Genomic DNA, 68,916 nt, shown 5'->3' on the forward strand with positions numbered 1-68,916 from the left:
TGTGTCTGTGGTGAGTTGGGGTTGTCAGTGTGTTCTTAGGGACGCTCCTGTTTTCTCCACCTCTCCTCAGTCTCATGATATTCCTGATTATCTGGCTGATTTCTCTGATGTATTTAGTGAGAATGAGTCTGCGTCTTTGCCTCCTCATAGGAGTTATGACTGTGCAATTGAGTTGATGTCTGGGTGTAAATTTCCCAAGGGTCGGCTTTTCAACTTATTAGTACCCGAACATGATGCTATGCGATCCTATATTAAGGAGTCATTGAAGAAGGGTCATATTAGACCATCCTCGTCACCTTTACGTGCTGGTTTTTTTTTGTGGCCAAGAAAGATGGTTCATTAAGATGGTGTATTGATTATCGTTCCCTTAACAAGATGACGGTTAAATATCAGTACCCGTTACCTCTGATGTCTGATTTATTCTCCAGAGTTAAGAGTGCCTGCTGGTTTTCAAGCTTGACCTCAGGGGGGCGTATAATCTTATTCGCATCAAGCACGGGGATGAATGGAAGACGGCGTTTAATACTCCGGAGGTATACCAAAAGGTTGATGCGCACTCAGGTCTTACTAATTGAAGTAGGTGCAGGTGAACTAAACCACTAAGGGTTTGTCTAAGCAAAGAAAAAATAATTCACCGCACTCGATACGTTGATTGTAATCAAAAGTATATATATTTATTGGATATGTCCAATCCAAACAGAGAAAGGATGTGCCCAAGCAGGTTTTAACAAAAGCAAAAATACCCGACGTTTTGATCCTCCCGGATCTTACTCATGGGGTACACTTGATATAATATTAACGGACATGGGGCACTCGTAGAGGGTACAGGACCCCACAGGATAACTGGAAGGTTTAGGTATTGCGGCAAACTGGAAATATCTAGTTGATATATATTTTCTAGTAAGATGGTGTGGTATTTAAATCCCTGCTGAAAATAGGTAAATCCTGGCTTGAGTTTCAGAGAGCTGTAATCTAGAGGTTTCCACCATAATCTAGAGGTTTCCACCAGGGATCACGAGTGTTTAGGAAAAGCATGCCATATTGAAAGTTAGGTCTGAAGCAACCAGTGTGTAGTTTGTGGCTGTGGTGGGCGACGTACACCCATTTAAACCTTAAGTACAGCCCGCATCTACTCAGAGGTAGGGCGCAGGAGCGCCACCTGCATCACTTGACCTTTGCTTACAGGATTCCCCAGGCATAAATTTCTACTTGTTGGCCACTCCAGCCTCAGCCTATATCTTTTCTATTTAAGGTTTAAACGGGTGTACGTCGGCCACCACAGCCACAAACTACACACTGGTTGCTTCAGGCCTAAATTTCAATATGGCATGCTTATCCTAAACACTCGTGACCCCTGGTGGAAACCTCTAAATTATGGTGGAAACCTCTAGATTACAGCTCTCTGAAACTCAAGCCAGGATTTACCTATTTTCAGCAGAGATTTAAATACCACACCTTCTTACTAGAAAATATATATCAACTAGATATTTCCAGTTTGTTGCAATTCCTAAACCTTACAGTTATCCTGTGGGGTCCTGTACCCTCTACGAGTGCCCCATGTCTGTTAATATTATGTCAAGTGTATCCCATGAGTAAGATCCTGGAGGATCGAAACGTCGGGTATTTTTGCTTTTGTTAAAACATGCTTGGGCACATCCTTTCTCTGTTTGGATTGGACATATCTAATAAATATATATACTTTTGCATACAATTAACGTATTGAGTGCGGTGAATCATTTTTTCTTTAATACTCCGGAGGGACATTTTGAGTACCTGGTGATGCCTTTTGGGCTCACTAATGCCCCTTCTGCCTTCCAGTCCTTTATGAATGATATTTTCCGTGACTTTGTGGATAAGTTTTTGATCATCTATCTGGATGATATTTTGATCTTTTCTAGTGATTGGGATTCTCATGTGGAACATGTTCGGACTGTGTTCCGGATATTGAGGGAGAATTCCCTGTTTGTTAAGGGATCAAAATGCCTCTTTGGTGTACAGAGGATTTCATTTTTGGGATTTATCTTATCTCCATCGACTATTGAAATAGACCCGGCCAAGGTACAGGCCATTTATGATTGGGTTCAGCCTACTTCTTTGAAGGCCCTCCAGAAGGTTTTGGGTTTTGCTAATTTCTATCGTAAATTTCTAGGTAATTTTTCTGGTATTGTCAAACCACTGACTGATCTGACCAAGAAGGGAGCTGATGTGCTGAATTGGTCTCCTGAGGCTATCTCAGCATTTCAGGAGCTTAAGCAGAGATTTACTTCAGCTCCATTTTTACGGCAACCTGATGTCTCACTTCCATTTCAGGTGGAGGTAGATGCTTCTGAGATTGGTGCAGGAGCTGTTTTGTCCCAAAAAGACCCTGTGACTTCTAAGATGAATCCCTGTGCCTTCTTTTCTCGAAAGTTCTCCCCATCTGAACGCAACTATGACGTGGGGAATCGGGAATTGTTGGCCATGAAGTGGGCATTTGAGGAGTGGAGACATTGGTTGGAGGGAGCTAGACATCAATTTGTGGTCCTCACCGATCACAAGAATTTGATTTATCTGGAGTCGGCCAAACGCTTGAATCCTAGACAGGCTAGATGGGCCTTGTTTTTCACGCGTTTTAATTTTGTGGTCTCTTTTCTTCCGGGCACTAAGAATGTTAAGGCAGATGCCCTTTCTAGGAGTTTCTTTGCCGATTCTCTTAATGTGACCGAGCCTACTACCATCCTAAGTGAGGGGGTAGTTTTTTCTGCCATTTCGCCCGATTTGAGACGCGCCCTGGAGGAATTTCAGGAGGATAAACCTAAGCGTTGCCCTATGGGAAAATTGTATGTTCCTGACCAGTGGAGAAAGAGAGTGATGTCTGAATTTCATTGCTCCGCATTGGCTGGTCATCCAGGTATTTTTGGTACCAGAGATTTGGTGAGTCGGTCTTTTTGGTGGCCCGCCTTATCTCGTGATGTCAGGAATTTTGTACAGTCCTGTGGGACTTGTTCTCGGTCTAAACCCTGTTCTCATTCTAGTGGGTTGCTGATGCCCCTGCCGGTGCCCAAGAGGCCATGGACCCATATCTCAATGGATTTTATTTCTGATCTTCCTGTCTCTCAGAGAATGACTGTTATCTGGGTGATTTGTGATACACTTTCGAAGATGGTCCATCTTGTACCACTCCCAAAGTTGCCATCTTCTGCTGAGTTGGTACCCTTGTTTTTACAACAGGTGGTTCGGTTACATGGGATTCCTGAGAACATTGTGTCCGACAGAGGAGTCCAGTTTGTTTCCAGATTCTGGAAAGCCTTTTGTTCCAATCTGGGAATTCAGTTAATCTTCTCCGCGTTTCATCCCCAGACCAATGGACAGACTGAGAGAACAAACCAGACTTTGGAGTCTTATTTAAGATGTTTTATATCTGCTGATCAGGATGATTGGGTCTCTTTTTTGCCCTTGGCCGAATTCGCGCTGAACAATAGAGCTAGCTCTGCCACTTTAATGTCACCCTTTTTCTGTAATTTTGGGTTTCATCCTCGATTCTCTTCAGGGCAAGTGGAATCTTCGTCCTGCCCAGGTGTGGACACTGTGGTTGAGAGAATGCAGCAGATATGGGACCAAGTGGTGGATAAGTTGTCACTCTCAGGAAAGGGCGCAGCGATTTTCCAACCGGCATAGGACCATTGGTCCCCGGTTTAAAGTGGGTGATATGGTTTGGTTGTCGTCTAAGAATATGCCTATGAAGGTTGCATCTCCAAAATTTAAGCCAAGATTTATTGGACCTTATAAGATTTTGGAGATTCTTAATCCTGTTTCTTTTCGATTGGCTCTTCCAGTTACGTTCAAGATCCATAACGTATTTCACAAATCTTTGTTGAAGAGGTTTGTTGAGCCAGTGGTTCCTATGGCAGCACCTCCTGACCCTGTGTTGGTTGAAGGCAATGTGGAATATGAGGTAGAGAAAATATTGGATTCTTGTTTGGTTAGACGGAGACTCCAGTATTTGCTCAAATGGAAGGGTTATGGCCAGGAGGATAATTCTTGGGTCTCTGCCTCTGATATTCATGAAAAATAGATTGGTTCGTGCTTTTCACCAGGCCCATCCTGATCGACCTGGTGGCGTGGATGAGGGTTTGGTGACCCCTCCTCAAGGGGGGGTACTGTTGTGAGTTCATTTTCTGGTCTACCAGTTGTGAGTTCTCCTTCCAGGCTCCCTCTGGTGGTAACAGGAGGTAGTGAGGCTGATTTAATCAGTGGAGATCTGCCACCTGATAAGGAGGATGACGATTGGACTTCAGGAATCTCAGACAGGATTTAAGACAGCCGACGCCCTATTCTGGTGCTGGTGATTCCTTCTGGCTTGTCAGGTCTTGGTTCTCAGCTCTGTTCCAGTCAGCTCAATCTAAGTTTTTCTGCTAATGTTCACACTTGATTTTGTTGGTCTATTCAGTTTTTTGTGTGGTCAGCCAGCTGGGGCTGTGCTGAATTTCCACTCTTATTTATCTGTATTTGCCCATTTGCTTTTTGTCCCTTATTAGATTGGCCTCTTTTTGCTCTGTCTCAGAATATTTCAGAGTGCTGATATAGTGGGAGAAGTCTAGTGACTTCAGGGTTAATTTTGTTCTCAGAAGTGTTGGACATTATTTTTGTAGGGTTTTTGGCAGATTGCAGATGGTGTCTTTCCTTTCCTGTCCTTTCTAGTTGTTTTGGGCCCCATCGTTTGCTCAGCCTATTTTCCTGCCTGTGTTTGTGTTTTCATCTTGTTTCACCGTCAATACATGTGTGGGGGCTATCTATTCCTTTGGGGTCTGCTCTGGGGCAGTTAGTTTTCACCTTTTCTTGCTTCAGGCTTTTGTAGTTCTCCGGCTGTGACGAAGCGTCTAGGATCAACGTAGATACGCTCCACAGCTGCTGCTAGTTGTGTGGTCAGGACCAGGGATCTGCAATCTGCATAGTTACCAACCTCTCTGGTTTTCTGTGACTTAGCTTGTTTTGATTTTTCCTCCTCAGTGTCCCATTCATAACAAGCAAGTACCAGAGAATAGCGCTAGAAAGGATGCCTCACAACCCACCTGAATAAGGAGATTCCCAAATTGCTTTTAGACTGACCGACTCCTGTAACATCTGTAACCTGAGCCCTGGACTGTACCTACACAGCTTAGTAACAGGTATAGGAAACTTCACTCTGTGTCCTTTGAATTTTTTCTGCAACACCTTCTCAGCACTGCTACATCTCTTGCCAAGTACTACATCACCATCTCCCTCAAAATCTTTCATCTGCCCTGGAACTAAGCTCTCCCTATGGAGAGCTATTCCAATTCTGCTGCATCACCATCAGTCCCAGAGGATCTGCACTGCAGCGCTCATCACCTCTGATCAGATAAAACAGGTGGTGTCACGACCACTTTACTACAAACTCTTTATTTCCCCTGTAAATTTCCCCTTTTATTGGACACCCAGGGCCACAGACCGGGTCACCGCCTCTGTGACACTGCCCCGAAGCGGTCCAATACCGAGTACCCTACTGCCCTGTCGGGCATTGAAGAAGCACTTCACCTTAGTATTAAACAATGTAAATTTATTTTAGCAGTGCATGGGTTAATTTGCTCAGTTGAGGCATTATAGAGCATTAATGGAGATGGCATTTGGTAGATTTATCTGTGACTGTTGCTAGGTTTTGAGTGTATGATAATTCCCTTTCTTCTCCTACCTTCACTTAACCCCATCCTCCACTACCCAGTGCATTCCTCTGATATATGGGTGAGTATCTTTTATGTTTTGTATTTTTCGTTATCCCTGTTCGTATTACCCTGTTAGTCTGGTTGGCGTACCATCGTACACTACTACTCCCCTCCTCCCAGGATGGGGAAAGGTTACAAACTGAGGGCAGATTCAGGAGTTAAGGTAAGGTACGTGGCCCCAGCGTCTTTACCATCAGAAGTAATCTGAGGAGCATGGTGAGCTAGGGCACCCCTAGAGTTAGGGACAGGAAAGGAGCCCCTGGTCTCAGGACACGCCACAACAGAGTCGTGACATTAGCTCTGACCAAAACTATTTTTGATCCATTATGGATCCTGTCACTGCTTTGACAGGGCAACTGCAGCAGCTTAGCCTGGAGGTGGCAAATCTACGCACTCGTTTTGCAGCACCCTAACACATCAGACTTGTGGACCATGACTTCCAGGCAACCCTTAGTGTAGCCCAATATCGCTTTGCCTGACAGGTTCTCTAGGGGGCGTGACAAGTTTGTTGTTTTCTGGGAGGCCTGTAAACTATACTTCAGATTACGTCCTTGTTCATCAGGAACCGAGGAGCAATGGGTGGGGATAGTAATCTCGCTCCTTCAGGGTGACCCCCAAGCACAGGCATTCTCTCTCCCATCTGACTCCCAGTTGTTCCAGATGGTGGAGGAACTTTTTCTTGCACAGTGTCATATATATGTTAACTCCGACCGCATCTCTCTGGCTGAGTCCACACTATGTCAACTCAAGCAGTGAGACCTATCAGTGGAGGAGTATTATTCCAAGTTTCAGAGGTGATCGACTGACACTAAGAGGAATGACCCTGCGTTCCGTAGCCAGTTGTGTTTAGGGCTATTAGTAAGGATGAAGAATGCCTTAGCCCTGCATAAGACTCCAGTTTCCCTTGAGGCATACATCTCTGGCTATCTGGGTGGATCACCATGTTTGCCAGAGACATAAAGAGACACCTCCAATATGTGGGAGGTCTGGGACCAAGGGAAACCTGGTCTGAGTCACTTGAGGATCCCATGCTGTTTGATGGCGCAACTAGTTCTGGAAAGCAGTCTGTTGTTCTGCGCAAGGGGGAGTTTGTTTTTACTGTGGTAGAAAGGGCCATTTCATTGGCACATGTCCCTCCCTATCTCACTGTAAACAGCCGCCGGAAAACTAAGGAGCCCGGGTTGTGAGGAGATTTGCAACCCGGGTTTACATATTTCCTCCGTGAGTAGGACACAATTCTTTCTGCTTGCGGAGTTCCATTTGATCAAAAATAAGTTGTTTTTTTCTGCTTTTCTGGACAGTGGGGCAGGTTCAACTTGATAAACGCTAGGCTCATCCAGGTCTAGGTCCTCAAACCACATACACTGTCAAGAACTATACCCATAGTCGCCAACGATGGAGACAGTGGTATTTTACTCAAACCATTTGTGACGTCTGCCTGCAGTCTGAACTGCAGCCAGACAACACCCCGAGAAACACTGATACCCTTTACCCCTATACAGGGATATGGATTTATAGCAGAGCCCAGGAGGTGCTGTCTGAATAGGAGCAATGACCAGAGCAGGACGGTCGCCAGACAGGTGTTCCAACACAGGACACAAAGGCAATGATATCCGAGACTAAACCAGTCAGGCAGAAAAGGTATAAAAATGGTAGACAGCAGCAAAGACAGATACCAGGTCGAAGCCAGAATCATAAACCAGGGGAGTCGCAGAGGTACAGAATCGTTAGGCAGAAGCAGAGTCAGAATCCAGGCTGAAGTCAGTGTCATAAACCAGGAGAGTCGCAGAGGTACAGAATCGTTAGGCAGAAGCAGAGTCAGAATCCAGGCCGAAGTCAGTGTCATAAACCAGGAGAGTCGCAGAGGTACAGAATCGTTAGGCAGAAGAAGGGTCAGAAGTCCAGGCAAAAGTCAGAGTCAGTCAACAGTAATACACACAGTAACACGCAGGGGAACCAAGAATATATCCGGCGGCCTGCAAGAGCAGTCCCAAGGTATTTGAGGGATCAGGTCATCCCTCACAGGCCCGTGGGCTGATGATGTCATCCGGACCGCCCCCAGGACCAGGCTGGATGGTGATGCACCAGCCCCTTCATGACTGACCGAGGAGCGAAGCCTGCGTCCAGCGGACGCCTGCGCAGGAGCCTCATGACTATCGCCGCCACCACTCGGGGTTGAAGCACAGCGCCTCCCAGAGACCAAGGCCGGGACTGCAGGCCCTGAGTCTGACGGCGATGTGATAGTCCGGTGCCTCCTACTGGCCGAGGTCGGGACAGCAGGCCCTGAGTCTGGCGGTGACGTGACAGTACCCCCCTCTAAGAGGGGCCTCTGGACCCTCAAAACCCAGTTTGTCAGGGTGGAGGAGGTGAAACCTTCTAATCAACCGCTTAGCACGAATGTCACTAGCGGGGACCCAGGACCTCTCCTCTGGGCCATAGCCCTTCCAATGCACCAAATATTGTACCGAGTTTCTCACTAGACGGGAATCAAATATGCCTTGGACCTCGTACTCCAAGGCACCCTTGACCAAAACTGGAGGAGGAGGGGACTGGACGGGACGAATTGGGGAACGGTACACCTTGAGGAGGGACTTATGAAAAACGTTAGGAATTTTAAACGACTGCGGGAGCTTTAACCGAAACGCTACCGGGTTAATTACCTCTAATATTTCATATGGGCCGATGAACCTGGGACCCTGTTTGGCCGACGGTACCTTAAGTTTGATGTTTCTTGTAGAGAGCCAAACCTTGTCACCAACTCCCAGGTGCGGCCCCTGGGATCGTCGTCTATTAGCCGCCGAAGTCTGTCTAATTTGAGCCCCTTTTAAATTAGAGTTTACTTCAGACCAAATAGTCTTCAGACGATGTATATTTTGCTCAACCCCTGGGATTTCCGACATCTTGGCCGAAAATGATCCAAAGCACGGATGTAGTCCAAGGTTACAGAAGAAGGGGGTAGTTTTGATGCAGTCTTGGTATCTATTATTGAGAGCGAACTCTGCCAATGGCAAATGTTCCACCCAATCTGACTGATGTGCTGAGACATAGCAGCGGAGGTATTGCTCCAGCGTTTGGTTGGCACTCTCAGTTTGGCCATTCGTCTCGGGATGGTATGCCGAGGAGAAGAACAACTCAACACCAATACGTCTACAGAACGCCCTCCAGAACTTCAAGACGAACTGGGTACCCCTGTCGGATACGATATTTGCCGGAACGCCGTGCAAACGTACAACGTGAAGAACAAACAACTTGCTTAAGGTTTCAGAGTTGGGTAAGCCGGACAGGGGAACAAAGTGAGACTGTTTACTGAACCTGTCCACCACCATCCAAATACAAGTTTTCCCCTCGGAGGGTGGCAGGTCTGTAATGAAGTCCATGGAGATGTGGGTCCATGGACTGTCAGGGGTGGGCAAGGAGTGAAGCCAGCCGGTAGGACGGTTATGGGGGGACTTGGCGCGGGCACAGACTTCACACGCTGAGACGTACTCCTTACAATCCTTGGCCACCGTTGGCCACCAAAAGTTCCTGGTTACCAGCCTAGTGGTATTATTGAGACCCGGGTGGCCTGCCAGGACGGAGTCGTGAGATTCTTTTAACACTCGTAAGCGAAAGGTAGCTGGAACGAATAATTTTTGGGGGGGCGTAGTGTCAGGAGCTCGTTCTGATGACCTACGGATCTCCTCCAGAAGGTCCAGAGATACTGCCGACACGACAATGCCATTAGCCAATATGGGACCTGGTTCATAGTCCTCGGTGTGTGTGTGACAAAAGCTGCGGGAGAGGAAATCTGCCCTCACATTTTTGGTTCCGGGGCGAAAGGTGATTAAGAAATCAAACCTGGAGAAAAACAAGGCCCACCTGGCCTGCCTAGGGTTTAGTCTTTTAGCCGACTCTAGGTAGGTTAGGTTAGTGGCGCCATTCCTCGAAGGCCCACTTGATTGCCAATAGTTCTCGGTTGCCGATGTCATAGTTTCTCTCCGTGGCAGAGAATTTGCGGGAGAAAAAGGCACATGGACGAAGCTGTGTGAGGGATGCAGTGCCTTGTGAGAGCACTGCTCCCACTCCGACTTCGGAGGCATCTACTTCCACAATAAACGGGTGGTCCAAGTTTGGTTGAATCAACACCGGGTTGGCCACGAAGCACTCCTTTAGTGTAGAAAAAGCCCGGGTTGCCTCAGGATTCCAATTAGTCACGTCCGCCCCTTTCCGGGTAAGGTCCGTGAGTGGCTTGGCAATCTCTGAGAATCCCCTGATGAATTTGCGATAATAATTCGCAAATCCCAAAAATCGCTGCAGTGCTTTCAGCGATTTGGGTTGTACCCAATCCTTAATGGGTTGAATCTTGGCAGGATCCATGCGGAACCCCTTGCCTGAGACCATGTATCCTAAGAACTGCACCTCTTCGGCAAAAAAAACACATTTTTCAAATTTCGCGAACAAAGAGTTTTCGCGCAGTCTTTGCAGTACTGAACGGACGTGTTGAGCATGTGTCACAGGGTCAGCAGAATAAATCAAAATGTCGTCCAGATATACGACGACATACACCCCACAAATATCTCTGAAAATATCATTGACGAAGTGCTGAAATACTGCAGGAGCGTTACTGAGTCCGAAGGGCATTACCAAGTACTCAAAATGGCCAAGGGGTGTATTAAAGGCCGTTTTCCATTCGTCCCCATCTCTTATGCGGACCAGGTTATATGCCCCCCGGAGGTCAAGCTTAGTAAACCAGCGAGCTCCCAGTAACTGATTAAACAGATCAGGAATGAGTGGCAGTGGGTATTGATTTTTTATGGTTATGGCGTTCAGCTCACGGTAGTCAATGCATGGTCTGAGTCCACCATCTTTTTTCTCTACAAAGAAAAACCCAGCTCCTACAGGTGAGGTGGAAGGTCTAATGAAGCCCTTTCGAAGGCTGTCTGCTATGTATTCCTTCATAGCTACACGCTCAGGACCAGAGAGGTTGAATATTCTCCCCTTAGGGAGACGGGCACCAGGGACCAATTCAATAGGACAATCGTATTCTCTGTGAGGAGGTAGTTTCTCCGACTCCACTATAGAGAAAACATCTTCATAATCCCTAAACGCATATGGAATAGAAGGTGTTTTCATTTTAATCTGGTTTACTGAAAAAGACATACAGTTACTCTGACACCGTGGACTCCAGCGCACAATATCACCTATGCGCCAATCAATAACCGGATTATGTTGGTGCAACCATGGCATGCCTAACACAACTGGATCTGATAAATTGTATATAACAAGAAATGACATTTGTTCGTAATGTAATGTCCCCACTGACATAGAAATTTCGGCAGTAAAGAATTCCACGCCTCCTTGGAATATAGATGTACCATTAATCGCAGTAGTCTGAATAGGCGCTTTAAGCCTTGACAGAGGTACACCAAGGCTCTTTGCAAATAAAAAATCCATAAGGTTGCCAGCAGCCCCACAATCTACAAAAGCCTTCACACACAGACGTTTCTTAGGAAAAGAAAGGGAAACTGGTAACAACAGTTTGGCCGCATTTGCGGGCAATACCTGACCCCCAAAGCTGTCCAGGGGGTGATGATCCCGGAGTGTGGATTTCCAACAGCCAGCTTTTTCCTTGAAGCTTCCAGGCTGCAGCATGCTTGAGCCTGAGAGTAACCTTCCAGGCTGTGCAATGTAACAGGTGTTTGGGCCAAGAATCAGCTCAGTCAGGAGGAAGGAAAAAAAAAAGGTGAGGAAAACTGCTTTTATATGTGTTAAGTGTAGACACAAAAAGCAGTTTTATTTTTTGGGCCGGATATAATGTGACGTCTGCCTGCGGTCTGGACTGCAGCCAGACAACACCCCGAGAAACACTGATACCCTTTACCCCTATACAGGGATCTGGATTTATAGCAGAGCCCAGGAGGTACTGTCTGAATAGGAGCAATGACCAGAGCAGGACGGTCGCCAGAAAGGTGTTCCAACACAGGACACAAAGGCAATGATATCCGAGACTAAACCAGTCAGGCAGCAACGGTACAAAAACAGTAGACAGTAGCAGAGTCAGATTCCAGGCCGAAGCCAGAGTCATAAACCAGGGGAGTCGCAGAGGTACAGAGTCGTTAGGCAGAAGCAGAGTCAGAATCCAGGCTGAAGTCAGTGTCATAAACCAGGAGAGTCGCAGAGGTACAGAATCGTTAGGCAGAAGCAGAGTCAGAATCCAGGCCGAAGTCAGTGTCATAAACCAGGAGAGTCGCAGAGGTACAGAATCGTTAGGCAGAAGAAGGGTCAGAAGTCCAGGCAAAAGTCAGAGTCAGTCAACAGTAATACACACAGTAACACGCAGGGGAACCAAGAATATATCCGGCGGCCTGCAAGAGCAGTCCCAAGGTATTTGAGGGATCAGGTCATCCCTCACAGGCCCGTGGGCTGATGATGTCATCCGGACCGCCCCCAGGACCAGGCTGGATGGTGATGCACCAGCCCCTTCATGACTGACCGAGGAGCGAAGCCTGCGTCCAGCGGACGCCTGCGCAGGAGCCTCATGACTATCGCCGCCACCACTCGGGGTTGAAGCACAGCGCCTCCCAGAGACCAAGGCCGGGACTGCAGGCCCTGAGTCTGACCGCGATGTGATAGTCCGGCGCCTCCGACTGGCCGAGGTCGGGACAGCAGGCCCTGAGTCTGGCGGTGACGTGACACCATTCAAGGGTTACATCTACAGGTAGGAGCCATGCACTCAGAAGGTATTGACTGTTATGTGCTAGAGGGTCTGCTGTCTCCTGTGGTTCTTGGACTACCTTGGCTCTCTCTGCACAACCCTGTGGTAGATTGACAGACTAGGGAGGTGATAAAGTTAAGTGAATATTGTCAAGGGCACTGTTGGACACCCGGCTTGCAAGGGTGGTTGCCCAGTTTGTGCCTAAAAATCTGTCTGACTTTGGAGATGTGTTCTCGGGGCAGAGGTGCCAAGAACTTCCTCCCTATCTTCCTTATGACTGAGCCATTAATTTTGTCCCTGGAGCCAAGATGCCAAAGAGCAGACTATTTAATGTGTCTGGTCCAGAGAGGCAGGTTATGAGGGTCATATCAGATCATCCTCATCCCCCATTGCTGCGGGGTTTTTCTACGTAAAGAAGAAAGACTGGGCTTACGCCCCTGTCTACATTTCCACAAACTCAATCAGATCACGGTCAGGGATCAGTTTCCACTCCCTCTGATCCCGGACCTATTTAATCGAATTGTAGGAGCAAGGTGTTTTTCTAAACTGGACTCATTTATTGGTCGATTTTATCACCGATCTACCTGTGTCGGTAAGTAATACTGGAATTTTGGTGGTGCTGAATAGACTGAGTAAAATGTCACATCTCACTGATGGAAATTTGCGCCAAGGTCTTGACGTTAGGTAAAGAGAGTACTTTGCCTAACGCCAAGACCTTGGCGCAAATTTTCATCAGCAAGATTGTAAAATTACATGGAATCCCTACCAATTTTATATCTGTTGTTCAATCATCATTTCCCCTGCTGTCTAATGGGCAAAACTGAATGGGTTAACCAGAGTCTTGAGACTTATCTTAGGTATTTTGTGTGTGAGAATCAGGAGGATTGGGTTACCTACTTACTTCAAGCTGAATTTGCGGTAAATAATCGTTGTCATGAGGCTACTCGTAAGTCCGTTTTTCTGGGCATCTGGATTACACCCTCAGTACAGCTCATTTAATAGAATTTGTTCTTCTGGAATGCCTGAATAAAAAGATTTTCATCATCAATTATGTCTGAGTGGCAAGGGGTTATTGATAATTTGATAAAAATGGGGTTCAAATATAAGTGTGGCTGATCAGAGACGTTTGGTGGGTCACCTGTGTGTTGGTGACTTGGTGTGGTTGTCTTCAAGGAACATTAAATTGAAGGTTTTCTTTAGTAGACTGGGTCCCAGGTTTATTGGTCCTTATAAGATTGTGGCTGTCATCATTTCCATAGCATTCTGCCTTGCTTTGATGCGCACTTTTAGGATCAAAAATATGTTTAAATCGATCTCTACTAAAAAAAGTTGAGTCCTCTGTACTATCACCACTACCACCATCTCCAGTTATTGTGGATGGAAATTTGGAATTTCAAATAGCCAAGATCGTCAATTCTCGTTTAGTTCATCGGTCGCATCAATATCTGGTACACTGAAAGGGATACGGTCCTGAGGAGAGAATGTGGGCACCAGTATCTGAGGTCCATGCAGCCAGGCTGATATGTTTTTTTCATGTGGCACACCCTGATAAACCTAGTTCTGAGGTTCCGGAGGTCCCTCGTAGAAGGCGGTCTACTGTCACGGGTTTACCATGACAGAGGAGCCTAAAGACTGCAGTGTCTGATTCTCCTACTCCTGCACTGGTTACAGGCACTTCACCTTCATATTAAATGGTGGTTAATTCTTTCTGCTCGGTTAAGAGCTCTTGCAAGCTTTCCTGCATTAAAGCTCTCAGCTGTTCACTGTTAGCCACTCTCATCTCTTGTATAAACTGGGTCCTGGCTAGCACTCAGTGTCAGAGTAGCATATGCTGCATGGATGGAGGTTGTTGGTAGTTATTATTGGATAAAGCATTTTATGGGTTTATCTGTGAGTGTTGCTGGGCTTTGAGTGTCTGATAATTCCCTTTCTTCTCCTACTTTGGTTTAACCCCATCCTCCACTCTCCGGTGCATTCCACTGTTATATGTGTGAGTATATTTGTATGTTTGGTATGTTTGGGTGGGGGAAGGCTACAGACTAAAAGCTACATGGCCCCAGCGTCTTCGTCATCATCACCATCAGAAGTAATCCAGGGAGTATGGCGAGCTTCGGTGCCCCTAGCAGTAGGGTCAGGGATGGAGCCCCTGGTACCGGGACACCCGACAACAGAGTCGTGACAATGATATTGTACAGTGGGACAGTGTGAGGAATAGTTACAGTTTGTAGAGGACAGCGTGGAGGGCTGTATGACGGCATAGTGTGAAAAGGGGCACATAATGGATATGGAGAGGGGGAGCATGAGATGGAGGCACAATATGGAGAGGGGTTAACATGGCAGGGGGACCGTGTAGAGATATAGATATTGTATCAGATAATTAGAGGGAGCAGCCATGGTACAGGCTATAGTTCATATAGGTGGACAGTGTGGTGGTTATAGCTGATAATGATAGGCAGTGTGGAGGCCATATACTATAGGAGGCTTATTTATGGTCATAATATGGACAGATATCTCTAATTAGAGGGCATTCTAATGACACTTATTTTTAAGGGCACTGTGTTGGGATATGCTGCAGAGAAGAGGGAGATCTGCAGAGAACAGGTGTGGATGTGAATGTCATCACGTCATCTAGACAAAAAGGAGATGAAAAAAATGAGATGACTGTAAGATGTAATCTGTAAAGTACCTGGATGTAAATGTTTATTTGTGATACTAATTCTCATCAGTGTCATTGTTAAGGACATACTGGGAGTTGTAGGGTTGCAGGTTCATGTGATAGAATTGTTTATGGCTATGACTTGATATTGCAGTTGATTGTTGTACTAAGTTTGGTTCTTGTATTCAAATACTCTTGGCTCTGGTCATGTATTCATGTACTGACGGCGGTTCTGGTGACATTCATGTACTGATCATGGCTCTGGTGCTCTAATTATGTACTGATGATGATTTTGGCTTTGTATTCATGTACTGACGGCGGTTCTGGTGACATTCATGTACTGATCATGGCTCTGGTGCTCTAATTATGTACTGATGATGATTTTGGCTTTGTATTCATGTACTGACGGTGGTTCTGGTGACATTCATGTACTGATCATGGCTCTGGTGCTCTAATTATGTACTGATGATGATTTTGGCTTTGTATTCATGTACTGACGGTGGTTCTGGTGACATTCATGTACTGATCATGGCTCTGGTGCTCTAATTATGTACTGATGATGATTTTGGCTTTGTATTCATGTACTGGTGACGGTTCTGGTGATGTATATATGTATATATATATACTGTATATCACCAGAATCATCATCACTAGATGTATACAGTACCAGAACAACCATCGCTACTTGAATATGTAACCACAACTGGAACACATAACCAGAACCATCAGTTTTGTGCAAGCTGTATTTGTCGCATGACGGACGCAAAAAAAAATCAGACGTATCCCTTTATTTATGATGGGGGTCTGTATATTTTACATTAGGGTATTTGCCAAATGCTGGACATCTTATTTGAAACCAAACATCCCTGATTTTCGTTACACTTTATAAGTTTCCATAACTATCCTTGGGTTAAACATTTAAAATATAAGACATCAGGGATGAATATCTCTATTTTTACCCTATATTATGCAAATGGCCCTCCATTAAGTCACACCCCTAAAGTACATTCTTTTTTTTACTTTTGTTAAAGGGAATCTGTCACCGGAAATTTGCGGGCTATGTAAATGCCCTGTGTCCGGTCCGATGGGTGGTGTTTCTTCTTCTTTTCTCCACCCCATGCGTGGCCGCTGTCTGCGATATTTTCTGGAATTAGAGTAGTGCTCCTCCAGATTTCGCGTGTGCACAAAGCAATCTTGCTTCACACATGCGCCATATGCTTTGCCCAACTGCGGGCAAAGCTGTAAATCATTACTGCGCATGCGCCGGTACACTATGTCCCGGAACACACCAAAATACTTCCGGGACATAGTGTATCGGCGCATGCACAGTAATAATTTTTGGCTTTGCCCACAGCTGGGCAAAGCATACTGCGCATGCGTGAGGCAAAATTGCTTTGCGCATGCACAAAATCTGGAGTAGAACTACTCTAATTCCAGGAAAAATTGCGGACAGCGGCCATGGAAGGGGTGGAGAAAAGAAGAAGAAACATCGCCCATCGGACCGGACACAGGGCATTTACATAGCCCGCAAATTTCCGGTGACAGATTCCCTTTTAAAAAAAATGGGGAAAAAGGTAACAATTCTAGTGGAAGTTGTAATCAGAGTTTGCTACCTAACCCATTGGAGGGGAAGAGGGAATGTGCATTAGGGGTCCTGGTCCTTAGAATTCTTTCCAATACTTTGTATTGTCAACTCCATTGATTTCACAGTTATCTTACAGCTTCCAGGAAATGACGGTCAGCCGTGATTGTTGAGTGTTGTGACTCCTCTCAGATGACCCGCACTGAGAGACCTGTGGTTTGGATCTTGCTTCAATTTCTGGCTTCCAGTCTTGAGCTTATAAATACATTTCGATTATTATTTCCATATTTAGTGCATTAAAAGGTTTTTCTGTCACCAACTGGCAATAGCCCTTTCCATGCGGTGTTTTGAACACTAACTCCGTCATGTACCCCTGTTAGCACATTTGAATGTTATATAGCTTGTTTCCCGCTTAGGAGGACCCTCATCTATGAGTCTGAACACAGCAGTGAGGGTGGCAACCATTTTGGAGGAGCCATGAAAGTATTACATGGTGGCCGCTCACCTTAATAATCCCGAATTCTACATTCATTGTGTTGATGCGGCAGTCTTGGCTTATGTAAAAGTAGCTGTCTCTATTCCCTCAGCCCTTTTATAAAGGGGGAAGAACTATAAAAGGGGGTTATACGTAATCAGTAGATTATGACTTCTAAGTTTTATGGAAAAAGTTAAAAATGTGCCATATATGTGTAAACTTGGGTGAATATTGAGTGCACTGACACAACATCTAATGCCATCTTCCATGTGCGGATTGTGGTCTGGAATAACTCACTTGAATCTGTTAATTTCTTGACGAGTCTCGGTGGACAGTAACTCCTTGGGGATCCCGCGGTAATCAGAAGACGTTCACTCCTCCGACACAGCATTACACAGAGATATAATTACCTGATGGTGGGTACGGTGTGTGGAAGGCTCAGGTGGCGGATGATTTAATCATCAGATCGTCCCGCAGGAGAAGTTCAGCTACAAAAACATTGGAGTAATCTACAATTGAGAGCTTAAGATCAGAAATGTCCTGTAGATTATTATTGGCATATATTTCAAATTGAGTCAAATCTATTAAAAATTTATTTATATGGGAAAAATATTTGAATCCTAGAAATCTCCTCCATATGTGATTGAGATTAATGAATGGATTCTAATCAAATCAAATTTGTTTAGAATTTTTAGGAATTCGATGAGACCGGTGAATTTGACATTCACCTAAAAAGACCGCCGTCATTTTACACATGGGTGGGCTTCCCCATAATGCCTTGCAGCTTTCAGATCACATGGCAAAGTGCTGCCAATGAGGATGGACTTCTATAGTCTGAGGCAGGGAATTCAGCAGATATTTTGTGGTGAATCTGGATAGTGAGAGGACGTCACAGCTCACAACTCAGCCATAGAAATGAGAGAAAAGCTATCAATATATATTAGACTAATGTTGGCTGAATCCACTAATAATGACAGGTTTGGCGACAGGCTAATGCGTATGAAGTCCTGGACAATTGATTGCCGGAGGATCGGGCATGTCTGATCCTTTTTCCTCCCAGACATAAGCCACTCTCCCATGAAGAACACAGGAGCATTCAGTCAAGCAAATATCTCTATGTATGGGAAAGAAGGCTGAGATGGAGGGACTCTCTGTTGTGCTATCCCACACTATCTGTATAGTATTTTCAGCATGTTCAGTACTTTAAAGCTACAGCCCACTAGCCCACCATACACATTAGATGGCTGCCAACTAAATGATAGTTTGGCTGACCATTCTGCTGTAAGCCATCTAATGTGTACGGTGGGCTAAAGCCATAAAATAACGATCCATAATATTACATGTAACAATGCATATTCTTCCTCAGCAATCATGTATCCAATTTGCTTGCTTATCACTTTTGCCTGCAATTAACCATTTGTTTCCTGATTGCCTATATTTCTGCCATTGACCATCTGTCTGCTGATTACATACATCTCTGCCATTAGCCATTTGTGTGCGGCAAGTCCTGAACTGACAATAAATCTATAGATCCTCCATACTCTTATCGTGTTTATTCTGGTGTGACTTTCTCTGATTGTCTGCCTGTTGTCCATCTCTCTGTCCAGGTCCTCGTTGAGCTATACAATATCCGGCAAGTCTTGCCCCACTGTTCCATCATCTTTGGAATCAATGGAACAGAGAATCCCCCCTCACCAAGTCAACCGGTACCATCCGGGACCATAGAGAAGAGGGTGAGTGAGGTATCTGCAATAATAATTTAATATTTATTCACATTTTTTATTTGTGAGACCTGAAGACAACCGATAGACAAAACTTATACTGGAAAAAGTCAACTAAATATTGGTTCATGTCGCAACCCAGAGCCGATAACTTCTTACATGTTCCTACAACATATCTGAAGTTTTGTATTGCTGGAAAGTTTACACTGATTATAATAATATAAATTGTAAAACAGGTAAATATAATTAGCTAAAAATAAAAATAGAATCTAAAAGTATAAATCAAAATATAAGAATAAGAATAAAATGTAAGCTTTGTAACACATTTCTAATTGTGCAGAATGGTTAGAGTAACATAGAAGTAAGAAGTCGTTAATGATCTTCCGGTACTCCGCTCCTGTACTCCCTGATGGATAATTACTAGTTGATATTACTTTAGTTGACGCCAAACATCAGTCTCTTGGGATTTATTTTGGAATAATAAGAAGAATCTGAACCATAACTCATTATTGTGCTAAACATACAATGAACACATAACGAACCGCTCAGCTTCAATTAGCCGATGTCTCTTCATTTAGAGAAGCGAAGGCTCCACAGACTTGTAATTACCTCAATTCACGGAAGAATCAAACAGGTGGAAGATTCTTATTGTTTTTTTCCTATTAGCGGGAGCTTAGTGAGTACTCGTATTATTTTTATGGATGGGACATTGGGATCATAGGTTTGAATCAATCCAAAGGCAACATCTTCATGGATCTTCATTTGGGCCAGATCACCCCATTAATAGTGTTTATTTTGGACATAGCTTTCATGGTACCTTGTTGAACTAAAGAATACTCTTAAAATTCTATATATACCATATATTATGTTTATGTGTGTTAGGGAACCATGTATATGGATGTGGGGCACAGGAAGGTAATATCACCACAAGTAGAATTCCAGTGTGGCAAATGGATAGTCCTGGATCACCGAGGGTAGACATGTACAGGTCATGTACCGTTCTTGTGCATATAAGAAGTGTATTTTGATTCACTGTAAAAGTTCAGGTCTATTTAAGTCAGGTTTTCCAGCTGTTCATGGTCAGTTACATGGGGAATTTTATCCAGGTGGCAACTAAGCTGTAGGATATGGCCTGTAACGGTTAGCCTAAAGATGGGCACACTTGTAGGTATGAGGTGCCACCTTGAGAAAGTAGGTGAAGGAGTGGAGGTTTTCCATGGATGTACTAAACGAGGAATAGCAGATACCTTTGAGGAGCATCCACAACTGTGAAATAGGGAGGCATGGCGAAATGGGGGAGCAGAAGGGAGTGTGTCCACTTGTGTGCCACAGAGGCTGAGGTGGAAGCGTGTCGTGCCAGTGAGATGGTAGAAGACCTCTGACCATGGAGTAAAAGACCTGGGGATACCAATTAAGTGACTCGCCCATGTTGTCCACACAAAAGTGGTCCCAAAGAGAGGAAGCCTCTTGTGGCTAAGAGGAATCACCTCTTCTAGTGAGCAGTGCGAGGAGTCTGATGAAGAAGTTGGCTGTGTATCAGCTTAAAGAAACCATTCCGGCTGAGGATGACTGAGCGCAGACCTGACCTGAGACGTTTGCTAAGTCTAAGGTTATGAAGGTCGTGGTAATACAACAAGAAAAATCCATGTTTAAAGCTGGCATAAAAAAACAGTTTTTTGAAGTGTTTTTGGGTGTTTTTTAAGTGTTTTAAGCAGTTTTTGCTGCAATCTATAGGTTTTTTTCTACTCTAGCTGATTCAGTAGTCAAACAGACGGAGAGTTTTCAATCATAAACAACTCAGGAAAGGACATGTTGCTTTTTCGCACGAGGATTTCCTTTTGAAATCAATAGAGAGGATACTCAAAGAGTGTTTGACGTTGCTCTTCATGTGGATTTGGGAGTAGAATCTGTTCCAAAATTCACATAAGAAAAGCTCTGTGTGAAAATACCCTACACTTCCACCTGGAAGTAATAAGGTATATCTGAAAATCACAGGCGCAACCCAGTGGTAGCAAAGAACTTTGAGGAACTTTGCTGAAACTTTAAAGCAACAACATATATACAGGCTCTTTGCAGTCAAGGGATACATCGCAGTGGCCATTTGCCTGGGATTAAAAAATGCCATATTATGTCAGCTGCCATCCTTGCTAAGCGCCTCACCCTCACTTTCCGTGTGGTTGTTTCCTCCTTTCCTTATGGATGGGCACTGTTCTCTCTGTGTTCGATAGTTGCAGAGGTAATCTCCTTTTGTGTAACTTGGGGAAGTAGCCAAAGTATTAGTAGTTACACTTATAGTATGAATGATACAGTATTATATGTGACGGGAGTATTCTCCAGAGCAAGGAGGGACAACAGGCCTGGGAACGATCCAACAGATTTATTGACCAGAACACAGGAACAACACGAAGGTAATTTGCAGAGTCCCAAAATAAGTCCACAGGAAACTGATTCGGGGGCACCTCCCGACAATCCTTGTGCCAGATCACAAAACCATAGTCCTTTTAGAGTCCCAGAAATCCGCCATGATCACACTAAGGCCGAGGCTTCGTCAGACAGCCTCGCCCTTCTCTTTCAGCATCCAACTCACATCTGACTGAGTTGCACAGGGATCTAGTGTCTCTGCTCCTGGATCAACCCATGTGTGTAGTGGAGGAGGGTTCCACTCCTCCTATGCAATGGTTTGGCCCACAGCAAGGCACCGCTGTGTCTAGGAGGATGTGCATTGTGAGTCCTCCCCCTGCTGAGGAGAACAATGGTGATTCCCCTAGCTGTGTTGACCCAAGCCTGAATTCAATTATGGTCTAGATACACAAGTCTTGTGGAAAGGAGACAGGTTACTTACATAATTACATTATAATCCCAGAGACACAGGCAATGGGGGAAGGAAACATATTGTTACAGGTACACACAAGACATTGCAAAGTATTGGGGAAAAATACATATCATGACATTATAAGTGTCACAATCCATTTTTGGATCTGTGGCAGATCCGGGCTCATATATAACCTTTTTTTTCTTTCAAGCCTCTGGCTTAATGTTAGTTTTTGCCCCTGGTGGCCACCGTTGTTACTACAACCTTAGTTGCGCTGCTAATGAGTTTTTGCTCCCGGTGGCCGCTGGGGTTACTACATGTTTAAATTAGCCAGCAGGTGTTACCACCCCCCTTCCTTCCTATAAAAGGTCGTCAGGTGCTCTGGATCACTGTTGGTGATATTGCTCATTTGGAAGCCAACCGTGTGGAGGAGAGAAGCCATCTGGAGCAGTGGTGTTTGCAACAGATTTGGAGCGGTGGTTACACTGCTGGAAGCTGTGTTCTGGTGCCTCACTCTGCGGTCCAGGGCTTGACTGCAGAGAAAGCTAAGTTTTTTGTTTTTTCCCTGTTCGTTATTTTCCCTGGTGTTATATTAGTACAGCGGTGGGACCAGTGTCTGCACTAGCCAGTTCCCTAGTAAGGGATAGGTGCAGGGCTAGTGAGGGACTGAGGTATTCTGGTCAACGACAGGTTGAAAGAACCTGTATAGGAAACGTAAGGAGAGTTCAGGGACACAGCCGCAGGAGAGTGCAGGAGGTGTCCACTTCCCCGTTCCCTATTGTAGGGCCCACCGTTGCAATTGTGTTCCCGGTGTCCCCTTGTTTGTCTTGTTGTTTTAGTTACCGACCGATCGGCTGGTCGTGCCACACAGGGCAAGTCACTTTGTGACAATAAGTAATAGTACTTATACTATTAGTGCTACTCTGCTGTAGTGCGCAGCAGCTGCAGGCTTATGCTGAGGGACAGCAGATGGGGCTTGTTTAGTCTGTTCATAGTAGTAGCTGCAATTGTCTGGTCACAGTGGTGGTGTCATTACTAGCAATAATCAAAGTAATGCTGTATGGAATGTTAGGATAATATTCTCTTTTATTGGTAGTACTAAAGTTGTAGTATTATTACATATTATTGGTTGTAGATGTTTAAAATAGTGTATAGTATTATCTGTTATTACTAGTACTAAAGCTGTAACATTAATGTATAGTAGTATCTAATAACAGTAGCACTGTGGTTGTAACATTACTACCGGATATATTATATATAAATATTTCTTACAGCTCGTACTGTAGTTGTAGTATTATATTATGGAGTAATTATCTATTATTGGTAGTAATGTAGTTGTATTTTCACTATACAACTCTCAATTACAAAAAAAGTTGGGTGATTGTGTGACAAAACCAGAATTCAATCATTTGGAAACTTGTCGCCATTTTCTATTAATTTTGGACATTTTTCCATTTAATGTCCAAAAAAAGAACTAATTTAGAAATTAATGGCAGCAACAAATCTCAGACCAGTTGTGCCCAGGCTGTGTCCACCATACTGTGTAACCCGTCACCACCATTGTGCCCGTTCTGCGCCCACCATCATGCAACGTCCCCTCTTCTTTCCACAGTCTGTAAACTTCATGGAAGTGAGGAGACTATTGCTGGAGTTGTGGGAGAAGATCTTTTCCCCTTCTTGTCTGATGTCAGACGCTCGTCTCTCCTCAGTTCAGGGTCTTTTTTATTTTTTCACAATATGATTTTTTAATAATATTGTGAAAAAGGTTTTCTATTGTGGAATTTCTGCACCATAGGCGGCCAGTTCATCACCCAAACTCTTCCTCTGCTGACCCATGCTGCTGTGATGGAGGCAGGATGTGGTTTACCATTGTCTTAGTGGAATATACAATATCTTCCCTGAAATAGATGTTGTCTGGATGGAGCAGATGTTGTTCTATTGCTTCTATATAATGCTCAGCATCGATGGTGACTTTCATGTGTGAGCAAAGTGTCCATGCCATAGACACTAGTGCCCCCATACCATCAAACATACAGAACAGTGCACTGATAACAAGCTGAATGGTCAATCTTCTCGATAACAAGCTGGATGGTCCCTCTCCTATGAGTCCACGGGACACTGTATCTATGGTTTCCATATTGAAGTTCACATTTTGCTTCATCCGACCACAAAATAATTTTCCAATTTGCTTCAGTCCATTATAAATGAGCTTTGATCCAGAGAAGTCAGCAGTTTTTATAAATTCTGTTGCTATATGGCTTCATCTTTCCATGATCTTTCACGGAGAACTGTGTTCACGGACAATAATTTCTGGATTATTCCTGAGACCATTCAGTGATTTACATGACAGAATCATGCCTGTATTTAATGCGGTGACGCCTGAGGTCCACAGATCACGAACGTCAAATACTGACTATCGGCCTTGTTCCTTGTGCACATGGATTTCTCCAGAATCTTTCAAGGATTTTATGTGTAGTGGATGGTGGATATTTAACGTCTTAGGCTGTGTGCACACGCTGCGGATTTTGCTGCGGTTTTTTCATCACCGAAAACCGCACGTATCGCTGGAAAACGCAAGTGCGGTTTTTAGTGCGGTTTTTGCATTTTTGGTGCGGTTTTCATGCGGTTTTTGAGTGCGGTTTTGACTGCGCTTTGCTAAGCAGACAACATACATAAAGTTATGGCAACTTGAATGAGGAAAAAAAAAAGAAGGTGATGTCATTTCCTTGGCCACCATTCTCCATTTTGCTAGCCAAAAGCAAGTATCAGCACAAACATCCAGCATTCAAGTGCCCAGTATAGTGCCCTGATGGCCGAGAACCAGATCACACAGCGGTGCCTGCTCCGCAGGCCATATCGAATCCTTTTGATGTGGTTTATGCTGCAAAACATTAATCGCCACAGAGAGGAGGTAAGGCCGGTTTCACCTTACGTTTTATTGTGCAGCACATCATGCGCTATAGGTCGCATCTGCAATGCTTCCCTATCGTTACCATGGCGGCCGCAGGGTGTAGTGCTTGCATGCGTTAATCATCAGTTGCAATGCATTGGCGTACTATTGGCGTAGTACGCTGACAATCGCAGCATGCTGTCATTGGCACGGAGCGTAAGATACGGAGGAGAAATATACGGCTGGTGCGAGGGACCCCATAGAGAATCATTGGTCCGTGTCTAATGCGTGTTTTAAGCGCCTCTCACCCGTCCGTATTCCTCGCCAGGGTGGCTTAAGGTTTTTTACAAAATTGCTTCCGAACCACTCCTATGGTAGTGGCTAAATATTCAGCATCTCAATTTTTTTCATAATGGTGGCAAGAATTGTGCCATAGGAGTGGAAACCATCCTTTTAATTTACTGCTTTATGTGCGGATGGTACCCATGGTCTGGAGTAGTGGTTACTGTGTTCCAGACCAGGATAAATTAATCTGGTAACCAATATATATAAAAAAAAAACCCACAGTGATATACTCATCCTCCGTCGGACTATGTGGTCCTTTGAGCCGCTCACCACGCTCACGGCATCTTCCGTTCAGTTGCCGTTTTGTCTAGTGGGGGACATTGTGTTTATTTTTTTGGGAACATGCTGTCTTTAGGACAGATGCAGAATAGGCAGCGGTGCAAGTTTCTTTAAGTTGTGCTGAAGTTTGGCCAGCTAATATGCTAGGTGTGCACATTGCCTCTTTGTTTTTTCTTAACATTTATTTGTATTTTAGTTGCAGGAGCGACGAAGGAGGAAGAGGAACAGACGGATGTGGGTGCACCCGCCTGTAGCTGAGCGACAGGAGAAGGGGCATCTTTATGTCCTTTACCAAGATTTGAGGCGGTAAGTTCAAAATATCTTTAATCCGTCTCTTCGAATATTATCATTATGAATTTAAAATGTTTGTCATGATATCATTTCAGCTATCCGGACAAATTCATCTTGTTTTGTCGGCTGTCCATCCCGGCATTCGACCGATTGTTACATATATTGGCACCACATCTGACCTTTGCGGACACCATAATGAGGAAGGCCATCACTGCTGAGGAAAGGCTGCTCATCACCTTGCGGTAAGTATATATTTTTTGGTTTGTATGTGATTGAGGCTCTTTCACACGTCACTCACACATAGATGGACATGGATATCTTTTTAACATTTTTTCATGTAGTCTCTTAAATGGGAATATGTTAAACATGTTTAATTACTTGTTTTGCTAACGTTTCTAATATTGTTTTTCTTTTTCTTTGCAGATTTTTGGCCACAGGAGAGCGCTATACATCCCTACACCTCCAATTTAGAGTTGGTAAATCCACCATCTCTCAAATTGTGAGGTGCACATGTAACGTGATCTGGCAGAAGTTGCAGCCCATGGTGATGCCTTCCCCAACCGAGGAGACTTGGCTGCAGGTCGCAGCAGGCTTTCAGTCTGTGGCCAATTTCCCAAACTGCATAGGTGCAGTTGATGGTAAACATGTAAGGGTTCCACAGCCACAACGATCAGGATCACACTTCTTTAATTATAAGAAGTATTTTTCGGTGGTCCTGATGGCGGTGGCTGATGCACATTACAAATTTGTTGCCATTGACGTTGGTGCCTATGGCAGTACTGGGGATTCTCGGGTGTTGCGATCATCACAGATTGGTCAGCAAATTCTTCAAGATGGCGGAACGCTCCCAGCCCCAAGACCTTTGCCGGGTTCCACAGATCCAGTGCCCTTTGTGATGGTATCGGATGAGGCGTTTTCCTTAACGACAACCCTGCTGCGCCCATACCCACGAAGGGGACTGGATGACAGGCGGAGGATTTTTAATTATCGGCTGAGTCGTGCACGCAGATATGTGGAATGCACCTTCGGGATCATGACTGGTCAATGGAGGATCTTTCACACTGCCATCCAGTTGGATACAGACACCGTTGATGCTGTGATTAAGGCCTGCTGTGTACTCCATAACTATGCTCGGGAGTACAGCTCAGAGGTAGATTTGGAGTACCAGCAGCCACAATGTAATCAGCTGCGCAACGTGTGTCTGGGAAGACCATCCAACTCTGGTGTGCATGTGAGAGAAACCTTTACTGACTATTTTATGAGTCCCGAAGGTGCCGTGCATTGGCAATACTCCTGTGCTGGTGTTGGGCAGCCTGACCAGCACTGAAAGATGGAAGAACAGAGCGTCACAAAAGAAAGGACCACTCAAGTTGTAATGAAAAACTTTTTCAAAATTTTTGTAAAAAAATTAGATTGTATTAATCACTAAAAACAATTCTGATTCTGTATTGACGGTGTGTGTTTCATTTATTTCACCTCATTTTCCTTCTTCAAAGCCTACACACAGTACATTGGCTGGAAATCCTACAGTTTCTGCAGCATCAACCACCTTTTTGACCCTCCCGCCCATAGTCCTTTGATTCTCGACACATGACAGGCAGAGATCACTGCATTTACATTAATCTGTCCCAAAAAAAACAAACAAATTGTAAATACAATATTTTTTATTTAGAAAACAATATATAAATTCAAGGACATTGTTGGCATCGAAAAACTAGAAATACAGCCAAATATTATTACATTTGAACAACTCCAAAACGGACCTTTTTAAACAACACAAATTTTTGGGGGGAATATTGTGTTGAAGCGGGCAAGGTGTTCGAAACAGACAACATGTCTAATTATTGTAACAAATATTTTGTGCACCATTGACGGTAACAATTAGGGGAGATAATGGTACTCAGGGGTATACGGATAGTTGGCCTGGGAGCTGCCTGAGTCAGAAAAGTAATTGGTGTTATTTGTTGGCCTATACTCCGTTGGCCGCTGCTGTTGGGTGGGTGGTGTTGGTCGGAACAGGTTAAAAACGCCCATTAAAATATTAGTGTATGATGCTATGGGAGCAGGGTCCTGTAAAGCAGTGATTGACATCTGCACCATTGTCATTAATATAGACTGCCTCTCCGGTGTCAAGCTTCGAATTTTATTGGCAATTGTCATGCCGAAGAAATCAAACTCATCCTCGCTTGTGGTCTTTTTAATCAAATCTAGTGTATCCGAGGATGCCTTTAAGGTGGTGTCAATGTGTTTTTTTTTGGTTCTTTTCTTGCTCGGCTCTCCAGACACCGGAAAGGCAGTGGCTACACATGCTTCTGAGGAACCCAATGGTTCATCAGCTGCAGAAACAGATGTTCCTGCAGCTGATGAAGATGGGGCTACATCAGAAGGTGTGTTGCGACATGGTGCCGAGATGTCACCTGCCTCACAAGACCCTGCTCCATCTTCTGGTTCATTGACGTTTTCAATTATGTTCCCTTGAGTGCTGTTGAGAGAAAAAAGAAAAACATGAGGATTAAAAATTACATATTTTATTCGGACAAACTGTTTGGCCAACTCCAAAAAAATTTCATGACAACTGCGGTGCCCCATTTTACATTGCATGATTATAACGCATGTTTGTATTTTACTCATTTGGAATCAGTGCGTGCTATATATACACAGTGCAAATTATCTTTGCTGTCAATCAGCGCCAACAAATGGCAGCGAAACATGCAGTATTGTTAGAAGCTGCGGCACATGTCAGAATTTATTGGAGCTTCACAAGCACTTTATAACGCATAGTGAAGATGTCCAATAGAGACCAAAAGTTCTTAGACATCTTTTCATTCAAAGACTTTTATGTATTTTCATTATAATGAAAATTGTAGAATCAGTACGAAGGGCTAAAAAGTATACAATGACAAAGGTGAACGGATGGACTTGCAATGCTTGTTTAACACCGTGTAGCATGGAGGAGGAGGTGTGATGCTGTGGGGGTGCTTTGCTGGTGAAACTGTTGTGGATTTAGAAATGTATGGCATTGTGAACCAGCATGGCTACCACGGAATCTTTAGGCGGCATGCTCTTACATCCGGTTTGCTGTTCGTTGGGACATAATTTGTGTAGTCAACAGGACAATGACCAGAAACACACCTCCAGCCTGTGTAAGGGCTATTTGACCAAGAAGTACACTGATGGGGTGCTACGCCAGATGACCTGGCCTCCACAGTTACCAGACCTGAACCCAAACAAGATGGTGTGGGTTGAGGTGGGCCCGCAGAGTGAAGTCAAACAAGTGCTAAGCATCTTTGTAAACTCCTTCAAGACAGGTGGAAGACAATTTCCAAGGAGTAACTGGAAGCATCAGTGTGCTAAGCATTTCAGAAAATTAAAAAGATGTCAAATTTCTATATCCGAGAAGTAATGGAAATAAAGAAAACTGTTTGAATGCGGTATTTTTTTTTGGCGTAAACTTACCTTCGCAATGTCCGGCTGGTGATGAGAAATTGAAGTTCTTGGAAGTACGGAAATGTTCTGCTGGTTGGGGATGCGCCACTTTTTTGACAGCTGGCAATGAATTAATTAAACCTGTCCCGAACCGAACGCCAACGTTGTTTGACATCACTGTCTACAAAAGAAAGACAACAAGATTTTTACCACCTTTTTTGCTTTAATAACAAGTGATAACAAAAATAATCCTGAAAAAGTTAGTTACCAATTTGTGACTGTGTGGCTTTTGGAAAGGAGTGCCAGTCAGGGTACAGATCACTTAAAATTTTGCTCCAGCAACGATCCCTGTTGCCACGATCTTTGTACAGCCTGTCTGCCGGGTCCCAAAGGGCTGGGTAATCACGCACCTACACACAAATAGAAAATGGAATTAGGAACTATATCAGTTACACTAATAAAAATCTAAAAAACAAAAATTTACATATAAGCCCTAAAAACTAATTTAGGTAGTGAGCACTGATATTGTATAGCTACTAAAAGTAGCCATACGTTAGCGGCTTCATATTTTTCGAATGTGAGTGAGGGGATAATACTCATTGCCTTTTCATAGGCTAATAATATCAACCCGCAGTTGTCTGCGTTTCCTTTCTGAGTGCAAACTTGTATGTAGATGCAACGTCCACCCTATATTTTGGTGCCAGAAATGCAAAGCAGACAACTATGGGATGGTAAATGGAGGCTGGGTTGGGGTTCATAAACATGGCCTGTTTTGAGGCTCTGATTGGCCACAGTTGTATGCGTTTCTTTTCTGGCTGTAAAATTCCTGGGAGGCCTAAAATAATTTTGACGTGGGGTCCCCCTATATTTTTGGCTCAGAAAGGCAAAGCAGACAGCTGTGGCCTAGGCCCCGTCACACTAAGCGACTTACCAGCGATCCCGACACCGATATCAAGGTGTCAGGATCACTAGTAAGTCGCTATGTGCTCGCTGGTGAGCTGTTACACAGACAGCTCCACCAGCGATCAGCACAGCAATGCCGAGCGGACAGCATCGCTGGCCACCCGTTAAAAATTGTATTAAAATACAAAATCTTTTTATTCTAACCTTCCGATGTCCCGCGCAGTCTTCCGGCCTCTCTTGACGCTACGGTACCAGTGATCCTTTGCGAGAATGATCGCGAGAATGTCACGGTCTCACGGCAACGACGTCTCGCGCTCATTCGTGTAAAGGATCACTGTGACCGGAGCGTGGAGAGAGGCCGGAAGACTGCGCGGGACATCGGAAGGTGAGAATCACAATATTTTTTCGGGTTTTATTTTTTTTTTAAACCTGATCGCTGGTCTCCCGCCTGTCACACGCAGCGATGCGTGCTGGCCAGTGGGAGACCATCGACCAAAGAAATGTCCATAGATTTCCCAGAGCGATCAGCGATACCGGCAGGGGTGCCGCTCGCTGATCGCTCTCACACACAGCGATTTCGCTGGTGAGATCGCTGTTACGTCACAAAAGTTGTGACTCTGCAGCGATCTTGCAAACGAGATCGTGGCCTCTCAAGGCAGGGAACAGGGTATTTGTGGGAAGCTTATCTTGCTATTTTAAAAAATTTCCAAAAACTAAACTTAATACGTGCTGTTCCCCCTATTTTTTTGGCCCACAAAGCCTATGCAGACAGCTGCAGGCTGATTACCAGGTGTTAAATATCTTGCCGCAGCTGTCTGCGTAGCCATTCAGGCTTTAAAAAAAGAGGGGGACCCCCCTAAAAAAAAAATGACGTAGGGGTCCCCCATATTTTAGGGCCAGAAAGACTAAGCAGACAGCTGCGGGCTGATATTTCCAACCTGGGAAGGGGTTAATATCCATGTCCCCTTTCCCAGGCTATGAAGATCAGCCCACAGCTGTCTGCGTTGCCTTTCTGGCTCTAAAAAAAAGGGGGACCCCCCCAAAAAAAAATGACGTAGGGGTCCCCCATATTTTAGGGCCAGAAAGACTAAGCAGACAACTGCAAACTGATATTTCCAACCTGGGAAGGGGTTAATATCCATGTCCCCTTTCCCAGGCTATGAAGATCAGCCCACAGCCGTCTGCGTTGCCTTTCTGGCTCTAAAAAAAAGGGGGACCCCCCAAAAAAAATGACGTAGGGGTCCCCCATATTTTAGGGCCAGAAAGGCTACGCAGACAGCTGCGGGCTGATATTCATAGCCGAGGAAGGGGTCATGGATATTGCCCCCCCGGCTACAAATATCAGGCCACAGCCGCCCCAGAAATGGCGCATCAATAAGATGCGCCAATTCTGGCACTTAGCCCCTCTCTTCCCACTCCTGCACCACGTCGGCGGGATGTGGGGTAATAAAGGGGTTAATGTCACCTTTGATCGGTGACATTAAGCCCGGTTAATAATGGAGAGGCGTCAGTGATGCCGATCCATTATTAATCCAATTATAAAGAATGGAAAAAAACACACAGACACATTAAATAATAATTTTTATTCAAATAAAAACCACTGTTTTTGACAAAATTTTATTGCACGCTCAATCCATTTGGGATGCCATCGATCACCTAGAGAAAAAAAACAAACAAACCAACTAAGATACCTACCGTTCCGTCGCAGTCCATTTAAACGAGTGTCCCACGTCGATCAATCATGGAGAACAGTCACATCAGCAGATGTGACCATTCTCCATGTCACCAGAAACACACTGACAGGAGCTCTGCTCCTGCAGTGTGTAACTGCGCATGTGCCTACAGTTTACCAGAGTTCAGTGACTCCGGTAACCTCATTTACGGCACTGCTGCGTGGGAAAGGTCACACGCAGCAGAAGAGCCGTAAAGCGAGGTCCTGGAGCGGCCGAACACCGGAAAACTTGCCCGAATACTTCCGAGATCGCCGTGGGACCTTTGTTTTTTGTTTATTTTCGGCGGACATTTTTTTTTTGGGGGGAAAGGTTTTTTTTTTAACTTTATTCAAGAACGAGGGGAGCGAGGGCTTCTGGACAAGATGGCGGGGCCTGGATGGTGAGTATACAGTATATGTTTTGTGTTGTATGTCATGTCATGTATGTTGTATGTAATGTCTGTTACATGTATGTTATGTGTTTTGTTACGTGTTTAGCACTGTACAATTGTGCTCGGTGGCCGCAGGGCCTACTCTCCCATCACATGGCCGGATGGGAGCAGCAGGCCCATGCGGCGATTGAGCACAATTGTCGCACTACCGTCGCATGGAGACGCACACAGACAGACACATACATATATACATACATACATACAAACATACATACATACCAAGTCTATCAAACGCCCCACGTCCATCTCCATGCGCCGGTAGCCCTCCATCTTGCCAGAAATCTTGTCACTGCACACTATACTCCGCCCACACACTACACTTCCTCCCGCCTTGACATCATTTCCCCCCATTCCGCTGCGGTTTTTTGCACCCAATCCGCAGGAAAAACCGCAGATCTTTTTAGATCTGCGGTTTTTATGCGGATTTTACAAAGTCCATGAAGTCCTATGGGTGCGGAACCGCGGCAGAAACGCACAAACAATTGACATGCTGCGGAAAATAAACCGCGCGGTTTTTTCCGCAGCATGTGCACAGCGGTTTTGAATTCTCATAGAAAACAATTGTACTGTACACCGCAGCAGAAACTGCTGCGGGTCTGCAGAGGCCAAAACCGCTGCGGAACCGCAGCAAAATCCGCAGCGTGTGCACACAGCCTTAGTAATTTTATTTTGAGGACCGGTTTTCTCAAATTGTGGGTTTAGATTCAGATTTATGAAGTCTGACTATCTTTGCTCCTGGAGAGACTCTGCCTCTCTTACATGCTCTTTTTAATCAGTCATGTGACTTTTCCAGCTTTGTGTTAACCCTGTCCTAACTTTTGTGAAAAGTGTCACTGCCATTATATATTAAATGACATAATTTTTCAAATGAAATGGAAAAATGTCCAAAGCTCAACTTCTGATCTCTTCTATGTTCTGTGTGGTAAAGTATGACCATAAGAGAGATTTCCAGATGATCACATTCTTGATTTCTTTGCATTCTATACACAGAGACCCAACTCTTTTGGATTTAGGGTTGTATATTATAATGTATTTTCTGCTATTGGTAGTATTGTAGTTGTAGTATTAGCCTAATTTTTATACCATTATATAAGATTGTTTTTTCCAGAATGACCTGTCTTGTGTTTGGGTCTGCAGGTTTCCTCCGGCTCCTGATTCATGTGATTGTCCCATATTGATGAGGGCCGTCTGCTTCACACATCTCCTCGCAGTATCGTCATCTTCTCATCATATTATGTCCAGGATAACATTTATTTTCTGTCTCCTCACTGAAGCCTCAGCTGGAATATTGATTCTGATTATTTCCGAGATCCTCCATACCATAAAAAGTAGGAGGAGTCATTTAGTATCGCTGTTGTATGTTATGGAATATTACCCACTTTGTTATATTTGACTAATTATAACACACACTGGATCATAGGATGAAGCCAAGAAAATATTCTACCATCTCATACTCACGAGGACACTGAAAGCCCAGAATACTCAATGTATAGTTAGAAATTATACCCGTTCTTGATACAAGCCTCATAGTCATAGAGGTGCAAGACCCATAGTATCAGTAGAGTACAGCTTTAACCTGAGACAATGATGGCTCCTCTGGTATCACAATAGGGTATTGGGACAGTCCAGTTTGGCACCGCCATGATCTTTCCTTGCAGATATTCTTTACGTGCTCCTGGCTGTCCAGACTGGACATTGCTAATACCAATCCCAGCTCTCCCTCACTAGTCCCCTCTGCAATCATTACATTGCACCTCCCAGGTTACTCAGTGTAACGCTCTTTTGTGATGGGCACAAGCCAATATCTTTTGCACACCCGCTCACTCCTCGCTCTTCCTAAGATATTAAATAATGGGTAGAAACCTGTCCCCTTTTAATTCAGACCATTAGAGGGTCCTCCGAGTGACGTGGCACCCCTACGTGAAACACATGCAACAATATAGGGAACAAAAATATCATTATGTAAAGTAGATATAAAAAATAGCATTTGTTCAAAATTGCTTCTGACTATGAGCATTGTTATGAGTTCATTTTCCCCTTCGCTGCTGAGGTCTGGTGAACTCCCTCTTCTGGTAAAGGAAGGTAGCGAGCCTGATTATCAAGCACCTGAGCCTAATGATGATGACTGGCTGAGTGGAGTAACAGACTGGATATAAGGCCGGCGACACCCTTCTGCCTTGCGGGTGATTTCTCTGAGGGATTCTTGGAGACCAGTCTGGATTCCTGCTCCTCAAAAGCTAAGTTTTCTGCTCTGCTTTTTTCATTTGTGCTTTGATTTTGTTTTGCTTTGTTTTTCTGGATTTCTGCCATTCCCTGCTGGGGTGAGCTGAATTCCTATTAGCTCTGTCTTCAGAAAATACCTGAGTACTGATATAGTATTTTTGAAGCCTAGCGTCTTCAGGGCTTTTTTCCATATCAGTCTGTTGGCTCTGGTCTTTGATAGGGTTTTGGCAGATTGCAGACAGCAACCTTCCTTTCCTGTCCTATTTAGTTAGCTTGGGCCCCATCGTTTGCTCAGCCTATCTTTCTATCTATGTAAGTGTTTTTTCATCTTGCTTCACTGTCATTATATGTTGGGGGCTGCCAATTACTTTGGGGTCTGCTCTGGGGCAGTTTAGATTTCCCTTTCTGTCTTTAGGCTATTTAGCTCTCCGGCTGTGATCGAGGGGTCTAGGGCACCGTAGGAACCCCCCACGGCTACTGCTAGTTGTGTTGATAGGTTCAGGGGTCTGCAATCTGATAGCTGCCAACTTCTCTGGTTTTCTGGACGTAGCGACTATTTTTGTGTCTGCCTCTTACGGTGATTCAATCATAACAGAATCACCCGCCATACCGCAGATCCTAGGGTTCTCAATAGTAGGAAGGAATTGTAAAAAGGAAAAAAAAAGTGTATATTTTTTCCTCTATATCTCTGAGGCCGTAGGGGGAATTTTTTTTTCTCTCAATGGAGATAAAGCAATTATCTGATCGTGTGGAGCAGCTCGCTGCTGAAGTGCGGGGAATTTCCGCCTACCTTGCTAGTTCACATGCTGTTGAACCAAAGATCCCTACACCTGATGTATTTTTTGGGGATCGGTCTAAATTTTTGAATTTCAAAAATAATTGTAAATTATTTTTTGCCTTGAAGCCTAACTCGTCAGGAAGCTCCGCGCAGCAGGTAAAAATTGTCATCTCTTTGCTGCGTGGCGATCCCCAGGATTGGGCGTTTTCTTTGAAACCAGATGATCCTATTCTGACTAATGTGAACGCATTTTTTCAAGCCTTGGGGTTGTTGTATGATGAACCTAATGCTATTGATCAGGCTGAAAAGACCCTGTTGGCATTGAACCAGGGTCGAGATTCTGCAGAATTGTACTGTCAAAAATTCCGAAAGTGGGCGGTCCTTACTACCTGGAATGATAATGCCTTGGCTGCTCTCTTTCGGAAGGGTTTGTCAGAAGCCATAAAAGATACTATGGTGGGATTTCCTGTTCCCTCTGGTCTGGACGATTCTATGTAATTAGCCATTCAGGTTGATCGGCGTTTGCGTGAACGCAGGATTGCACGAGAGGTGTTGCCACCAGTTGAACAGGTGTCTGAACCTATGCAATGTGATAGAGTTTTGTCCAGGGAGCAGCGTCAGGAGTTCAGAAGGAGTAATAAGTTGTGTTTTTTCTGTGGAGATGCCTCGCATATTATTTCTGTCTGCCCTAAACGAGAGAAACGTTTTGCACACACGTTTTCTGTTGGTGGTGTTCAACCTAAGTTTCTTCTGGCTATTACTCTGATCTGCTCCCTGTCCACATTTTCCGCCAAGGCTTTTGTGGATTCGGGAGCAGCTCTAAATCTAATGGACTTGGATTTTGCTAAACGTTGTGGATTTCCGATGACACCTCGGCAGACGCCTATCCCTTTGAGGGGGATTGATGCTACTCCTTTGGCGAAAAATAAACCTCAGTTTTGGACCCAGGTGGTTATGCGGGTCGCCCCAGACCATCAAGAAAATTGCAGATTTTTGGTGTTGCATAATCTGCATGATACCATTGTTCTGGGGTTTCCCTGGTTACAAATTCATAACCCAGTTTTGGATTGGAAATCTGTGTCTGTGGTGAGTTGGGGTTGTCGGTGTGCCTTTAGTGAGGCTCCGTTTTTTTCCACCTCTCCTCAGTCGCATGATGTTCCTGACTATTTGGCGGACTTTTATGATGTATTTAGTGAGAATGAGTCTGCGTCTTTGCCTCCTCATAGGAGTTATGATTGTGCAATTGAACTGAGCCCGGGGTGTAAATTTCCCAAGGGTCGGCTCTTCAATTTATCTGTACCCGAGCACGAGGCTATGCGATCCTATATTAAGGAGGCGTTGGAGAAGGGCCATATTAGACCATCCTCTTCACCCTAAGGTGCCGGTTTTTTTTTCGTGGCCAAAAAGGATGGTTCATTAAGGCCTTGTATTGATTATCGTGCCCTCAACAAAATTACGGTTAAATATCAGTATCCGTTACCCCTGATTTCGGATCTATTCTCTAGAGTTAAAGGTGCTTGCTGGTTTACCAAGCTTGACCTCAGGGGGGCGTATAATCTTATCCGCATTAAGCATGGGGATGAATGGAAGACGGCGTTTAATACCCCGGAGGGACATTTTGAGTACCTGGTGATGCCTTTTGGGCTCACTAATGCCCCTTCTGTCTTCCAGTGCTTCATGAACGATATTTTCCGAGACTTTGTCGCTAAATTTTTGATTATCTATCTGGATGATATTTTGATCTTCTCCAAGGATTGGGATTCTCATGTGGAACATATTCAGACTGTGTTCCGGATCTTGAGGGAGAATTCCCTGTATGTCAAAGGATCGAAATGCCTTTTTGGAGTACAGAGGATTTCATTTTTGGGATTTATTTTGTCTCCGTCAACTATTGAAATGGACCCGGCCAAGGTACAGGCCATTTATGATTGGGTTCAGTCCACTTCTTTGAATGCCCTCCAGAAGTTTTTGGGTTTTGCTAATTTTTTTCGTAAATTTATAGCAAAATTTTCTAGTATTGCCAAGCCATTGACTGATCTGACTAAGAAGGGTGCTGATGTGTTGAATTGGTCTCCGGAGGCTGTTTCTTCCTTTCAGGAGCTGAAGCGAAGATTCACCTCCGCCCCGGTTTTGCGGCAACCTGATGTCTCACTCCCGTTCCAGGTAGAGGTGGATGCTTCTGAGATTGGTGCAGGAGCTGTTTTGTCCCAAAAGGATCCTGTAACATCTAAAATGAATCCCTGTGCTTTCTTTTCCCGAAAGTTCTCTCCATCTGAACGTAACTACGATGTGGGGAATCGGGAACTGTTGGCCATGAAATGGGCATTTGAGGAGTGGAGACATTGGTTGGAGGGAGCTAAACATCAAGTCGTGGTCCTCACTGACCACAAGAATTTGATTTACCTAGAGTCGGCTAAACGCTTGAACCCTAGACAGGCTAGGTGGGCCTTGTTTTTTACAAGTTTTGATTTTGTGGTCTCTTTTCTTCCTGGAACTAAGAATGTCAAGGCAGACTCCCTCTCTAGGAGCTTCTTTGCTGATTCTCCTGTGGTGACCAAGCCTGCTACCATCTTAGGCGAAGGGGTAGTTCTTTCTGCCATCTCGCCCGATTTGAGACGTGCTCTGGAAGAGTTCCAGGAGGACAAACCTGAGTGTTATCCCAGTGGAAAGTTGTATGTTCCTGACCAGTGGAAGATGAGAGTGCTGTCTGAAGTTCATTGCTCTGCATTGGCCGGTCATCCAGGTATTTTTGGTACTAGAGATCTGGTGAGTTGGTCTTTTTGGTGGCCCACCTTGTCTCATGATGTCAGGAATTTTGTGCAGTCCTGTGGGACTTGCTCCAGGTCTAAAGCTTGTTCTCACTCTAGTGGGTTATTGATGCCTTTGCCAATCCCCAGGAGGCCATGGACCCATATTTCAATGGATTTCATCTCTGATATGCCTGTCTCTCAAAGAATGACTGTTATTTGGGTGATTTGTGATAGGTTCTCTAAGATGGTTCATCTTGTACCACTCCCTAAGTTGCCGTCTTCCTCTGAGTTGGTGCCCCTGTTTTTGCAACAGGTGGTTCGCTTGCATGGGATTCCTGAGAACATTGTATCTGACAGAGGAGTTCAGTTTGTGTCTAGATTTTGGAGGACTTTCTCTTCCAAGCTGGGAATTCAGTTGTCCTTCTCCTCTGCTTTTCACCCTCAGACCAATGGGTAGACAGAGAGAACAAACCAGACCTTGGAGTCGTATTTGAGATGTTTTATTTCCGCTGATCAGGATGATTGGGTTTCATTTTTGCCCTTGGCCGAATTTGCTATAAATAATAGAGCTAGTTCTGCCACTTTGATGTCACCTTTTTTTTGTAACTTTGGGTTTCATCCTCGATTTTCTTCAGGGCAGGTGGAGCCTTCTGCCTGCCCAGGTGTTGACACTGTGGTGGAGAGAATGCACCAGATCTGGGACCAAGTGGTGGATAAGTTATCTCTCTCCCAGGAAAAGGCCCAGCGGTTTTCCAACCGACATAGGACCATTGGTCCCCAGTTTAAGGTTGGTGATTTGGTGTGGTTATCATCAAAAAATATTGCTATGAAGGTGGCTTCTCCTAAGTTTAAGACTAGATTTATTGGACCTTACAAGATTTTGGAGATTATTAATCCGGTCTCTTTTCGTTTGGCTCTTCCTGTCACATTTAAAATCCATAATGTGTTCCACAAGTCCTTGTTGAAGAGGTTTGTTGAACCAGTTGTTCCTGGGGTGGCACCTCCGGATCCTGTATTGGTTGAAGGTAACATGGAATATGAGGTAGAGAAAATACTGGATTCCTGTCTGGCTAGACGGAGACTCCAGTATTTGGTTAAGTGGAAGGGTTATGGTCAGGAGGATAATTCCTGGGTCTCTGCCTCTGATATTCATGCCAAAAGATTGGTGCGTGCCTTTCATCGGGCTCACCCTGATCGCCCTGGAGGCGTGGTTGAGGGTTCGGTGACCCCTCCTCAAGGGGGAGGTACTGTTGTGAGTTCATTTTCCCCTTCGCTGCTGAGGTCTGGTGAACTCCCTCTTCTGGTAAAGGAAGGTAGCGAGCCTGATTATCAAGCACCTGAGCCTAATGATGATGACTGGCTGAGTGGAGTCACAGACTGCATATAAGGCCGGCGACGCCCTTCTGCCTTGCGGGTGATTTCTCTGAGGGATTCTTGGAGACCAGTCTGGATTCCTGCTCCTCAAAAGCTAAGTTTTCTGCTCTGCTTTTTTCATTTGTGCTTTGATTTTGTTTTGCTTTGTTTTTCTGGATTTCTGCCATTCCCTGCTGGGGTGAGCTGAATTCCTATTAGCTCTGTCTTCAGAAAATACCTGAGTACTGATATAGTATTTTTGAAGCCTAGCGTCTTCAGGGCTTTTTTCCATATCAGTCTGTTGGCTCTGGTCTTTGATAGGGTTTTGGCAGATTGCAGACAGCAACCTTCCTTTCCTGTCCTATTTAGTTAGCTTGGGCCCCATCGTTTGCTCAGCCTATCTTTCTATCTATGTAAGTGTTTTTTCATCTTGCTTCACCGTCATTATATGTTGGGGGCTGCCTATTACTTTGGGGTCTGCTCTGGGGCAGTTTAGATTTCCCTTTCTGTCTTTAGGCTATTTAGATCTCCGGCTGTGATCGAGGTGTCTAGGGCACCGTAGGAACCCCCCACGGCTACTGCTAGTTGTGTTGATAGGTTCAGGGGTCTGCAATCTGATAGCTGCCAACTTCTCTGGTTTTCAGGACGTAGCGACTATTTTTGTGTTTGCCTCCTACGGTGACTCATTCATAACAGAGCATGTTCTTGGAATCTATTTTTTCAGATTTTTCTTCAGTTCATCTTGGTCCAATCTATAAACCTTTCTCAACATGGAAAAGGGAAATGACAGCCATGTGACAGAATTCATTCTTCTGGGATTTTCCACTGACCACGTTGTACAAGTTCTACTTTTTCAGATATTCTTGATCCTGTGTATAACCACCATGGCTGGGAATCTTCTGCTCATCGTGGTGGTAAGATATGACCGTCAGCTGCACAATTCTATGTATATCTTCCTAGCTAACTTGTCCTTCCTGGACATCTGCTTCACCTCCATTATCATTCCCAAGATGCTTGTCAATTTCTTCATGGAGAAGAAGAGCATTTCCTACATTGGTTGCTTGGTCCAGATGTATGGCTTCCTTCTTCTTGGTGAGACTGAGTGCGTTCTCTTGGCTTTTATGGCTTATGATCGATACGTCGCCATCAGTAATCCCTTACCTTGCAATGTGATCATGAAGACAATGACTTGTGTTGTAATGATAAGTGCTTCATGGCTGACAGGAAGCGTCATATCGTCAGTGGACATTTACCTTCTGTGTCAACTCACATTTTGTAAGTTCACTCCAATTGACCACTTCTTCTGTGAAGCTCCGTCATTAATGGAACTCTCATGCAATGATCTTTCCCTCTTTAATGTGGTTGCGGTGAAGTTGGTTGGGAGCTACATATTTCTCCTGGTTCCTTTCTCATGTATCCTTTACTCATATGGTCACATCATCCTGGCAGTTCTGAAGATCCGCTCTAGCAGATACAAGGCTTTCTCCACTTGCATCTCCCACTTGATCATAGTCGTCCTCTTCTATGGCACAGCTATTATAATGTATATGAAGCCCCAATATTCGGGGCACTTATCGGATAAGCTTTTATCGGTGTTTTATACCATGGTCACCCCAATGCTGAACCCCATTATCTACAGCCTAAGAAATAAAGATGTTCAAGGGGCCATTCAACATCTCAAGAGATCCACAATGAAATCCTAGCCTCATGTTCGATGCCCCATTTTTTGTGGATGCAACCTATGGACTGAGCATTACTGTGGTCTATTTTCTTAAAGGGGCTTCTCAGATGTTACTGGTTGTACCATTTACATGCATGGAGTTGCACTGTGTTCTTTTCTTTGCAGGTCAGCTGGAGTGCGTACATGTGGCTCTGTAATTGGGCAAAAGAGGGAATTTAATGAAGGACGCAACTAAAGTGCATGTTGTGGTTGCAGTTGCATTTAAGCCCTTGAGCCTAGGAAAAATCAAAAGGTCCCTTTGGCACATAGTAGAATACCAATACTACTAAAGAACCTTAATGGTTGAGGCCCTTTTAGAAATTTTGCATTGGGGCCCACAAGCTTCAAGTTAGAGGACTGAGCTGAAAGATGGCTGTGAATGGAGCATGTTTGTATACATACATTGAAGAGCCCATTTAGGGAGGAGGTTAGATGCCATTCTGGGAGAGGGTGGACATATAGTATGTGGTGATGAAGGTCTTTGCAGTAAATACTGTAGACCTTGTTCGGACCACCTTAATTGATTAATCTTTCACTCTATAGTGATGTGAAGGAGACTGAGTGTTGTTGCTGTAGACATGATGTTCTAACAGGGGCCTGTGTAGAACTGAGAAGGACAATGGACTGTCAGACAGTGAGTGGTGGCGATGGAAGTAGTATGGTCTCTTTGTGCCAAGAAGGGCCTCAAGACTGAGTGGAAAGTGGCAGAGTAGGCAGACAGCACAATCAGCGTAGACTCTAGCTCCGACGGTTATGGTAACCGTCAGACCAATAAGGGAACCAATGATGGGCTAGGGTGGTGTGTAACAACCCCGAGGTGGCTGTAGTAAGACGTGCAGCATGAGGAGGATCCCTGTAGCCTGGGAGAGACCATAGTATGTAGGGCCTGAATGACCTGTAGGCCCATCCTGTATTACAATCCTGAACTATGCTAAACTGGGTGGAGTGGACAGTGAGATGAGGAGCACAGTGGCGTCTCCTTAGGTGAGCTCATGTGCTGGTGCAGTCCTTTTGCTTGTAAGGTCCCTATGCTAGAGTGGTCCTAGTGCTAGTGAGGTTCCTAAAGTGGTGTGGACCCTGTGTCCATGTGGTCTCTATACCAGTGTAGCCCTTGTACTGTTCTGGTCCCTGCACACATGTGAACCCTATACTATTTTGGTTCTTATGTCAATATGGTCCCTGTGCTCTTGTTGTTCCTGTGCTTGTGTGGTCCCTAAACCAGTGTGTATCCTGTTGCCATGTGGTCTTTATGCCGGTATGGACCTCAGTTGTGTGAACCCTGTACTGGTGTGGGTCCTGTTTTCATATGGACCCTATGCTGGTGTGGTCCCTGTACCGGCGTGGTGCCCATGCTGGCATAGTCCCTGTGCTTATGTGGTCCCTGTGCCAGTGTAGTCCTTGTTCTCATATGGTACCAGTGCCCATGCATTCCCTGTGACCCGTGCGGCCCTTGTGACTGTGTTATCCCTGTACTTGTGTGATCTGTGCCCATGTGGTCCCTGTACCCATGTGGTCCCTGTGCGGCCCATGTGCTGGTGTGGTTACTGTGCTAGTGTGGTTCCTGTGCCTACATGGCCACTGTGTCCCTGTACCGGTGTGGTTTTTGTGCTTGTGTGGCCCCTGAGCCGTCCCTGTGTTGTACGTTACCAGTTTTCTTTAATCTACTACGTTCAGTAATTATTTCTCACGTGTGGAGACAAATAAGATATGGAGACTAGTGTTGAGCATTCCGATACCGCAAGTATCGGGTATCAGCCGATATTAGCTGTATCAGAATTCTGATACTTAGTTCCGATACTTTTTTCATATTAAATACCAAAATCGGAAGTTCCCATAATGCTAGGAGCTCGCTCGATTTGATTCAGCCAATGGGGATCCTCAGAAGTGTGGGCACATCCTTTTAGGCATGTAGGCATGATAACTACTGGCATGGCTGTGATTGGCTGCTGAAATGATGTCATGATGCACTATAAAAACCGCAGCAGCCGCCATTTCGGGTTCACTCTGCTGTGAATTCAGTTAGGGACAGGCTGCTGTTGAAGACTGTGAGGGACAGTTAGAAATAGCGATCATCAAACATATCTATTGCTCTACCCAGGCTACATAATCCACCACTGTAGCATTTTATTAGCCCAGCAGCGCTGTTTTAATAGCTGTCTGCAAGGGCTGCGTGAGTGCAGACCCACGCTGTGTAGTGTGTCCTGCAGGCACGTCTGCTTGTAGGCCGCCCAGCGTGTGTCTGCCTCATACACATTTTTCTTTTATTGCTGCTTTTTTTTCTCCTGTATAGTGTGCTTCCATACGTATCCATATACATTGGTTGCAAACACTAAAGGAGTGGACAGCGGAGCCTTTCAGCAGCCTTTCAGTGCTATAGCCCATTTCTCTGCACTGATTTTGGCTGTCTGATAGGTCTCTCTGTGTGTGAGTGCAGCTCCCGTTGCAGTGTGTTCTACAGCCACCGCTGGTTGTAGTCCGCTCAGCGTGCGTCGCTGCCTCATACATAGTCCTTTTTTTGCAGCTAATTTGTCCAGATTTTTGCTCCTATAATAGTGTGCTTCCATCCGCATCCATTGTCATTGGTTGGTTGCAAACACTATATAGGATTAGATAGAGGAGCCTTTTTGCTGGCTTGTGCCCTTCAGGGCAAGCCAGACTAGTATCACCCTATTTTTTGGAGCCTCATCAATTGCATTGTAGGTTAGCTTCCTGCATTGTAATCGCTCCAAAAAGTTTGTGATACTATAGCTTTCAAACTTTGGTCACATCCTTTTATTTTTCCCAAAAAAAAACAAAAAAAGGAAATAAAGTTCACCAAACATTCCACTTTAGAGTTGTGTAGGCCACATTAGCTCATATTAAAGTGTAGTACCACACACTCTTAGCAAAATTAGTGTTTCTTATACTGGTTAGCAGGTGTTCAGGAATAAGAACACTAAGGCTGGTTTCACATTTGCGTTTTTTTGCGCTGTAAAAAAACGCATATGTGCGCATGCGTTTTTTCCCCTATATTTAACATGGGTGCGCATACCTGCGCGCTGGCATGCGCACGTATGCGATTTTCATGCGCTGCGTTTTTTTGGGGTGTGCGTTTGTATTTTACAGACGCAGCATGTTGCATTTTTTGGCCCTGCAAAAAAGCGCATGCGCACGTATGCGCACATTTTGCGCTAAAAATGGCCATTATAGCCTATGGATGCGCATACGTGCGCACTGGCATGCGCATGTAAGCGTTTTTTTAGCGCTGCGTTTTTTTGGTGGTGTCCACTTGTTGTACTAGTTATAATCTTCTAAAGTCAAAAAAAAAAAGTCTATATAAAGGAGGTGCCTGCCAAAACTCTGCCACTACTACACTGACAGATTGGAGAGCAGACAGTCACCAAGGAACCCATCTTCTATCAGCGAAGAATGTGAGTATATTACACTATATGCCTGTCCTTTTAAATTATGTATGTACTAATGATTTTTATTATTTTTACATGCAGTATGTCTTCAGAATCCGAGTATTCCCCATCGCGGCAGGAATTGGCGCAAGCAGACCGTGAGGTGATTATTTTCGTGCATCTGGTAAGTATATCTGCTGCTTCTCCAAATCTCTTACGTTTTTTTCAACTTTTTTAAGACATCGTCATCATCATCTTCTGCGGACGGGACTAGTGAGGGCGAAGAGCAGGAGCAGCGAAGCCAAGTCCCGGTGGTGATACGGAATGTATGTATCAAATGATTTGTAATGTTCTTTATTTTTTATCTTCTATTTTTACTCTTTTTGATGTTTCTTTTTTTGTAACTTTTTATTCAATTTAAATTTGATTATTCTAATGAATGTGTTTTGTCTAGGTTCCACAATGGGATGAAGACGTCTACCTGGATAATGAGCAGCTCATCAGCCTGGTCCAGGAGCGTTCGCCGTTGTGGGACAGCCGTGACCGGCTGCACAAGGACATTGTGGTGACCCGGCGGCTATGGAATGAGGTGGCCGGAGCGTTGATGGATGGCTGGGACAGCACCACAGCATCCTCCAAAAAGGCGTTTAGTGAGTATTTCCCTGCTCTGTATTGTGCCGCAGTGACTGTTGTCCTTGACGGCACTGTTGGGTTTCGTGCTAGGCATATTCTAGCAGGAAACCCAACAGTGTCATTGGGGTCTACAGTGACTGCTTTGAGTATTGTATTGCTACATTGTGCTGCAGTGACTGTTGTCCTTGACGGCACTGTTGGGTTTCGTGCTAGGTGTATTTTAGCAGGAAACCCAACAGTGTCATCGGGGTCTACAGTGACTGCTTTGAGTATTGTATTGCTACATTGTGCCGCAGTGACTGTTGTCCTTGATGGCACTGTTGGGTTTCGTGCTAGGTGTATTCTAGCAGGAAACCCAACAGTGTCATCGGGGTCTACAGTGACTGCTTTGAGTATTGTATTGCTACATTGTGCCGCAGTGACTGTTGTCCTTGACGGCACTGTTGGGTTTCGTGCTAGATGTATTCTAGCAGGAAACCCAACAGTGTCATCGGGGTCTACAGTGACTGCTTTGAGTATTGTATTGCTACATTGTGCCGCAGTGACTGTTGTCCTTGACGGCACTGTTGGGTTTCGTGCTAGGTGTATTCTAGCAGGAAACCCAACAGTGTCATCGGGGTCTACAGTGACTGCTTTGAGTATTGTATTGCTATATTGTGCCGCAGTGACTGTTGTCCTTGACGGCACTGTTTTTTTTTAACAACAGTGGACAAAGTCCGAACACGTTGGCGTTCGATCAAGGACCGCTTCAACAGTGATGTTCGTGCTGAGGGCCAGGTTCGCAGTGGATCTGCGTCAAGGACCAGAACTAGATATCGTCACTATCACGCGTTGCAGTTCCTAAGACCGGTCCTTGCCACGAGATCGTAAGTATTATAAATTTTGGGTTTTTATTTTTATTAATCTGTGTTTTTCTAATCCACAGCTGATGCTTCTTGTAAAGGCATGGTAGTAATGATTTTCCTTTCTTCCACAGCACCTGGAGCAGCACCCTGCAACCTGGCCCTGGAGCGGTCCTTCCTCGGACGTCCTCTGACCCGTCCCAGCCATCCGACAGCCAGGAAGCACCTTGCAGGTCAGCCACACACACAGCTGGTGACCAGGAAGCTGGGCCATCAGGTGTTCCCCTGTCCCAGGTCTCTGCCACTGGTTATGCGGGCACTACCCGCCAGCGGCAGAGGGCCTTGGACAGGAATGTCTTGCCCGAGTTTATGCATTTGAGCGAGGCCTTTAATTCCAGCCTCAAGTCACTGTCCGACAGAGTTGAAAGCGGTTTTGCACTCATGGAACGTGGTTTTAACCACTTTGAACACCGCTTCAATTCTGTAGAACAGCGCCTTGACCGTCTGGAGGCCGACCTCAACAGACCAGCACACCATTTTTTTAGTAAGATTGAACAGGGCATGGCGGAACACCTTAGTCCTGAGCAACAGCTGAATGTGCTGCAGGCCTGCAACAATGCTTTCTTGCAGGCTATGCAGCATAATCGGTACGGTCAGCAGTCAGTGGTGTCATTTCCACCTGTGCCACCATTGACTCGCTTCACCTCACTACCGACTTGTGCTGCATACCACTGCACGGACACCTCTATTCAAAGCCAGGACACCCACCGTTACACCACCACAAGTCTGAGTGCAGCTGGTCACTTCACCGACACCACCATGGCAAGCGCTGCTCCTGTCTGGAGCACCACCGCCACTCCCATGCATGCGTGGAGCTCAGCCACCACTAGGCAAACATGGAACAGCCCTGCCACTACAACAACATGTAGTAGCCCTGCCACCACCACTCTGCAAACCTGGACCATCACTGCCGCCACCAGTCCTCCTGCAAGGACGAGCACTGCCAACGAAGAGCAGCAGCTGCAGCCACCTCAGCAGCAGCAGCCACCTCAGCAGCAGCCACCTCAGCAGCAGCCACCTCAGCAGCAGCAGCAGCCACCTCAGCAGCAGCAGCAACCACCTCAGCAGCAGCAGCAGCCACCTCAGCAGCAGCAGCAGCCACCTCAGCAGCAGCCGCCACCGCAGCAGCAGCAGCAGCCACCTCAGCAGCAGCAGCAGCCACACCAGCAGACGGGGGACCTACACTCAATATTTGCCCCTAGTTCAAGGTGAAATCTATCAAGGCGGGCATTGGGCCAAAGTCGGTCCAGGCACACAAGCCTACGGCGACATGCCATTACAACTAATGTACCTGAACAGATTTCCTCTCCTCCAAGTGTTCCTAGTTTAATTCCCTTAACTGGACTACCTTCCCCCACAAGTTTTGTTGCCCCTTCCCCTCAAACACCGTCTTCAACTGCAAGTGTTGCATATTCCCTGCACACCCCCAAATTGAAACCATCTGCCCCCAAACGCCGTAAAAAATAATTTTTTGGTTTATTTTTGTGATTAAAAATAAATTTACATTTGTGGTTCACCATTACAAAGTTTCATTAATGTTGTTTGCGCCGCTCACACACACTGATGGGTAAATACATGTTAAAAACCAACCCAAGGCCTAGTATAGTCATATGTGAAATAACACGGACTAGTATAGTCATACCAAGGCCTAGTGTAATAACTCTAGTTTTACCAACTTGGATCTGGTTTCATGAAAAACAAACTGTTGAAACTTGTCTAAAAAATAAGTTTCTTTCTAGTTTCACCAGTTTGTTTTTTGTGAAACAAGATGCTAGTTGTTAAAAATCGAGTTATTACAGTAGGCCTTGGTATGACTATACTAGGCCGTGGTATTTCACATATGACTATACTACTAGCCCCAAGGCCTACTATACTCATATTTGAAATACCACGGCCTAGTGTAGTCATTCCAAGGCCTAGTGTAATAACTCTAGTTTTACCAACTAGAATCTGGTTTCATGAAAAACAAACTGTTGAAACTTGTCTAAAAAATAAGTTTCTTTCTAGTTTCACCAGTTTGTTTTTCGTGAAACAAGATCCTAGTTGGTAAAAATCGAGTAGGCCTTGGTATGACTATACTAGGCCGTGGTATTTCACATATGACTATACTAGTAGGCCCAAGGCCTACTATACTCATATTTGAAATACCACGGCCTAATATAGTCATTCCAAGGCCTAGTGTAATAACTTGTAAGTTGGAATGGAGCAGATTACATTCATCCACTCAATGCTGACTTGTATTCCCCATTGACTTTCATTGGGGTTGGGTTTTGAGGGTTGTGTTTTGAGAAAATCACATACTTTTTTTTCAACTAGTTGCACAATTTTCTCTTGAAAAAAATTGGTTTCCTGATTCATGGCCTGCAGCTTTGCTCGTTCCAATATATTTCACGCAGACTAGCAATGCTGCATTTTAACTCATATGTGTATTTACCTGCCCAGGTGTGTGAACATCAAAAAATTCAGTTATACATGGGAAGTTTTTTATTTAATTTGAGTTTAAAAAATATAGTGCACTCAGTAATGGTATCAAATAAGGTTTTTTATTACCATAAACAAACAAAAACATTACACCATTTCATCTTGCCAGTGCACCCGTCCTACATCAGAAATAAAGTAGGCCGCAAATTGGTCCCTCATTTGGCCAACTTCAACGGATGACCTGAGAGTGTGCTGAGTGAATTCAGGCAATGGGTTGGGAGCATCATCGTCCAGTTCAAAGGTCGGGTGCTCTTTAGCCATCACAAAGTTATTTAGAACCACACAGGCCTTCACCACCTCATCGACTGTTTCAAGTTTAAGATTAATGGCCGTGCCCAGAATTCGCCATCTGGAGACAAGAATCCCAAAAGCACACTCGACAGTTCTTCTGGCCCTGGTCAGCCTGTAATTAAATATTTTTTTGGTGTGGTCCAAGTCACGGCTGGAGTAGGGTTTCAGTAAGTTTCCGCACATTTGAAAAGCCTCATCGCCAACCATTACAAAGGGCAGTGGCGGAGCTTCGGTGTGAGGAAGAGGCCGTGGCATAGGGAAATTAAATTGGTTGCCATACAACCTCCGGCCCATGTCTGAGTTTTTAAAAGCCTGTGAGTCATTACCACGGCCAAATGCTCCAATGTCCACTGCTACAAACATACATCCGGCATCCGCAATCGCCATGAGTACTATTGAAAAGTACTTTTTGTAATTATAGTACTCAGATCCCGTTCTTTGGGGTTTGATGATCCGTATGTGTTTACCATCAACAGCTCCCAAACAGTTGGGAAAATTGCATACTGTCCAGAATTTGTCAGCAATTTCCATCCACTTTTCAGCGGTGGGCAGGGGCATAAATTCTGGACAAAGAACATTCCAGAGAGCCCGGCAGGTGTCAGCAACAATTCCAGACAAGGTAGAGATTCCAATACGGTACTGGAAGTGTAGTGAAGATAGGGTTTCTCCAGTCGCCAGGAATCTGTGAACAGACAAAGAAGTAAAATTAATATTTATGTATATTATTTTAAAAAACTATAAAATAAAATATTAGTACATTCACGAAAACTAATTACCCAAGGTTTTGAATACTAAATTTAAAAAAAAACCATCAGACCGCACCCCTTGGTTTTTAAAACATACCGTAATGTCACCAGTAGCCGTTCCTCAGGAGGAATTGCACGACGGAGCTGTGTGTCCTGTCTCCGGATGGATTGTTGGACACGAGCAAGCAAATCCATGAAACTTTCGTGGGACATCCGGATATAATCTGTAAATTTCTCCGGGTTTGACTGGAGCTCGCTGTAGAGGGTGTGGTATGCCCCACGGCTCTCCCGGAGTTCAACAATCGGATGTATCCACATACGCCGCCATCTTCGCTGCCTCTCTCTCTTCCTTTGTTCATGGCAAGCAACTGCATACGCCTGAGCCATCGCGATGTCCAAATCCAAGTTGAAGTGAAAACTCTTCCAGCGCAGATCCATGGTCACGAGAAGAATCAAGCAAATGTGAAGAATACTGTAGACAGGGTCTATATATTAACATACCACACCCACAATGCAGTCCCATTGGTCTTGTGTGTTGTTGAATGGTTGTTTTTTCTTTTTTGTGGGGTTTTTCCAAAATCTGTAAAAAAACGCAAACGCACAAAAAACGCATACAAACGCACAAAAACGCTGCGTTTTTTTCCTGCATGCGCATAAAAATGCTTGAAAAAAACGCAGCGTTTGTATGCATTTGTATGCGTTTTTTTGCGGGAAAAACGCGCTGCAAAAAGAAGCAAGTGTGAAACTAGCCTTAGTTAGCATATTCTATTGCTGGTTTAATGAGCATTACTTTTACCAATGTGATTATTTCTACCCGTTTTTGCTTTTGGCAAGCATGTGTGTTTTTGACAGTGTCTAAGTGTTCCTAATTCAAGTAACACCTGATAGGATCAAGGTGCGAAAGCAGGCATCTAGGTGCTTTTTCTTTTTGGCTTTTGGACAAAGGCATGAGAATGTTTTGTGGAGCATGGTTTTGTTTCCCTGTTTGTTCTTTTTCTCCAATAGCCTGACTAATGAAAGGTTCCTGTGTTGCAAAATGCACTTTGTCCTGTCTTCAGACATAGAGGAAGAACTCTTGACTTTGGCTGGCTGTTTTTTACTTTTTCAAGTTCATTTCAGCATGTTTAAACATGTTTAGCTTTGCATGGAGTTTCTGAAGTGTAGTGGTTGTCACGTTCACCTCACACGCGAACGGTCCCCAGTTCGAAACTGGATAGAAGCATGACATTAGGCGTTGATATTAAAGCTTTTGACGTTGAGTCTTTGTTCTCGATGGCTCGTCATGACCACAGTAACCTTCCGCAGCCGGTTTCCGTAGTGTAGTGGTTATCACGTTCGCCTAACACGCGAAGGGTCCCCATTTCGAAACTGGGCCAAAACACGCTGTTACCCTTTGGTATCCAAGCTTTTGACTTTCAGTTCTTGATCTCGATTGCTTGATGTCACCACAGTAAGCAGTTGCATCTGGTTTCTGTAGTGTAGCGGTTATCACGTTCGCCTCACACGCGAAATGTCCCTAGTTCGAAACAGGGCAGAAACACAGCTTTTTCTCTTGGAAAACAATCTTTTTGACTTTCAGTGCTTGCTCTTTATTGCTTGCCATGACCACAGCATTTTTTGTTGGGTTGAATCGGTTGGTTTCTGTAGTGTAGTGGTTATCACGTTCGCTTTACACGTGAAAAGTCCTCAGTTTGAAACTGGATAGAAGCATGACATTAGGCGTTGATATTAAAGCTTTTGACGTTGAGTCTTTGTTCTCGATGGCTCGTCATGACCACAGTAACCTTCCACAGCCGGTTTCTGTAGTGTAGTGGTTATCACGTTCGCCTAACACGCGAAAGGTCCCCAGTTTGAAACTGGGCAGAAACACGCTGTTACCCTTTGGTATCCAAGCTTTTGACTTTCAGTTCTTGATCTCGATTGCTTGTTGTCACCACAGTAAGCGCGTGCATCTGGTTTCTGTAGTGTAGCGGTTATCACGTTCGCCTCCCACGTGACAGGTCCCCAGTTCGAAACTGGGCAGAAACACAGCTTTTCTCTTGCAAACTAGCGCTTTTGACAATGAGTGCTTGATCTTTAATGCTTGCCATGACCACAGTAAATGCTCTTGTCTGGTTACTGTAGTGTAGTGATTATCCTGTTTGCCATTGTCGGGATCCCTCAGATATCTCTTTCTTCTGAAGGACCGATGTTCTTGCGTGTAAGGCACCATATGTCTCTAATTGATTGCTCCGTCGAGAAGGATAACACAGACACAAGCTGTATAATACCACTCTGGATGCCTGCCAAGACGCCTCTGGCTTATCAGTTAGGCTTCCATCTTTTATAGCAAAGAATTTAAACATTTACAGACATGCGCAGTATAAAAAATGATTTCACAACTTGTTTTCTACAAAGAATGTCATGTAGGCTAAAAAGCAGGAGTATTTGACCTTGGTTCACAAGGGAACAGAAAAGATAAGTTTTAAACAAGAAATTGCAACATAGACAGAACTCAATTTAACTCCTTCAGTTCCTATCATTCCCCCCTTTGACATCTTTATTCTTCACAATCTGGAACACTGGATCCTGCAACGACAGCTGATAGTGCCCTATTCACCAGGTACTATCCCAGGCCGACGGGTTGCCCGAGGGAGACAGGTATCTTCTTTTACCCTCTCCATCCCCCAGTTACTAAGGCCACGTCTGTCATCACAAGAGTACGCTCCTTCATGCCAGAAATGAGATGTCAACCTAAAACCCCTACTGGTAACCATTTATATGCATTGTCTCCACATATCCAGTACATGTCACTAGGTAGGTCCCATAGGGCTGAATGTTGTAATACCAGTCTATGAACCAAATCTATGAACGCAGATACATTCTGAAGCATACACCAATTTGGAAGTTGTCCTAAAGGGCTACAATAGCCTACATCGGGATTTCCACAGGTGGGAATTCCTTTCTCATATCCAGATGACTCGTTGCAAGGTATATTACCTGAAATATTAAAACAAGTTTCATTATTGCCCTGGGGAAATAAATTGGAATACTCCCAGGACGTGTTATGCAACCTTCTTTCTAGCAGTATTGGTTTGAAGGCATCAGTAGAGTGGGAAGTTACATTAAAACTAACTTGTAGGCCATACATTGGAATTTGCCCCAGGTAGGTTAATCGAGTTCTATTCCTGGGTACCCGAGCCCCCCCTTTATATGCCAGATATTGAAGGTGTGCATTACTTCCTGAAAGGTTACCCTGCCACCAAGGGTATCCTACCCATCCCACAATAGGTATTCCAACAGTTGTGTTCCATAACTTCACATTATTTGTGGCATTATTAGCAAGTGTATCAGAACAACTGGTCCAGGCAAATAATTCCTCGGGTGGCACAGGAATAACAAGGAACGGAATACTAGTGGCTGATACTGGTGAATGTGTGCAGATCCAGCAATCTGCTGGAGGCTGAGTGTCATTTAACCAATCATTCAGTAATTTTTCATGATGTTGTATAAACTTATTATTCAAGGACATTGGAGAATTTAGACTGTCCCACGCAGCTACCATTATTACAGATAATGCAACAAAACTAAACCAAAACATTATGCACTCTTATGCTTTGTTAATTCCTGTGGCTAGTTTGCAATGTGATGCGTGGATCCAGGTTGGTCGTCCTTCCAACTTAACAGAAGTAGGCGTTGTCAGGAGTACTTGGTAAGGTCCCTGATATCGGGGTTCAAGGGTCTTTCTGGAGTGTTTCTTGACATATACGTAATCACCAGGTTGCAGACAGTGAGTTCCTTCCACACTATCTGGATCTGGAATGGAAGAGAAAACTAGAGAATGCATTTGAGTTAAATGCTTTTGCAACTGGATTACATAACTTGTCAAATTATCCACATTGAGTGTTAAGACCTGTGGGTAGTACAACCCTGTGTTTGGTGGTCTTCCAAACAGTATCTCGAAGGGTGACAGTTTAGCTTTCCCCATGGGTGTGTACCCTACTGAGAATAATGCTAATGGGAGACACTCTGGCCATGGTCTATGGGTCTGCTCCATGGTTTTCTGTATTTTCATTTTTAGTGTCCCGTTCATTCTTTCTACCTTCCCTGAACTCTGTGGGTGGTAGGGTGTATGAAATGCTTGTTCTACACCTATCATTTGCATTACATTTTGCATTACCTCAGCAGTAAAGTGTGTACCTCTGTCTGATTCAATTGTTTCAGGGACACCGAATCGTGGTACTAGTTCCATCACCAGTTTCTTTGCAGTAGCTCGAGCTGTAGCCGTTTTCACCGGATAGGCCTCTGGCCATCCAGAGAAGAGATCTACACATACTAGGATATTTGCATACACTCCTACCTTGGTAGCTGTATGTCGTCAATCTGCCGTCTCTGAAATGGGTAGTGAGGCCTAGGTGTCGCTTTCTTAGGGACTTTTACTGTTTTACCTGGGTTGTGCTGTGCACAGATGAGGCATGATTGTACAAGTTTCGCGGCTGCGTAACTGAAACCAGGAGCGATCCAGAAGGCATCTACCATGGCACACATGTGACTTTTTGAGGTGTGATTGGGGCCATGTGCTGCTTGCGCCATGATTGGGAACAGGGACTTTGGTGGGCACATTTTATCCTTATTCTCCCATACTCCATTTGAGTTCAGCTCAGCTCCCAGTCTCCCCTGGTGTACCTTCTCTGTTTGGGCAGCCTTTTGCTGGAGGGATTTCAGGACATCTAGACCCAATGTGGCTGGAATACGCTGACTCCCCGCCACCGTCCACTGCTCTCTCTAGGCCGCCTTGTGCTATTTTAGCAGCCTCGTTCGCCCTTCTATTGCCCTCTACCTCCACGGAGTCACCTTTGTGTGTGCTTTTACCTTGACAATGCCAAACTGGACTGGTAACATCAATGCCTCCATCAATTGTTTCACCAGCTCTGCATTTTTAATGGGCTTCGAATCTGTGAAAATATTAGCGACTTTACCTGCAGCAGCTCTACACGCCTCAGTGAGTGCCTTCAACTCTGCCTCCTGCGCCGACATGTGAGGAGAGAGTGGTTCCGCTCGGATTACCTCATGTGAGTATACTACTGCATATCCAGTGTAGAATCGTCCATCCTGGTGGTATCTGGGGCCATCTACAAAAAAGAAACTCAAAGTCTGCATTAGGAACAGGTTTTTCATGAATGTGTGCAAACCCAACTGTCTCCTGACTCATCAGTTCTATGCAGACATGTTCATGCGTCATGTCAAAGTATCCTTCCTCACTTGCTAATACGGTCACCAATTCCCCCTTTTCTGAATCCACAGGCAGGAGGGTGGCTGGATTCAGAACGTTACATCTTGTGAGGAGTGACATACTCAGGAATTAGTAGAGCACACTCAAGTTGGAGCTATCTGGCCATAGACAGATGTTTTGGTTGAACTTGTAGGAGTATGGCATGGATGTCATGTGGGGAATAGATTGTCAAAAGAAACGTCAGTGTCATCTCACATGCCTTCCCTATTACGTCTCCACTTTTTTCCTTGTGCTCCAGCATACATGACAGGTCGTTTTATTGTCCTTGTTTGCTCAATTTCTTTAGCTACCTTAAGGAGGTCTTTCAGATCTACATGTCTCCATTCAGGTCTGGCTGTCTGTACTGCGTCTCGTAAGTCTTTGTTCATACCGTCAATGAATGCATTCACCAGTATTCTAACATCAAGTGGGTTTATGCAAATGTACCCCATGTCTGCCCATTTCAGCTGTAACCATCCAAAGTACATCTCTACACTCTCTCCTTTTTGCTGTGTCACATTAGTCAGGAGTACAGACTGCTCTGATTGTTCGACTGCAGCCCATTGTCTTAGTGACTCACAGTACGTCTCCCCAGATCGTGCAGATTTATCATCCATGCCCCAAGCCTGATTCTTTGTCACATCTGTGTGTGTCTTAATTATATGTCCTAGTGCGTCACCTGCCTTTAAACTCACCAACCTCTCTAGGTCTGCCCAGGTACACTTATATGTCTGCTGTACTTCCTTTATGTGTCTGTAAAACAGGAATGGTTGGTCTTCAGGGTCAGGCAGCTGCTTCAGCAAAGCTAGCTGGTCAGAGGGGCTCCAGGGACAATACTCCTGCATCTTTCTTATTCTAGTCACACTTCTAGGTCCTGATGGGGTTGGTCGTCTGATGTCTACTGTCAGCTTACTCCTCAAGGGCCAATGTCCCCACTACCCACTATCCACACTATTATGTCAGCTTCTTATGATCTTGTCTGGATAGGATTTAGTGCAATTCGCTTAGGTCAGTAGCACAGGTCACACAAGTAGCTATTCAGTCTGGGTTTGTCTGAGTCTGACCACAGTGTTTACAAGTCCATCTGTTTTGTCTGGGTCTCTAGTTACACTTTGTCAATCAAACATTCATAATACACCTTCCATACTGCTGCACATTCTCAAGCATCATTTATTCACTTGCTATTTTCTTCCCTTGTCTGTGCCTTTTTGTACATCCAAACATTCACACTCTGGTATTTTTGCCTTTTTCAATATTTGTCCCACTTGTTTTACTGCTTCCTTCCTTCTCTGTCTCTTGTAATTTGACACAATTTGCTATACAAATCAATCACACAACTAGAAGCAGGTTCAAACACATTAATGACCAAGCAATCACTTACAATGACCAAACAATCACTTACAATTCCCTTCTAAATTAGGCACCATATCTTACTTTTAACTTCCAATCTTCAATTAAGTACTGTTGCTTTAAAATGCACAAATCTTTCAGCGCGTACCTTACGGATAGAATTACAGAGAATTTTGAGCACAGCTCACACTCAGCAGAGATAAGAGCGAAGGGAGAAGAAAAACTGCGCAGCGCCATCTTTCCTCCCTCCCGTCAGAATGCAGCATCGTCCTTCACAGAATTCTGTAGTTCTTTAGACTTATCAAAATCAATTTCTACAAAGAAACTCAAAATCACGGGATTTCACTGTAAGGGTAGATAACTGTATAATGAGATTAACCATGCCTTGCCCTTTTTCTGGCCAAATGCATTCAGGAAACTTTACAATGTAATGCCACATATAACACGAACTATATCATTACTCAATTCATTCAGTCTCAGATGTAGATTTGAAATATCTATAACGCATCTGTCCGGGATTCCACCACAACTAGAAAGGTCACAAATCTCTTGACACAAAAATGATGTGTGATGATTCATTCATACGTGCTCATTCACTGATTTTTTTTTTTTTATTTTTTTTTTACTCAATTACTCATCTCTCATCTTATTCAAAGGTTCTCATAGACATATATACAAGGATTCACACAGCCTGCCTATCTTGCACTTTGGATTTGATTAATACTTTTTCCAGGTTCTTTGCTGCACTACTTCCATATCTATCCTCAATTATATCACATAACCGGTCTCCTTCTTCAGGTGTCTTTCCCTGACTGTTCCCCATCTTTCTATCCTGTTTCTCTTGTTTCTTCCTGTTAGTCCCCTGCCTTAGGTGGTGTATTGGGTAAGCTCAAGACTAGGCTCTACTATACCTCGTTACCTTCTTCCTAAGGTGCCAACAGGTTAAACGGGGTGTCTGTTCCTCCTTGTACTACGTGTCTCGTGTACTTATATGCTAGGTAGCATCCGAACAGTAACACTCCCACAACACACAGGATTGTAAACAAAGTGTCCATCTATCGGGGTTCTTCAGTCATATCCTGTCACAGGCTCATTTCGTGGTCCTGTGCTCATTCTATCACACTCTTATCTGTCACAAGGTTTATTCGTAAAGGGTGTTGATTTAAGCTTAGGCGGTGACCTCCCCGAAAGGACGCTGTCACATGACCCAGTTAGGCAATATCACCACTCTTTGAATGAATACCTACTGTGCAGCTTATTTGTCTACTTTCCACAGTCCTTCAAATCAAGGCAGTCACTCAACAACCTCCTCTATTCCTAGTGCGGAACCGTCTATTGTGAAAAACTTGTCCGTCCGGGCTGCGCAGTATGAACTGTTCACCCAGCCTTATATTCCGTAATGTCAGACCTCTCAACATGTCACTCAATGGGACATGTGTATTCAATGCTAACAATACCCACCACTGTTCTCCCTTCTTGAAGTGATGAAACTTTTTATGTTTGTGTCTGGGGTTGTCCCTGCAAATGTCCAATCACCATACCCGTTATGATTTGCATCAGTTCTTCTCCTAAAAATAGCAGTACACAGGCAGAATCTGCAATAGCCTCTCATTCGGACAGGAATTACATATGCGTGTCACACCCGATTTCCTCAGAGTTCTTATATGGACCTAATTTTATGGCCCCCTCCTCTACTAGATTCCCCTTGATACGGACCTTAGTTATAATGATAGATTATGAAGAGCAGAGAAGAGAAGAATTGATCTCTTACCTGGCCAGGTGTTTAGGTCTGCTGTTCACAATTTCATCAGTAACTGGAGTGGTCTGTAGTTCGGGTAGTCTTGGAGAGGTGCATATATAAGGTCCCTGTTTCGGGCGCCAGGAAACTGTCGGGATCCCTCAGATATCTCTTTCTTCTGAAGGACCGATGTTCTTGGGTGTAAGGCACCATATGTCTCTAATTGATTGCTTCGTCGAGAAGGATAACACAGACACAAGCTGTATAATACCACTCGGGATGCCTGCCAAGACGCCTCTGGCTTATCAGTTAGGCTTCCATCTTTTATAGCAAAGAATTTAAACATTTACAGACATGCGCAGTATAAAAAATGATTTCACAACTTGTTTTCTACAAAGAAAGTCATGTAGGCTAAAAAGCAGGAGTATTTGACCTTGGTTCACAAGGGAACAGAAAAGATAAGTTTTAAACAAGAAAATGCAAAATAGACAGAACTCAATTTAACTCCTTCAGTTCCTATCACCATCCTCCTGAAAGTTCCCTGTTTTGATCCCGGGCAGAAACATGTGGCTTTTCTTTATTTTGATCACAAATGTATATTGTTGGCTTAATTAGCATTAGTTAGCATATTCTATTGCTGGTTTAATGAGCATTACTTTTACCAATGTGATTATTTCTACCCGTTTTTGCTTTTGGCAAGCATGTGTGTTTTTGACAGTGTCTAAGTGTTCCTAATTCAAGTAACACCTGATAGGATCAAGGTGCGAAAACAGGCATCTAGGTGCTTTTTCTTTTTGGCTTTTGGACAAAGGCATGAGAATGCTTTGTGGAGCATGGTTTTGTTTCCCTGTTTGTTCTTTTTCTCCAATAGCCTGACAAATGAAAGGTTCCTGTGTTGCAAAATGCACTTTGTCCTGTCTTCAGACATAGAGGAAGACCTCTTGACTTTGGCTGGCTGTTTTTTTCTTTTTCAAGTTCATTTCAGCATGTTTAAACATAATTAGCTTTGCATGGAGTTTCTGAAGTGTAGTGGTTATCACGTTCACCTCACACGCAAACGGTCCCCAGTTCAAAACTGGATAGAAGCATGACATTAGGTGTTGATATTAAAGCTTTTGACGTTGAGTCTTTGTTCTCGATGGCTCGTCATGACCACAGTAACCTTCCTCAGCCGGTTTCTGTAGTGTAGTGGTTATCACTTTCGCCTAACACGCGAAAGGTCCCCAGTTCGAAACACGCTGTTACCCTTTGGTATCCAAGCTTTTGACTTTCAGTTCTTGATCTCGATTACTTGTTGTCACCAAAGTAAGCACTTGCATCCGGTTTCTGTAGTGTAGCTGTTATCACGTTCACCTCACACGCGAACGGTCCCCAGTTCGAAACTGGATAGAAGCATGACATTAGGCGTTGATATTAAAGCTTTTGACGTTGAGTCTTTGTTCTCAATGGTGCGTCATGACCACAGTAACCTTCCGCAGCCGGTTTCTGTAGTGTAGTGGTTATCACGTTCGCCTAACACGCGAAAGGTCCCCAGTTCGAAACTGGGCAGAAACACGCTGTTACCCTTTGGTATCCAAGCTTTTGACTTTCAGTTCTTGATCTCGATTGCTTGTTGTCACCACAGTAAGCGCTTGCATCCGGTTTCTGTAGTGTAGCGGTTATCACGTTCGCCTCACACGCGAAAGGTCCCCAGTTCGAAACTGGGCAAAAACACAGCTTTTTCTCTTGGAAAACGATCTTTTTGACTTTCAGTGCTTGTTCTTTATTGCTTGCCATGACCACAGCATTTTTTGTTTGTTTGAATCGGTTGGTTTCTGTAGTGTAGCAGTTATCACGTTAGCTTTACACGTGAAAGGTCCTCAGTTCGAAACTGGGTAGAAACACAGCGTTCCTCTTGCAAACTAGCGCTTTTGACAATGAGTGCTTGATCTTTAATGCTTGCCATGACCACAGTAAACGCTCTTGTCTTGTTACTGTAGTGTAGTGATTGTCCTGTTTGCCATCCTCCTGAAAGTTCCCTGTTTTGATCCCGGGCAGAAACATGTGGCTTTTCTTTATTTTGATCACAAACGTATATTGTTGGCTTAATTAGCATTAGTTAGCATATTCTATTGCTGGTTTAATGAGCATTACTTTTACCAATGTGATTATTTCTACCCGTTTTTGCTTTTGGCAAGCATGTGTGTTTTTGACAGTGTCTAAGTGTTCCTAATTCAAGTAACACCTGATAGGATCAAGGTGCGAAAGCAGGCATCTAGGTGCTTTTTCTTTTTGGCTTTTGGACAAAGGCATGAGAATGTTTTGTGGAGCATGGTTTTGTTTCCCTGTTTGTTCTTTTTCTCCAATAGCCTGACAAATGAAAGGTTCCTGTGTTGCAAAATGCACTTTGTCCTGTCTTCAGACATAGAGGAAGACCTCTTGACTTTGGCTGGCTGTTTTTTTCTTTTTCAAGTTCATTTCAGCATGTTTAAACATCTTTATCTTTGCATGGAGTTTCTGAAGTGTAGTGGTTGTCACTAGAGTTGAGCGACTTTTGGTTTTTTAGGGTCGCGTTTCGTTTCGTGAAACCCGACTTTTCCAAAAGTCGGGTCGAGCAAGATCGTCCGATTATAGGGAGAAGTCGGGGTCGTCCCGAAACACGAATCCCAATGTAAGTCAATGGGGAATAAAAGTCGGCAGTGAGAGGAGGACAGGAAACACACCTACAGTGCCCATTTGAATGCCAAAAGCATCAATTCTTCTTACTTAAGCTTGTCAACCTTAATTAACTTCATAATACAAGTTACGCACTGAAAAATGGGGGTTATTTGGCTAAATTTGTGGGGGGGGAGGGCTGGCTGCAGGTTTTCATGTGCCCTGGGCGAAAGAGCGCCCCTTTAACACATACCACAACTCATCATGCTCCGATACGGCAGAGAAATAGCGGTATAGTACAATGAAAAATACCTCACTTTTTACATCTCATGACGAGGCCCATCTATTTCTCCATACAAAATCATTGGTCCCATATAATGTTTGAAACAGTATATGATGAGCTCCACATAATGCTACAGTATATGTTGGTCCCCATGGATGAAGCTCCACTGTCTTATGGGCCCAAATAATGCTCCAAACATAATGGGCCCCATTTCTAATGCTCTAGTGTATAATGGGCCCTGTAAATGCTGCTCCAGTGTCTGATGTCCACCTTTGGAATGTTCCAGTGTATGGTGGGCCCCATCTATCATTCTCCAGAGTATAGTGCGCCTCAAAAATTGCTGTCCCAACATAGAAAACAATCAAATAAGTCTCCTCGCTAGGGAATCCCTGTACTTGTCTGGACAGGTGCTGTAGCTTGCTTAACAGCTCGCCAGCCGTTCTCACGCCCAGTATGGATTGCACGTGATTGCACAAAGGTTAGAAAGGGTATCGTATCCCTGGATAACATGTATGGATAGCGTACACATTCAAAATATATGTCTATACAGCATGAGGCAGGCTCAGACGGTGTTAGGGCCAGTATGGATTGCACGTCATTGCACAAAGGTTAGAAGGGGTACCGTATCCCCGGATAACATGTATGGATAGCGTACACATTCAAAATATATGTCTTTACAGCATGAGGCAGGCTCAGAGAGTGTTAGGCCCAGTATGGATTGCACGTCATTGCACAAAGGTTAGAAGGGGTACCGTATCCCCGGATAACATGTATGGATAGCGTACACATTCAAAATATATGTCTATACAGCATGAGGCAGGCTCAGACGGTGTTAGCCCCAGTGTGGATTGCACGTCATTGCACAAAGGTTAGAAAGGGTACCGTATCCCCGGATAACATGTATGGATAGCGTACACATTCAAAATATATGTCTATACAGCATGAGGCAGGCTCAGATGGTGTTAGGCCCAGTATGGATTGCACGTCATTGCACAAAGGTTAGAAGGGGTACCGTATCCCCGGATAACATGTATGGATAGCGTACACATTCAAAATATATGTCTATACAGCATAAGGCAGGCTCAGACGGTGTTAGGCCCAGTATGGATTGCACGTCATTGCACAAAGGTTAGAAGGGGTACCGTATCCCCGGATAACATGTATGGATAGCGTACACATTCAAAATATATGTCTATACAGCATGAGGCAGGCTCAGACGGTGTTAGGCCCAGTATGGATTGCACGTCATTGCACAAAGGTTAGAAGGGGTACCGTATCCCCGGATAACATGTATGGATAGCGTACACATTCAAAATATATGTCTATACAGCATGAGGCAGGCTCAGACGGTGTTAGGCCCAGTATGGATTGCACGTCATTGCACAAAGGTTAGAAGGGGTACCGTATCCCCGGATAACATGTATGGATAGCGTACACATTCAAAATATATGTCTATACAGCATGAGGCAGGCTCAGACGGTGTTAGGCCCAGTATGTATTGCACGTCATTGCACAAAGGTTAGAAAGGGTACCGTATCCCTGGATAACATGTATGGATAGCGTACACATTCAAAATATATGTCTCAGGAGGCAGGCTCAGACGGTGTCAGGCACAGTATGGATTTGACGGCCCAGATTGCACAGCGGAGGAGCAGGGAGAGGTAAAGATTGCAAACGCTGGGGCCCTTGCCAAGCAAGGGGGGCCCACTCGTGGGCGTCGGTACTGGCACTGGGCCCCTCATAGTACAGCGGTGTGTCTGACGGCGGGTGTGCACCACCACCGTCAGAGACACTTGATTGCACTATGAGGGACCCTGTGCCAGTGCCCGCGCCCAAGAGTCGGCCTACCCACCTGTCCAGGGCAACGGCACTCGCACGGTGTCGTGCGTTAGGTGGTGACCCCGGCCATGGGGGGGAGGCAGCACAGTTAGGGAGTTTTAGAAAGTGGCATATGTTGATGTTGGACATTCAACTGATGCAAAAGGCGAAATAGGTGAAGTACCAGGAAGAGGTGGACCAAAGCAAGCCATTTTTCTGTCACCCTATGTGTCATCAGGGGAAGGTGGGACAAAATCCTTGGAAACCCATGCGTGGTTCATGTTAATGAAGGCTAGATCATCCACATTTTGGGTTGACAGACGGGTCCTTTTTTCTGTCAGGATTGATCCAGCTGCACTGAAGACTCTTTCCGATATCACAGTTGCAGCTGGGCAAGCGAGCTCCTGTAAGGCATATTGTGCCAATTCAGGCCAGGTGTCCAGTTTAGCGGCCCAATAGTCAAAGGGGAATGACCTGTGTGGGAGAACATCGATATGGGAGGAAAAGTAGTTTGTAACCATAGTTGACAACTGCTGTCTCCTGTCACTTTCCATCAATGCAGTATTACCAGTTGTGTGAGCGGTATTTGAAAAATCAGTCCACAACATTGTGATGAAACCCCTGTCTCCAACGCCACTTCTGCTGTGTGCACCACGAACACCTCTGCCAAGCTGCCCCCGGCCCGTACGGCTCGTGTGAGAACCATCACCGCTGCTGTGTGCTGGGAATACCTCAAGCAACCGATTTACCAGAGTTGCTTGTTTATTAGCCAATATTAGGTCAAGGTTCTCCTGTGGCATGATGTTTTGTAATTTGCCTTTATAGCTTGGATCCAGGATGCTGGCCAACCAGTAGTCGTCATCGTTCATCATTTTGGCTATGCGGGGGTCCCTTTTTAGGATCCGCAAGGCATAATCTGACATGTGGGCCAATGTTCCCGGTGTCAATGATGCACTGCAAGTGCTGGGTGGAGGAGCACTTTCTGGCAAATCCACATCCCTCCAGTCATGCACAAACCCTGTACCAGACCTTGCCACGCCAACATTTTCACTTGCCCCACGAGATGCATCCTCCTCCCCTAAGTAATCATCCCCATCATCCTCCTCCTACTCCTCTTCTTCCTCCACCTCGTCCAGGAGAGGTCCCTGAGCAGACAATGGCTGAATGTCATCAAGGATTCCCTCCTCCTCTTCCTCCTCATCAACATTGGCTGCAGACGCCTGCTCCTTAAGGTGCGTCAAAGTTTGCATGAGCAGACGCATAAGTGGGATGCTCATGCTTAGGATGGCGTCGTCTGCGCTTACGAGCCGTGTGCATTCCTCAAAACACTGAAGGACTTTACAAAGGTCTTTCAGCTTCGACCACTGCACGCCTGTCAACTCCATGTCTGCTCTCAAAGTGCCTGGCCGTGTATCCTCCCACAAATGCATTATGGCCTGCCTCTGCTCGCACAGCCGCTCTACCATGTGCAGGGTGGAGTTCCACCTTGTTGCAATGTCGATAATGAGGCGGTGGTTGGGAAGGTGGAGCAATCGCTGCAGCTTCTGCATACGAACGGAGTGTACAGGCGACCGGCGGATGTGCGCGCACAGTCTTCGCACCTTCTGGAGCAGGGCTGTTAACTCCGGATAATTTTTGAGGAAGCACTGCACCACCAGGTTCAAGGTGTGAGCCAAGCAAGGTATGTGGCTGAGTTTTGAAAGGGCTATGGCTGCCACAAAATTACGGCCGTTATCACTAACTACCTTGCCTGCCTCAAGATGTACACTGCCCAGCCATGACTCAGTTTGTAGCTTCAAGTACTCGGCCAGCACCTCGGCGGTGTGTCTGTCGCCCAAACACATCATCTGCAACACAGCCTGCTGACGCTTTCCACTAGCTGCTCGATAGGGGGACACATCGTGTGCAACAGTGGCAGCTGCAGATGGAGTGCTCGTACGACTGCGCTCTGTGGACGAGCTGTCGCTTCTGGAGGAGGAGGAGGAGGAGGGTCGAACGCCTACAGCCAACTGTTTCCTATACCGTGGGCTAGGCAGCACTGTCCCACCACCGCTGTCCCCTGTGGACCCTGCATCCACCACATTAACCCAGTGCGCAGTGATGGACACGTAACGGCCCTGGCCATGCCGACTGGACCATGCATCAGTTGTGAGGTGCACCTTTCCGCTCACTGACTGCTTGAGTGCATGGACAATGCGGTCTTTCACATGATGGTGGAGGGCTGGGATGGCTTTGCGAGAGAAGAAGTGGCGACTGGGTAGGTCATAGCGTGGTACTGCATAGGCCATGAGTTCGCGGAAAGCTGTGCTTTCCACCAACCGAAAGGGCATCATCTCAAACGAGATTAGTTTGGCAATGTGGGCGTTCAAACCCAGTGTACGCGGATGAGAGACTGAGTACTTTCTTGACCTACTCATAGTGTCTGGGAGGGTGAGCTGGACTTGAGAGCTGCATATGGTGGAAGTAGCGGTGGACAGGGCGGACTGAGAGAGGGTTGATGATGGTGATGGAGTTGGTGTTCTTTCTGATTGCCTAGAATCAGTCTTTCGTTGATATAACAGTGGGATTCCCTGACTGCTGTGGCCTTGCAACGACACCTCAACATTTGCTGCTGTGCTAACCGGTGGGCTTACAGTGGGGGAAACAATGTAGCGTTGCTGACTACCTTCGTTGTGATCAGTTGCACATGTGGCACTTGAGGTTTGGTGTTGTGTCCACGCTTGCAAGTGCATGCTGGTTAAATGTCTAAGCATGCAACTGGTATTCAAATTTTTCAGATTTTTCCCTCGGCTAAAGGTCTTTGTGCACTTCTTACAGATAACCTTGGCCTGATCATGAGGATTTTGTTCAAAAAAGTGCCACACTGCACTCTTCCTACTTTGGCAGACATTTTGCGGCCTAGCACGCTGTGATCTTTTGACCCTCTGGACAAGCTGTCCAGCAACTCTTTTGATGTTTGGAACCTGTCTTTGGAGTGCTCCGGGCCTGCCAGATAACAGCTGTTGCGATGTCGATGTCTGCTGTGGATGCTCCTCATCTGAGCTATTGGAAGCAGCACCCTCTTCCCCCAATGGATGCCAATCTGGGTCAACAACTGGGTCATCCATCACCTCCTCTTCTATGTCATGTGCACCTTTCTCTGTGTCACCGTGTATGGTGGTATAGTGTGCGGGAAGGGGCACCTGAGTCTCATCAGGGTCAAAATCTGGCTCTGTACACTGCGAGGACAATGTAGTGCTCTGAGTGAATGTACCAGCAGAATCATCCATCAGCGGCTGTGCATCAGTGCACTCCATGTCAGATTCATCTTGGCCTGGGTAATTCACCATTTGACTTGATAATCCAGGCATGGTATGTGAAAACAGCTCCATGGAGTAATCAGTAGTATGGCCTGCGTCATCCTTCAATTTTGGTTGGGGTGAAGGACACAAGGAAAGGTGTGGTTCATGAACATGAGCCTCCAATGACGACTCAGTGCTTTTACTTTTTACAACTGAAGAAGAGGAGGCGATAGAGCTGGAGGCTGAGTCAGCAATGTAAGACAAAACTTTTTCCTGATGCTCTGCCTTTAAAAGCGGTTTGCCAACTCCTAGAAAACTAAGCGTTCGAGTCCTTATGTAGCCAGACGATGACACAGGGTCAGCACCTCCTGCATTCGGTCCTATTTTGCTCTTGCCACTACCATCAGATCCACCACCAACACCATCATTACCAGCTGCCAACCCCCGCCCAATTCCACGGCCTCTTCCACCAGCCTTCCTCATTTTTGGTAGAAATGTAGACAAAATCCAACAAACTATATAGTAATGTAAAACAAGGTACAAGGTGTCTATAGGACAGGGGAGTTTTAGAATTTCTGCACACACTTGTGGACAGTGGACACTTGTGGATTGTGTGCGGCCCTCTGATATCTGAGCGCTATGTGACACGCTCGATGGCACAGCTGCCTGTGACCAAAGTGACGAGAGGATAATGGAGATTTTGAATCTCTGCGTACACTTTTGGACACTGGACACTTGTGGATTGTGTGAGGCCCACTGATATCTGAGCGCTATGTGACACGCTCGATGGCACAGCTGCCTGTGACCAAAGTGACGAGAGGATAAGGGAGATTTTGAATCTCTGCGTACACTTTTGGACACTGGACACTTGTGGATTGTGTGAGGCCCACTGATATCTGAGCGCTATGTGACACGCTCGATGGCACAGCTGCCTGTGACCAAAGTGACAAGAGGATAATGGAGATTTTGAATCTCTGCGTACATTTTTGGACACTGGACACTTGTAGATTGTGTGAGGCCCACTGATATCTGAGAGCTATGTGACACGCTCGATGGCACAGCTGCCTGTGACCAAAGTGACGAGAGGATAATGGAGATTTTGAATCTCTGCGTACACTTTTGGACACTGGACACTTGTGGATTGTGTGAGGCCCACTGATATCTGAGCGCTATGTGACACGCTCGATGGCACAGCTGCCTGTGACCAAAGTGAAGAGAGGATAATGGAGATTTTGAATCTCTGCGTACACTTTCGGACACTGGACACTTGTGGATTGTGTGAGGCCCACTGATATCTGAGCGCTATGTGACACGCTCGATGGCACAGCTGCCTGTGACCAAAGTGACGAGAGGATAATGGAGATTTTGAATCTCTGCGTACACTTTTGGACACTGGACACTTGTGGATTGTGTGAGGCCCACTGATATCTGAGCGCTATGTGACATGCTCGATGGCACAGCTGCCTGTGACCAAAGTGACGAGAGGATAATGGAGATTTTGAATCTCTGCGTACACTTTTGGACACTGGACACTTGTAGATTGTGTGAGGCCCACTGATATCTGAGCGCTATATAACACGCTCGATGGCACAGCTGCCTGTGACCAAAGTGACAAGAGGATAATGGAGATTTTGAATCTCTGCGTACACTTTTGGACACTGGACACTTATAGATTGTGTGAGGCCCACTGATATCTGAGCGCTATGTGACACGCTCAATGGCACAGCTGCCTGTGACCAAAGTGACGAGAGGATAATGGAGATTTTGAATCTCTGCGTACACTTTTGGACACTGGACACTTGTGGATTGTGTGAGGCCCACTGATATCTGAGCGCTATGTGACACACTCGATGGCACAGCTGCCTGTGACCAAAGTGACGAGAGGATAATGGAGATTTTGAATCTCTGCGTACACTTTTGGACACTGGACACTTGTGGATTGTGTGAGGCCCACTGATATCTGAGCGCTATGTGACACGCTCGATGGCACAGCTGCCTGTGACCAAAGTGATGAGAGGATAAGGGAGATTGGATTGCTTTTAAAAAAGCAGTTTGCGGAGCATTGGGTAAACAGCAATGCCAGCGTGTCAGGAAGCCTTAAAAGGCAGCCCAACAACCAACACCACTGATACACCACAATATAGCCTCCCCTTGCACTGCACACACAGTGACTTGTGTGTTGTGCAGGCCAAATCGCTAGCAGCAGAAGCAGTTTTTTTGTCTTCTTCCCTGCCTAACGCTCTCCCTACAGAATCAGCAGCAACCTCTCCCTATACTAAGATCGGCAGAAGTAAGATGGCGGTCGGCGTGCACGCCCTTTTATACCCCCTGTGACGCCCACCAAAGCAAGCAAATCACTTGCATGCCCTTCTGAAAGATGGTGGTGACCAGTGCCTAGGTCATCACGTTGCCCACAGTGTCCGTGGATCCTGATTGGCTGAAAAAGAGCGCAAAACAAACTTTTGAAACGCGACTTTGGCGCGTAAGTCGCCGACCTCGTGGCCGACCTCATCCTAGGGTCGGGTTTCGTTTCATGAAACCCGACTTTGCCAAAAGTCGGCGACTTTTGAATTTTTTCGACCCGTTTCGCTCAACTCTAGTTATCACGTTCGCCTAACACGCGAAAGGTCCCCAGTTCGAAACTGGGCAGAAACACGCTGTTACCCATAGAATCATAGAATCATAGAATCTTAGAGTTGGAAGGGACCTCCTGGGCCATCTGGTCCAACCCCCTGCTCAAAGCAGGATTCGCTAAATCATCCCAGTCAGATGTCTGTCCAGCCTCTGTTTGAAGACTTCCATTGAAGGAGAACTCACCACTTCTCGTGGCAGCCTGTTCCACTCATTGATCACTCTAACTGTCAAAAAGTTTTTTCTAATATCTAATCTGTGTCTCTTCCCATTCAGTTTCATCCCATTGCTTCTAGTCTTTCCTTGTGCAAATGAGAATAAAGTTGATCCTTCTACAATGTGACAGCCCTTTAGATATTTGTAGACAGCTATTAAGTCTCCTCTCAGTCTTCTCTTTTGCAAACTAAACATTCCCAAATCCTGCAACCTTTCCTCATAAGACAGGGTTTGCAGACCGGTCACCATTCTGGTCGCTCTTTTCTGAACTTGCTCCAGTTTGTTGATGTCTTTTTTAAAATGTGGTGCCCAAAACTGGACACAATATTCCAGATGAGGTCTGACCAAAGAGGAGTAGAGGGAAATAATGACTTCACGTGATCTAGACTGTATGCTTCTGTTAATACATCCTAGAATTGCATTTGCCTTTTTTGCTGCTGCATCACACTGTTGACTCATATTCAGTCTGTGATCTATTAGTATACCCAAGTCTTTTT

General features: G+C 45.1%; 1 protein-coding gene and 4 non-coding genes across 5 annotated transcripts; all 5 read left to right on the forward strand.

Moving 5' to 3' along the window:
• The first annotated feature begins 39,831 nt into the window (after positions 1-39,831).
• Positions 39,832-40,764, forward strand: LOC141065408 (olfactory receptor 2D3-like). Its single transcript, XM_073557872.1, has one exon. It carries the CDS (start codon positions 39,832-39,834, stop codon positions 40,762-40,764), a length of 933 nt encoding a protein of 310 aa, XP_073413973.1.
• Positions 40,765-51,013: 10,249 nt separating this feature from the next.
• On the forward strand, positions 51,014-51,086 carry TRNAV-AAC (transfer RNA valine (anticodon AAC)). Its single transcript has one exon. It is a non-coding gene; the product is annotated as a tRNA-Val (tRNA).
• An 86-nt stretch (positions 51,087-51,172) lies between these two features.
• Positions 51,173-51,245, forward strand: TRNAG-CCC (transfer RNA glycine (anticodon CCC)). The gene has a single exon. It is a non-coding gene; the product is annotated as a tRNA-Gly (tRNA).
• A 7,792-nt stretch (positions 51,246-59,037) lies between these two features.
• TRNAV-AAC (transfer RNA valine (anticodon AAC)) lies at positions 59,038-59,110 on the forward strand. The gene has a single exon. It is a non-coding gene; the product is annotated as a tRNA-Val (tRNA).
• An 86-nt stretch (positions 59,111-59,196) lies between these two features.
• On the forward strand, positions 59,197-59,269 carry TRNAV-CAC (transfer RNA valine (anticodon CAC)). The gene has a single exon. It is a non-coding gene; the product is annotated as a tRNA-Val (tRNA).
• Positions 59,270-68,916: the final 9,647 nt, after the last annotated feature.

The sequence above is a fragment of the Dendrobates tinctorius genome, unplaced genomic scaffold (assembly GCF_039654945.1).
Source record: "Dendrobates tinctorius isolate UK_male_01 unplaced genomic scaffold, ASM3965494v1 ptg000251l, whole genome shotgun sequence".
Classification (NCBI taxonomy): domain Eukaryota; kingdom Metazoa; phylum Chordata; class Amphibia; order Anura; family Dendrobatidae; genus Dendrobates; species Dendrobates tinctorius.

What these genes read in the sequence shown, in the direction of transcription:
- LOC141065408 (XM_073557872.1), top strand. Translation starts at nt 39,832, where the DNA reads ATGGAAAAGGGAAATGACAGCCATGTGACAGAATTCATTCTTCTGGGA.